Source organism: Malus sylvestris, chromosome 16 (assembly GCF_916048215.2).
Source record: "Malus sylvestris chromosome 16, drMalSylv7.2, whole genome shotgun sequence".
Taxonomy (NCBI): Eukaryota; Viridiplantae; Streptophyta; class Magnoliopsida; order Rosales; family Rosaceae; genus Malus; species Malus sylvestris.
This window is the reverse complement of record NC_062275.1, coordinates 37,500,244-37,572,332: the sequence shown is the minus strand read 5'-3', so window position 1 is coordinate 37,572,332 and position 72,089 is coordinate 37,500,244. Positions and strand designations below refer to the sequence as shown.

Sequence of the window (72,089 nt, the reverse complement as noted above, 5' to 3'; positions counted from 1 at the left end):
AGTCTGAAAATTTTCATTAGTATGTTGATGTTGTTTATGTGGGCTCCATATTTAGTTGATGGAGATGTAAGGCTTAAAAGAATTCTTTCTTAAGGGAGAGGGTGGGGTTTTTTTTAAAGTAATTCAAAAAAAAAGAAAAATGAAGTAAGTAACAACTCCATAGGTGGGGTTGTTTATGTAATTTTACCATTTTATCTCTGATAATTAAGTAGTTTATTTCAAAATGTGTAACTAAGCGAAGGGCATTGTTAGGCATTTAAAATGCTTCACCAATTGTGCCTTCTTTTATATATAGGGAAGAGAAGAGACAATTATAATAGCACATGAATAAATAAACAAAGAAATTTTATTTTTTTTGTTCCTCTCTCTAGGCTCCCCTGTGACAACCCGTCCCTAAAATTTCGTTTTTATTTATTTTAATCGAGGTTGACAAAAATGTCTAGAGGCAAGGATTTTGATTTCTATTGACCATTGTCTAGAAGAACGTATGACTTATTCTTTTGGTGTATTTGCATAGTACTCGATGGTACAAACACATAGGCGAAAGCCGTTTGTGAGTCCGGATTATAACGGTATAGTTAGACATTTGAAATTTGTTACTTGTTAGTTTAATTTTGAACTCCCACCAGGTGGGAATAGTGGACCAATTAAATTAAAAGGACAATGAACCAATTAGAAGAGAGGGAAAGGGGAACAGCCCAATCAAAAAATCAGGAAAAAAAAGAAGAGGAAAGCTCCCAGCTTTCCGTACACCCGCACCCACACCTATTGCGACCACCCATCTTCTAAGGCTGATTTCGGTCAACTTCGGTGGATTTTTTAACGCCACCACCACCATCTTGAAGCTCTCATTCCCCTCTACAAAACCCACCCAAGAACCACCTTTAGAAACCATCACATGTGGTGGGGCGAAGCCACGAAATCTGACCCGTCAAAACCATGTCCGGCCACTCTTTTCAATTTTTCGGCAAATCAGCAAAGCGATGGCCGATGCCACCACTTGGGTTTTGTAGCCCATCATCCCAGGAGCAAATCCCAACCAACCTTGACCCCATTGGTCCACTGTAGACGACGAATCGACGTCGTGAAGTTTTAGGCACCGTCGGCCTTGTGGGAAAAATTGACCATCTTTTGTCCACTTTTGGACTTCGTGGCAGGTATAAAAGTTGTTCATCTCTTTGAGATCTTCATTTCTATAAAATTTGAGAATTTTTAGAAATAGTGGAATTTTCCGGCGAACCGTGGCGGCCAGCCACCACCCGCGGCGGTACGTGCGTTGGCGGCCTAGCCAGGGGGTCAACGATGTCCTTTTAAGTTCAATTAGATGTTTATAATTGATATCCATGTGATGTGGTTTGATTGTTTGAACTTAGTTCATTACGATACATCACTTGACCTTTATATGAATCGATGATTCATTTGTTCGATTGTCGCCAAACTTGATACATATTAGTACGTAATATTTGAGGACCATAAAAACTTACGGATCAGGAATCCGAAGTACGGATCTTCCCAAATTGGATTTATAAGTTCATAAATTAAAATGTTGACTGCCATTTGGTTTTGGCAATTGGCGGAGATCCAACTGTTGGATTGTAATGAAACCTTAGGATGTTGTTCTAGAAGTATAATGTGGATCTTTGGAAGCAACGGATCGAAAATCCGTTATGCATATCTTCCGAATTGAATTACGTAGTGATGTGTTTTATGTAAATTATGTATTCTATCGAACAGAACTCTGAGATGTGATTTGATTGGTCATAGGCGACGATAGTTCGTGATGTCTTGATATGCATGCTAGGGAGTCATAGCGTGGACCACAGGTGAGTGGGTCTTTTCCATTCTATCGTGTATTTTATATATATATATATATATATATATATATATATATATATATATATATATATATATGATTGACAATTCCATAAATGTTTATAAATCGATTATTGCTTATGATTAATGTGAATGCTTTGAAATACTATTGTGAACTACGAATGGCTTGATCCCTATTTAGGGCACATAGGCAGTCTAACAAGACGTTAGATGCAGCCATACAATATTTGAAACAAAAACCTTGTTTGGGAATTGAGCAATGTGAAGGAAGTTGGTGAAAATATGAAATTTAACCTTATATTTTTAGTGATTGGATGTTGGTTATAAATTAATGTGGAAGGAATCAAGAAACTGAAATATGATGCATTTAGAACTCATAAACCTGCACCCCGGTGTTAGTGCTCCTGCATGTGGCTAGGGCACAGTCCTTCACATGATGTTCACCTCCCGCACTTTACGCTCACCTTGGATCCAAGGTAGGTGCACAGGCCTATCGTACATATCACTATAGGTGGTTCCGACTCATAGGTGATCTGTGATTATTCGCATAGTCTTCGCGTGATCGTAGCACTTAAGCGTATTTATTTACACCCAGTCATGTCGTACAGACCACCTTAGGTGGTTCCGACTTGTGTGCAGGTATACTTATTGAGGTATGGATAAGTCGTATAGGTCACTAGAGGTGACTCCCGACTTATGAGCTAGCATATGTGATGAGATATGGATAAGTCGTACAAGTCACTATAGGTGACTCTTGACTTATAAGCTAGCATATCTATGAGATATGGATAAGTCGTACAGGTCACTAAAGGTGGCTCCCGACTTATGAGCTAGCATATGTGATAAGATATGGATAAGTCATACAGGTCACTAGAGGTGACTCCCGACTTATATGTGATGAGATATGGATAAGTTGTACAAGTCACTAAAGGTGACTCCCGACTTATGAGCTAGCATATGTGATGAGATATGGATAAATCGTACAGGTCACTATAAGTGACTCCGACATATGAGTTAGCATTGATTAATGAGATATGGGTGCAGTCGTACAAGTCACCATAGGTGACTCCGACTTGCGTGCTAGTATGGGTTATTAATCACATGATTATTGATATTGCTGATGAGATGCTGTGTTGTGGTTTATTTATGGTTTATTGTTGATATACTTTTGATTTCACATTGATACGTGGTATGATTTTTTGGAAACTATACAAGTATTGCAACGAGGGGTTATAATGCTTTAGATGGTTTCTATTAAAATTTCATTTCTAGGGCCACTCACCCTTGTTTTGTTTTCACTTTCCAGGTTTTATTAGATGAGTTTTCTTATCGTCGAAGATTCGTGGCGATTCTTAGTATTGGAGATTCTTCGAGGGTACGATTCTTAATCCACTCTATCGTACTTACTTATGCTCTAACGTCACGTGTGAAGTGAGTTCTTTCCCGCTCACCAGCACACTCTGGTATTTAGGCACTCTTGGGTCTAAACTTATTCACATTTTTCCACATCTTCACACTTTATGGCTTCGTCACATTCCAGGTGTCAGCCAGCGCAGCTCGATTCGGAGTCCTAGTGGACATTCCAGATCGGGGTATGTCATCCCCCCTTTTTCCCTTTCCACATAATTTATATTTTACTTTGTCTTTAAAAAATGAATTTTGTTGATGCACAAAATCAATAGGGACTTTGGTACAACAGAAAGTGTTAAGTTTGTGACATTCGCTAGATTGCTCCGGTCACTAGTGTGGATAAGTATGTAAATGGATAGGGACAGGGAAGCAAACACAAGATGTACGTGGTTCGCGTAGATTGGCTATGTCTACGGAGTAGAGGAGTTCTCATTCATTGTGAAGGGTTTACACAAGTACATAAGTTCAAGCTCTCCTTTAGTGAGTACTAGTGAATGATTAAGTACAAATGACATTAGGCAATATTGTGAGAGAATGATCTATATTTATAAAAGAGAGTTTCTAGTTTCATTCTGACATTGACACGTGTCGTATTGTGATTGGCTTCTGATGTTGACACGTGTCACGCTATGATTGGCTTCTGATGTCGACACGTGTCGCGCTGTGATTGGCCTCCTGGTTGGAAGGAAACTCTTCTGGGTCTTTGACGGTATAACATTGACCAGTGCTCAGTAGTTTCGGGATTGGTCAAGTATGGTACAAACAGTGTTCCCCTAAGTTCCCGAGTGAGGGCTCGGTTGGGGACTTGCAAGATCCAAGCCATTGAGTAATCACGAAACTTTTAAGTACCGAAGTGTGGTATCATTTTCACTTGCCTTATCTGTCTCATATGTAGATGTGGCATCTTCTCTGAAAGTACTTTTCCTCTATCCAGGGATGGTATCTTTAACCGATGAAGATGCACAAGGTAATGTATCAATTTCACTTAAAGCTTACTTGTAGTTTCGGGCTTGGTCAAGTGCGATACAAACCCTATAGTAGGAGTCCCCCAAGTTGTTGAGCTAGGAGATTTATCAAAAGAGGTAACAGACAAGGTAAGCAATCAGACTTCCAAGCAAGCAACCTGGATTGAAGATTCGACTTCGACTTCCGGTTGATTGTTCTCCTTCTCCTTGTGTCGTAAACAGCAACAAGGATAAGGAGAAGCAAATGGAGAAAAGATGATATGAGATACTTTTGCTTTTGAAGAAGTAACTTTCCACAGGCTTATTCTTGAACTGGGCTGGAAGGTTTTTTGGTTTATTCCAGAGTATAAGGCCGACTCAAGAATTTGAGGGTCAAAACAAGTCCATCAAATCTAGAGTACGTTCGACCCTGATGATATGGGATACTTTTGCTGTTGACAAAGTAGTGGATGTATTGGCACGTGTTCTGTTACGCTTGTCTCCACATGCTTCTTTGTATCCTTCTCACTTGCCCTATCTGTTTCTCAGGCAGATGTGGTATCTTTCTGGAAGCATAAGATGTTGAAGATGAGTACTCGAGAGCAATGCCAGGTAAGTAATCAGGCAAGGGTTCTAGGCAGTCAGTTCCTGACTAGAAGCTTGATTCCAAGTGTTGACTGATTGCTCTCTTCTCCTTATCTTCCAGGTAAGAAAAAGGCCAAAGGAAAAGACAAGGAAAAAGCATGATATGGGATACTCTTGCTTTTAACCCTGATGATATGAGATACTCTTGCTCTGGTATGGCTTGTTTGCAGAGGTATTATCGGGGGGAAAAGAAGCTGAGTATTTCGAGAGACTTTGCTGATAGTGCCCTCTCGGATGTGGCGAAAAGTTGAGCATTTTTTTTTATTTGTAGGTCTGCCTGGCTATGGAGGATGGAAGTCAACATATATAGGAGTCTCCTTAACAATAAGTAGTAGTGTTATTGCTTTACCCTTCTTGGTCATAACAATGTAGTAGGAGCTACAAGTTTCACGTGTTTTAACTTTGTCAGAGCACTTTGAAAAAGTGTTCTGTGGTATCTGGAAAGCTGATGTTGCGTAAAGATTGCAGACAAGCTTTATCCAAGGAAATCTGGCTCTTGAAGTTCGGAAAGCGGTGCTTCTTCGGTTTTCGAACAAGCAATCCTGTCGGGGATCTGGCTCTCAAGATTTAGAGAACGGTGCCTCTTCAATTTTTGAGAAACCAATGCTGTTGGGAGTCTGACTCTTGAGATTCTGAGAGCAGTGTCTCTTCGATTTTTGAAAAAGTAATCCTGTTAGGAGTCTAACTCTCGAGATTCGGAGAGCGGTGCCTCTTCAATTTTTGAGCAAGCAATCTTGTTGGGAGTGTTTTCTCGAATGTGAGTAAAGGTTGGGCATTTTTACCAGTCTGCCTTGCCACGGAGCACGGAGGTAAACACACATTGGGACTTTCTAGTTATCAAGCAGTGGTGCTGTTCCTTTACCTTTGTGGGTAATAGTAGGGTAGTTGGACTTTCAAAATTTATGTGTCTAAACTTTGTTAGAGATCTTTGGCAAAGTTATTTGTGGTACCCGAGGAGTTGATGTTGCGTGTGGAAAGTAATGCCTCTTCAGAATCTGGAGAGTGGTGCCTCTTCGATTTTTGAACCAACGACCCTGTTGCCTTTTCTTTTATAAGGGCACCAATTGTGTGCAAGAAGTACATTTAGAGAGTTATTGCTTGTAGGAATTTTCCCCATACTTCAGAGATTTATTGCACTTCATTTCTCATTCATCATTTCTGAGAATGTCTGGCCCATCTGACTGTCGTTTTGACTTGAACTTTGGTGAAGAGGCAGCCATGCCTTCTCAAGACAACATATGGCGCCCATACTTCTTATCCCCTACTGGTCCTCTTACCGTTGAGGACTCTGTGATGAAGAATGATATGACCGCTGCGGTGGTGGCCAGGAACCTTTTCACTCCCAAAGATAATAGACTACTTTCCAAACGGTCTGATGAGTTGGCTGTTAAGGATTCTCTGGCTCTCAGTGTTCAGTGTGTTAGTTCTGTGTCTAATATGGCCCAACGCTTATTTGCTCGAACCCGTCAAGTTGAATCATTGGCGACTGAAGTGATAAGTCTCAAACAGGAGATCAGAAGGCTCAAGCATGAGAATAAACAGTTGCACAGGCTCGCACATGACTATGCTACAAACATGAAGAGGAAGCTCGACCAGCTGCAGGAATCTGATGGTCAGATTTACTTGATCATCAGAGGTTTGTGGGTTTGTTCCAAAGGCATTTATTGCTTTCATCTTCTGGGGCTGTACCGCGTAATGAAGCTCCAAATGATCAACCTTTGGTGCCTCCTTCTTCTGGGGTTCTGCCTAGTACTGAGGCTCCGAATAATCACCCTCTGGTGCCTCCTCTTTCTGGGGCTCTGCCGACTGCTGAGACTTCTCCTGAACAACCTTTGTGAAGGCTCCCTCTTATTTGTTTATTTTGATTGATGTATATGTACATATTTGTAACTTATCGGAGATATCAATAAACAAGCTTTGCTTTATTTCAACGTATTGTGTTAAATACACCAAGGCCTTCTTCACTAAGTTCTTTGAATTTTTCCTTTTGTTGAAGCTTGTATGTTGAAGCTTTGTGAGTGAAGCATGTAGGTTGAGGTAATGCTCCCTTAATTTCCCGAGTGAGGAAAACTTCTCGGTTGGAGACTTGAAAAAATCCAAGTCACTGAGTGGTCGTGAGACTTCCGAGTATCAAGGTGCAGTAGCATATGGTAGGAGTCCCCCAAGTCTCCAGTCGAGGGAGTTGACGAATGAGGTGTCTTGCTAGTAGCCAAGTTTCCAAAGTAACAAAATTTCACCATTTTCCTTTCTAAGTGGTAGCCCAAAACTCGTCCTTCATATATATTTGTTATGAAAGTTGTTAGGCCTAAAGAAGAGGAGGCCTAGGCTTTTTTTTTTTTTTTTTTTGAAATTTCGAAATTTCGAATTTTCGAATTTCTGAATTTTTGAATTTTCAAATTTCTGAATATATATATATATATATATATATTTAAGCTTTATAGGTGAAGCTTTGTAGGTGAAGCTTTGATGGGTGAAGCTTTTGTGGTGGGAGAAGGTTTTGTTGGTGAAGCTTTTATGAGTGAAGCTTTTGTAGTGGGGGACGCTTTTGTGGGTGAAGCTTTTGTGGTGGGAGAAGCTTTTGTGGGTGAAGCTTTTGTTGGTAAAGCTTTTATGGGTGAAGCTTTTGTAGGTGAAGCTTTTGTGGTGGGTGAAGCTTTTGTGGTGGGTAAAGCTTTTATGGGTGAAGCTTTTGTTGGTGAAGCTTTTATGGGTAAAGCTTTTGTAGGTGAAGTTATTTTGGGTGAAGCTTTTGTAGGTGAAGCTATTGTGGGTGAAGGTTTTGTAGGTGAAGCTTTTGTGGTGGGTGAAGCTTTTGTGGGTGAAGCTTTTGTTGGTGAAGCTTTTATGGGTGAAGCTTTTGTAGGTGAAGCTATTGTGGGCGAAGCTTTTGTAGGTGAAGCTTTGGAGTTGAAGCTTTTGTTGGGTACCATGAATTGATTTTGCTTCACACTATCTTGATCAAAATAGTGTGAAGCTTTTGAGAATTTGTAGTTGTCCTCCATTGATGAAGCTTTTGTTGGTGAAGCTTTTATGGTGAAGCTTTTGTGGTGAAGCTTTTGTGGTGAAGCTTTGTTGGGTACCATGAATTGATTTTGCTTCACATTATCTTGATCAAGATAGTGTGAAGCTTTTGAGAATTTGTAGTTCTCCTCTATTGATGAAGCTTTTGTTGGCACCATAAATTGGGTTTGCTTCACACTGTCTTGATCAAGAGTGTGTGAAGCTTTTGAGAATTGTGGTTGAACTCCTTTGATGAGACTCTTGTTGGCACCATAAATTGATTTTGCTTCACACTGTCTTGATCAAGAGTGTGTGAAGCTTTCAACGAGTTATAGTGTTTGCATTGTTACAAAGGGGAAATTCTGAAGCAGATGCAAAAGGGCTGAATAGCTTGATCTTCGTATGCCATGCACTGAAGTTGTTGTTGGCTTGCAATAAGACTTTGTTGGTGACTATAACTCTTGTTGGGCATAAGTGCTCCCCTAGTTGAGTTGTCAAGCTTGAAGGTTTTTGATTATTTGTGAATGCTAGGAGTTCACATGTACAAGTTGTACCACTCATCTTCTGGTAGGTGGAATGAATGGTGAGTTGCTTTCATCACTTGGTTGGTGGTACGAAGGTGAGTTCCTTTATCACCTTTCATCACCTGGTTGGTGGCACGATGATGAGTTCCTTCTTCACCTGGTTGGTGGCATGAATGGCAAGTTGCCAAATGATATTAGGGTACGGGTTGTACATTTCATCACCTAGTTAGTGGCATGAAGGAGAGTACGGGTTGTACATTTAATCACCTGGTTGGTGGCATGAGTGGCAAGTTGCCAAATGATATTAGAGTACGGGTTGTACATTTCATCACCTGTTTGGTGGCATGAAGGAGAGTACGAGTTGTACATTTCATCACTTGGTTGGTGGCATGAATGGCAAGTTGCCAAATGATATTAAAGTACGGGTTGTACATTTCATCACCTGGTTGGTGGCATGAAGAAGAGTACGAGTTGTACATTTCATCACCTGGTTGGTGGCAAGAAGATAAGTTCCTTCTTCACCTGGTTGGTGGCATGAGTGGCAAGTTGCCAAATGATATTAGAGTACGGGTTGTACATTTCATCACCTGGTTGGTGGCATTAAGAAAAGTACGGGTTGTACATTTCATCACCTGGTTGGTGGCATAAAGATGAGTTCCTTCTTCACCTGGTTGGTGGCATCAGTGGTAAGTTGCCAAATGATATTAGAGTACGGGTTGTACATTTCATCATTTGGTTGGTAAGAATAAGGGCAATGTGTCTAGGCACATTGTTGCAAATGCCGAATGACACAAAGTATGTTGAACCTTTTCAAAGCACAGTTGGCTTATGTATGAATGTGTTGGAATGTATGATTAAACGAATATACTGTGAAGCCGTTCGTTTATTTGTATAGTCTTGTTGACATATACTTAGACTTTGTTTCATGAAAGCATTCATGTTGAAGCTTTGAACCCGAGTGTTTTATTGCTAGTAATGTAAGAGGATTAAGACTGAGTTGTCTAAATCACATCTTTATTGAATTCATGCCAAATAGTCTTCGTTACATAGGATGCTGAACGACTGAAGCTTAACACTTGTACAATGTGAGTTTACTTATAATAGTACTTCAAGTGATCAGCGTTCCATGGATAGCCAATGGTCTTGCCATCGGAGCTTCTAAGCTTGTAGGAGCCAGGGCCACTTATGCCAACAACTTCAAACGGTCCATCCCAGTTTGGACTAAGTGTTTATTCACTCGGGACTCTGTCGTAGAGTAATCTTTTCTTCAATACCCAATCCCTCACTTTGAAAGAACGAGGTTTGACCCTTGAGTCATAGTAGTTGGAGATGCGCTGCTTGTAGGCGACATTCCTCAAGTGAGCCTGGTTTCTATATTCCTCAACTAGATTTTAGTTGAGGGTAAGTTGTTTGTCATTTTCGCTTTGCAAGTAGTTCTGGACTCAGAACGTTGCTTGCTCAAGCTCAACTGGGACAACTGCCTCTGTATAAAAAGCAAGTGAGAATGGGGTTTCTCCTGTTGATGTCCGATACAAAGTGCGGTATGACCAAAGAACTTGGGGTACAAATTCTGGCCAACAACCTTTAGCCTTGTCCAAGTTGGTTTTCAAAGTTCGCTTGATTATTTTGTTGATGGCTTCAACTTGTCCATTAAACTGGGGATGAGCTGGGAGGCAAAACATAAGTTGATGTTGAACTTAGAGCTGAACATCTTGAACTTATTGTTGTCGAATTGTCGCCCATTGTTAGTGACTATCGCATTGAGAATGCCAAATCTGCAAATGATGTTCTTCCATATGAAGTCTTCTATTTTTGCCTCAGTAATGGTTGTCAAGGGTTCTACTTCGGCCCACTTTGTGAAGTAGTCAACTGCAATGATTGCATAGTGAACCTTACCTTTCCCTGCAGGCATTGGGCCGATCAAATCAAGTCCCCAATAGGCGAAGGGCCAAGGGCTGATCATAGGAGTGAGCAGCTCGGGATGGGAGTGAGGAATAGTTGCGTAGCATTGACACTTATCACATGAGCGGGATATTCTGATGGCATCTTAGTGGAGTGTTGGCCAATAATATCCTTGGCGAAAAGCCTTGTGTGCTAGGGATCGAGATCCAGCATGATCTCTGCAGACTCCTTCATGTATTTCCCGAAGGACAGTTTCCGCCTCTGCGGGCGTAAGGCATCTTAGGTATGGTAGGTTAAAACCCCGCTTATAGAGTTGGTCATTAATGATCAAGTAACGGGTAGCCTTGTATCGAATCTGCTTAGCTTGGACTTTGTCATTTGGAATGGTGCCATGAGCAAGGAATCTATAAATCGGGGTAATCCAACTATCCCCCTGTTGGAAGTTGCACACTTCCATAGCCATAGTGCTTGGTGCTGTCAACAATTCGACCTGAATTTTTCTCCCAATCTTATCTTCCACCGCTGAGGCGAAGCGAGCCAAAGCATATGCATGATTGTTTGCCGCTCGAGGAATTTGGGTGATCTGGTAGTGGAAGTGCTTGAGCAACAATTGTGTTTGTGCCAAATATACTGCCATGGAGCTATTCTTAGCGTCAAAGTTGTTGGTGACCTGGTTAACCACCAATTGGGAGTCATTGAAGATATCAATTCGTTTAACCCCAAGGTTTTTTGCCAAACATAAGCCTGCTAGGAGGGCTTCATATTCGGCCTCATTGTTCGACGCCTTGAATTTGAAATGAAGAGCATACTCCATCGCCACTTTGTCAGGGGTCGTAAGGACTAGTCTTGCTCCACAACCTTGTTGATTAGACGAGCCATCAACATATAGACTTCATGCTAGGGTTGTTGGTTCTATTTTCTGAGCTTCCGAAGGTAATGAAACCACTTCTTTAGGCGTAGAAACAATGTCAACAGGATATGTGAAGTCGGCGATGAAGTCTGCCACTGCTTGGCCCTTCTCAGTTGGCTTTGGTTGGTAAGAGATGTCAAACTTACCCAATGTTATCGCCCATTTGATCATTCGCTCAGAAGTGTCAGGACTTTGGAGTATCTGTCGAAGAGGATGATTGGTAAGCACGATGATGGAGTGTGCTTGGAAGTAAGGGCAAAGTTTTCGAGCAGACATGACCAATGCTAGAGCCAACTTCTCAATGTTGAAGTATCGTGTCTTCGTATCTTGTAAAGCCTTGCTAGCATAGTAGACAGGTTGTTCGACATTACCATCCTTTCGAATGAGAACAGAATTTACTGCTGAAGGCGATACCGACAGATAGATAATGAGAGTGTCACCAACCTTAGGTTTGGAGAGTAGATGAGCTTTACTCATGTAGTCTTTGAGGTTCTTGAATGCCTCAGCACATTCATCAGTCCATGTAATGTACTTCTTACTTCATTTAAGTGCTTTGAAGAAATGAGCACATCTGTATGTGGCCTTAGAGATAAACCTAGTTAAGGCTGCCACCTTGCCAGTAAGGCTCTGGATGTCTTTTGAAGTTACCGGTTCCTTCATGTCGAGGATTGTTTTGATCTTCTCGGGATTAGCCTCAATGCTTCGTTGGCTTATCATGAAGCCTAAGAATTTGCCAGAGCCTATGTCGAAGGCACATTTGTTGGGGTTCAACCTCATTCGATACCTCTTCAGAATGGTGAAAGTTTCAGATAGGTTGGTGATGTGTTGGTCAGCTTGTTTGCTCTTGACTAGCATATCATCAACGTAAACTTTCATGCTCTTCCCAATTTGTTCGGCGAACATTGAATTGACCAGTCTCTGATAAGTCGCTCTTGCATTCTTTAGGCCGAAGGGCATAACTTTATAGCAATATAGTCCCTTGTCAGTAGTGAAAGCTGTGTGTTCTTGGTCCAGATGGTTCATGAGGATTTGGTTGTATCCTGAGTAAGCATTCATGAAGCTCAAGAGTTCATACCCTACGGTAGAGTTTATAAGTCTGTCTATGAGAGGAAGAGGAAAGTTATCCTTCAGGCATCATTTGTTTAGGTCAGTGTAATCGACACACATTCTCCACAAGACCTTTTGAAGTAGGAGACTTCCCTGGTCGGATTCTTCTTAACAAGGACAACATTTGCTACCCACGTGGGATAATTGACTTCGCGGACGAAGCCTATGCCTTTGAGTTTTTCAACTTCTGCCTTCATTGCCTCATACCGTTCAGCGTCATAAGATCTTCGCTTCTATCTCACTAGCTTGGTCTTGGGGTCCATACTTAAGCGATGACAAATGATATCGGAAGAGATGCGTAGCATGTCCTCGTATGACCAGGCGAAGACCTCAGTGTTCTTTTGCAAAAAAGAGATCAATGCCAACCGAATAGGTGGTGACAAGGTGGTGCCAATCTTTACCATGCGATCCGGATAATCTTTTGAGATAGATACCTTCTCCAACTCTTTAGCGGGTTATGCTTGCTGGGTGAAAGAGTCATCTCGAGGATCGTCGGGTTAACTGTTGCCACCGTAAAAATCCAAGTTGGCTTCATCTGGGCTGGTCTTTATGACTTGGTCATGTATATAAAGGGTTTCCTTGGGCACAGACAGGTGATATTGCTTGACCGAAGTGTTGTAACATGATCGTGCACTAAGTTAATCTCCTCTGATGTAACCATTGACATAGGGGGTTAGAAATTTCATCAACAACATATGTGTGGATACATGGCCTTGAGATCATTGATGCATGTGCGTTCGAAGATGACATTGTATGTCATTGGGCAATCAACCACCAGGAAGTTAGTGGTAATGGTAGCTGTGTAAGGGCATGTACCAATGGTGCAAGGTAAGTGTATGCTCCCCAAAGGTTGCACGATATCATCGGAGAAACTTATCAGAGGGGAAATCGAGCGATCGAGCAAGTGTTCAGTTACATTAAGTGCCCTGAAAGCTTCAGCAAACATGATATTGACCGAAGCCCCCGTGTCTACCAAGATTCGTCATACTTCAAAGTTGGCTATGTGAGTTTCCACGATCAGTGGGTCGTTGTTGAAGGATTATTTTGTGAAAACATGTTCATTTAAGCAACATCTATAAGCATGCAATTAACAATTAAAGGCGGAACCATGCTTGCATGCACTTAAAAACAAAACATTAACCAAGAAATTCAAAGCCTAGTAGATTGGTGAACCATGACTCAACTCAAATCAAAGTAAGTTGAGAAATTTATACCTTTGTAGATTCCTCTTTGCATAAGCAAAGGCTAATCACCCAAAGAGAGGGCCTTCATTCCTTGCATCTAAAATCTATGGATTTGGATGGAAGAATAGGTTTCTCCAAGTTCCCAAAATTGAGAACCTCTAAGTATCTTCATCAAGGTTAGATTGGAGAAGAAATGAGTGACCTTGGAGTGGTAGGATTGCTAGATACACCCTCCAAGGGGGCCGGCCTTCTAGAGAGAAAAGGAGAGACATGTTCTCTCCAATTTTCTCCAAAAGGAACCCTAAATGAATTTTGGCTATAAAGTCATATTTATACCTTAATTCATTGGAGTGGCAAACTTGTAAATAAGTCCAAAACCCACTCCAAAAGCATCATGGCCGGCCTTGGGGTTTCTTTGGGCCTTTTAGGCCTTTGTGAATCATTATTCATTAAGTTGTCATACAACTTAAGTCAATGGGCTTGACGTTCGAAGCCCATTGGGCCTTAAGGTCCAAAACTATCCCGAGGTCTTTAACGAACTTATTAGTTTGATTAATTAACATATTAATTAATCCTTGCCATAAATAATTAAACCATTTAATTATTCTTACTCATCTCCATTGTTTCTTCAATCTCCACCTTACACGGTGTACGATCCATTAGGTTCCTTTTAGCGAGGCAGTGGGCGATTAAAACCATTTTACATCGATTATGAATTGAAACTTACTTTCAATTCTCCCTTTAGTGATTACACACGTTTAGGGCTTCCACAAACCATGAGTGACACCTAGCAGCATATCATGGTTACCCAAGCTAATCAAAAGAGGTGGAGAACCTATTCAGTTTAGGATTACAAATGCAATACGGTCTTTCTCTAATACAATACTCTTGACCACATTGTTTGGTTTGATAGTTTATTTATTCATGTCTACTATCCAATGTGATTCGTGTGCTTATATGATTACCTTGAATGTGATTTGGAACGCTTTCCTAAATCTCATTCATACTCTGGCCAGAGGTTCTAAATCATATCATAGAGTATTCTCCCTCAAACGGTTTGAAGGTTAGAGATCCCTTGTTGCGCATTCACTTGTCTCCATGACTAAGTGGCTTAACCCCAATGATGCCGTGGACACCCCGATGGGGTGACTTTGACATAATCAAAGATCAAGGACTTAACCACAAGACAACTGTGATGCCTCAGGTCAAAGGACTACTTTGCATTATCCCAACCATGAGTTCTCATGTGACATGAATATGAGAACTCTTCGTTGATCGTGTTCAGTAAACTCATTCTCTATTGAGCACCTACGTACTTGACTTGATGTCACACACACCAATGACTCGAGACTAGTCACTCTCCCTGAGAGAAGACACAGTACATACTGATCTTAACGGATTGTCAATGCCCAATTGGCAATCCTATGATCAGGAACATTTAGGATGTGTATACGAAAGAATGGTCTCATGAATCTAACTTCTTTAGATCATATTCTCCCAATCACATATTCCTTGGACTTTATCGTTTAAGCATATAACATTTATATGAGACGGCTCAAACAATAATCTTTGCCCTTGATATTAAACTTAGATTAGTTTAACATGTGAAATGTCCGTAAAGTATCTTCATATGATTGGCTTTAGGGCACATTTCCAACAGTTGTGAGGGTAGATGATACCTCTTTCTTCCTCAGGGTAGAAACATATTGGATCCCAGTTAGGCTTTTGATACTTACCTCCCTTGATGTCTTCCACGTGAAACACTTGGTGGCCAAACCTTAAAGCTCGTTCACTATTTTTCATGGCCTTGTTGAAAGATTTAGATATGGGTGTGCCACCACTTATGGAATATATCACATTCACCTGGCGTTGGTTACGGTTACCCCTTGGAGGGTGAATGAGGAATTGATCAATTTTTCCTTCACGTGCCAAAGCTTCAATATGATCACAAATGGTGATACATTTCTCACCGTCATGGCCGTTATGCTTGTGGTAGTAGCAAAACGTGCCCGTGTTCTTCGTGGGTTTGTAATCCGAGTGCCTCGGCTTTGGCTTCAGTATCAAGTGTGCTATGCTGGGGTAAATGGCCACGCATGTGGCGTTCAAAGGTGTGTATGCCTCATACATCGGGGTAGGGGCTGTCCTGACACGTGCTTGACCCACTATGTTGACTGCTTGGGGTCGGGGATTATCATGGCGATACCCTTGGTTATCACGGTAGTGTTTCTTACTCCTTTTACTAAAATGAAACTGGTGAGGATGGAAATATTTCCTTTTGCCCTGAGATTGATATGTCTGTTGACTTGGCAAAGTATTAAGTAAGGCAGGGGGTGGCACCGCTGCCGTTTAGAATATTGAGGTCTTCTCATTTGGTTGGATCTAGCTTCCACTCCCTACTTGCTGATAAGGGGTGGCTGTTGGGGTTTCCCTTGATATGTCCTTGCCTCGGCCGAGGCATGGTTGTAAGCATGTGCCATCATCTCAGAGTAAGTCTTCCAAGTGTTGGCATTGATCATGTACTTGAAGAAATAGTCACGTAGGCCTGCCGTGAAGGCTTTGAGGGCAGTCTTGTCGTCTGCCTCGGCACAACGGGAATACTAATGGCTGAAGCGGCCAGCATACATACGTAATGACTCGTTTAGCTTCTGGCGAATAGTGTACAAGTCATCCGCAGAGTGCAAGCGATCGGTCTGGAAAATATGTTGAGAAACAAACAGTTTCCTCAATTCCTCAAATGAGTCTACCGTCTCAGGTGGAAGATGGCAATACCAGTTTAAAGCTCCACCAAAGAGGGTAGAGGGGAAGAAAAGACATCGCTCTTCGTCGGTGTGCATCCGATATGCCATGGTGGACTTAAAAAGGTTAAGGTGTTCAATCGGGTCCTCCTTTCTAGTATAGAGTTGCAAACCAAGCTTCTGCTTTGTCTTTGCTTTGAGGGGGTGTCAAGGATTCTCCTTGTAAGAGAACCAGGCCTAGGTTGGTTCCAATCAAGTATCTCAGCTTGTCGTTCGGCCTTCAACTTGTTTACTTCCTTAAGAAGTTGTAGGACAAAAGGGTCCTGAGTGGAGTCATGTAACACTGGAGCTTTCTTTCGTAAATCTCCATCTCCTCTTTGAAGTATGAAGGTTTGATCAAGAGCATGTGATTTTTCCCTGGATTCGCCGTATTGACTTTCAATGTATGTCTGTCGGAACATCTTTGAGTCCCCTATACCTTTGTGTTTCTTTAGGACTTGTTGCCCCTTCCCTAAATTAGTAGCCGACCTGGGACATGGAAGGGGACCGAGTCTTTCAGAGACCCTTGGGTCATTGATCTTCAAGCTTACATGGATGGGATTGTCTCAATGTTGCTTTAGGAAATCTCGACAGTCGCGAAAGACGACTTTCGATCCTTCCACTCTTTCTGTAAGGAGGTGTTTTCCTCCACTTCTCCTACTTCGGGTCAAATCAGCTGGGTTGAGAGAAGTCTCATATTGATCAATATTTTAATGATTAGCTCGCTCCTCATCAGGGATACCCATGTCGAAGGAAGGTGACCCTCCGTGTTGGGGGGCACCCAGATGATGGTTGATGTCAACAAGGGTAACGAGCTCACGTGTTTGAGTACTCCTAGTTTTGTGGAGCGTCTCAAAGAGCTTCTCATACTGCTCCTGGAGGACCTCATTCTTCATTGCTATCTTGTTGTTCTGAGCTTCTAGCTCATCGACTTTAGCTTGAAGAGCAACCCTCTTTCCTTCCTTCTTTCGTTGCCTCGCACCAAGTGCAAGAGGGGTGTCATTCTGCGTGCTATGGCTTCCTTCGCTTCCCATGTTGGAGAGGGATGCATGGTCAAAAGAGAGTGTACGAATGGTGGAAACCAGCTTAACAAAGCTGAAGAAATTGGGAATAATTGTCGTTCCCACAGATGGCGCCAAATGTTGATGCACAAAATCAATGGGGACTTTGGTACAACAGAAAGTGTAAAGTTTGTGACCTTCGCTAGATTGCTCCGGTCACTAGTGTGGATAAGTATGTAAATGGATAGGGACAGGGAAGCAAACACAAGATGTACGTGGTTCACCCAGATTGGCTACGTCCACGGAGTAGAGGAGTTCTCATTAATTGTGAAGGGTTTACACAAACACATAGGTTCAAGCTCTCATTTAGTGAGTACTAGTGAATGATTTAGTACAAATAACATTAGGCAATATTGTGAGAGAATGATCATTATTTATAGAAGAGAGTTTCTAGTTTCATTCTGACATTGACACATGTCGTGTTGTGATTGGCTTCTGATGTTGACACGTGTCGCGCTATGATTGGCTTCTGATGTCGACACGTGTCGCGCTGTGATTGGCCTCCTGGTTCGAGGGAAACTCTTCTGGGTCCTTGACAGTATAACGTTGACCGGTGCTCAGTAGTTTCAGGATTGGTCAAGTATGGTACAAACAAATTTAATTACAAATTGTAAATCCCATTTCATGTCAAGTAAGAAAAATAAAGGAAAAACAAGAGGGGTTAGAATTAAGGATTAATGCTCCATATTTTGTCAAGTTTAAAAACCAAATCTAATTGTTGTAAATGGAGGTGTGAATGCCTATTGTAATAAGCAACTAAGTATGATCAAACATTTACAACATTGTTAAAGAGAGTCGGTTTGGTAGGTTTGTGAGACATTTTGCCTATAAAAGATTGAAGCATAAACGAAAGAAGAGAAGTGAGAAACATATGGAGGAAAGGAAAGAAAAGTGGGAAGGAAGAGAGAAAAGAAAGAAGAGAGAGAAAGAAAGGAAAGAAAGTAAGAGATGCAAACGAAAATACCAATGAGCTAGGCTAGAGAGAAGAGAGAAAATAGTGAGAGTTCGTTTGTAATCTTATTATCTTGTTCCAAAGACATAGGCATACTTGCCGAATCTCGTAAATATTATATTTTATTTATTTTATGTGCTACTGCACACATATCCTGAATTTCACGACATTAATGAATTTTTTGAGTTAGAAGGTCCAAAATTACAATTGATTCGTAGTGTTCTGTCATCCGTCGCCGCCTTTATTATTTTATTCGAGTCCTTCCCAACTCCCTCTTCGGACTTTTAACGAACACCTCATCTGCTCTGCGCATAATTTCTCTACCTCTATTTGTATCAATGCTGAGGGCTTTTCCTGCCCTTTTCCGCCTACCCATTCCCTCTTTCCCCATAAGTAATAAGACCACGTAACGACAATGCCAAACTTTTACCTTCTCCTCTTTTTTCTTCTTCTTCATCTTCTTTTTGTATTCTTTTTCCTGACTAATTTGTAATTTTATTGGGTGCTTTTCGCAGAAGTGCTTTTAGCAGAATGAGCTCAACCCCATCACCAAAATGCCCAAAATTTATTCCTGTGGAAGAGAGTAAGATCTGCTCAATAAGCAAAGCTGATGGTAATCCCTTTTACCCTTTGTTTTCATTTCATTATTTTGTATTTGTTTTGGGTATTGACTTTTTGGACATTGTTTTATAGGGTTCGTAAAAAATTGCTGTAAGCTTCTCTATATGATTGTGATTTTGCAGGTATCAGGTTTAGTCTTGTGTCATATAACATTTTGGCTCAGGTATGACTATCACACTTAATTTTCTGACAATTTCCGATTTCGTGCTTAATTGACCGTGTTTTAGTTTTTGCCTTTTGGGGTTTATTATTGGGAACTTTAATGAAAAGCACCCGGTACTATTCACTTTAACGAAAAACCACATTTTTACACTAAAAAGTCAATCATGGTACTATTCACTTTACCCTTTATTTTGTCCTTATCATTAAAACTCAAAGTTTTCAAGCCCTTTTCATTAGTTTTCCTTTTATTAGCATCGGTATTCGATTATCGCTTTGTATCCACAAAGAAGTCTATGAAATAATAATGAACTTTTATTTAACTCAATAAAAATTACATGTTACAACTGAATTCAGCTTCCTTTTTTCTTTCTATGCCAATGTGATTGTTTGTTTTCTATGTTTTGTGATCATTAGTGAAGTGCATGTATTGATTATATGCAATGTTGCCCATATTATCATTGTATTTTTTCGTTAAATGATACATTTATTGTTAATAGTAAATTTAATTTTCTTGTGTTTTGCTTGAATTGGTTCTAATATAATGTTATTCTGTAATATTTCCTAATTCATTTAATGTTGAGGAAGTACTTCATCTGGTCAAGCTTCCTCTTCATGTTTGTAGCATAGTCATGTGCGAGCCGGTGCAACTGTTTATTCTCATGCTTGAGCCCTCTAATCTCCTGTTTGAGACTCATCACTTCAGCCGCCAATGATTCAACTTGGCGGGTTCGAGCAAATAGGCGTTGGGCCATATTAGACACAGAACCTGCACACTGAACACTGAGAGCCAGCGAATCCTTAACAGCTAACTCATCAGACCGTTTGGAAAGTAGTCTGTTATCTTTGGGAGTGAGAAGGTTCCTGGCCACCACCGCAGCGGTCATATCATTCTTCATCACGGAATCCCCAACGGTAAGAGGACCAGTTGGGGAGACAAAGGATGGGCGCCATATGTTGTCTGGAGAAGGCGGGGCTGCCTCTTCAACAAGGTTCAAGTCAAAACGACGGTCGGAGGGGCCAGACATTTTCAAAGGTGTTGAAGAGAGAAGAGGTCGGACAAATCAAGATCTTAGAAGTGCAAGAATGAAGCTTCTACTGGTGGAGATTCAAGTGTGCTTTGGAACTTAATGCCAGCCTCTATAAAAATCTGCACTCGACGGAGCTTCAGAAATCAAAGAGGCGCCTGCTCAGAAATCGAAGAGGCGTTTGCTTTCTCAAAAGTTGGGCTGCTTAGAGATCACGAGGGTTGATCTCAGAAATCGAAGAGCCGTTTGCTTTCTCAAAAGTTGGGCTGCTCAAAGACCACGAAGGCCGATCTCAGAAATCGAAGAGGCGCTCGCTTTCTCAAAAGCTGGGCTCCCTAGAGACCACGAGGGCCGATCTCAGAAATCGAAGAGGCACCTACTTTTCCAGCCTTGTCAGCACCTGTCACACGCACACTCAGCTTTGCGGAAATTATGGGCATTCTGTCAAAGACTTCTGGGGAAGTAGAAAACACATGAATCTTACTGTTCAATCACCCACTTCCCACACGCAACAATAAGCTCATGGGTACCACAGATAACTTTGCCAAAGTTCTCTGCCAAAGTTGAGCACGTGAAGCTTGCAGCTCCCACTACATCGCTCTGACCAAGAAGGGTAAAAGAATAGCAAAGAAACAGCACTAACAAAGTTTAGACCCATAAATTTTGAAGGTCTAGCTACCATATTATTACCCACAAGGGTAAAGGAACAGTACCACTGCTAGATAATTGGAAAGTCCATGTATGTCAACCTCTGTGCTTCGTGGCAAGGTAGACTAGCAAACATGCCCAACCTTTACTCACATTCGAGAAAACACTCCCAATAAGATTGCTTGCTCCAAAATCGAAGAGACACCGTCCTCCGAATCTAAAGAGCCAGACTCCCAACATGACTACTTTCTTAAAAATCGAAGAGAGGGTAAAGGAACAGTACCATTGCTGGATAATTGGAAAGTCCCTGTGTGTCAACCTCTGTGCTTCGTGGCAAGGTAGACTAGCAAACATGCCCAACCTTTACTCACATTCGAGAAAACACTCCCAACAAGATTGCTTGCTCCAAAATCGAAGAGGCACCGCCCTCCGAATCTCGAGAGCCACTCTCCCAACATGATTACTTTCTCAAAAATCGAAGAGACACTGCTCCCCGAATCTCGAGAGCCAGACCCCCAGCATGATTGCTTTCTCAAAAATCGGTGAGGCACCGTTCTCCGAATCAATCGAAGAGGCGCTCGCTTTCTCAAAAGCTGGGCTGCTCAGAGACCACGAGGGCCGATCTCAGAAATCGAAGAGGCACCTACTTTTCTAGCCTTGTCAGCACCTGTCACACGCACACTCAGCTTTGCAGAAATTATGGGCATTCTGTCGAAGACTTCTGGTGAAGTAGAAAGCACATGAATCTTACTGTTCAATCACCCACTTCCCACACGCAACAATAACTCATGGGTACCACAGATCACTTTGCCAAAGTTCTCTGCCAAAGTTGAGCACGTGAAGCTTGCAGCTCCCACTACATCGCTCTGACCAAGAAAGGTAAAAGAATAGCAAAGAAACAGCACTAACAAAGTTTAGACACATAAATTTTGAAGGTCTAGCTACCATATTATTACCCACAAGGGTAAAGGAACAGTACCACTGCTGGATAATTGGAAAGTCCCTGTGTGTCAACCTCTGTGCTTCGTGGCAAGGTAGACTAGCAAACATGCCCAACCTTTACTCACATTCGAGAAAACAGTCCCAACAAGATTGCTTGCTCCAAAATCGAAGAGGCACCGTCCTCCGAATCTCGAGAGCCAGACTCCCAACATGACTACTTTCTCAAAATCGAAGAGAGGGTAAAGGAACAGTACCATTGCTGGATAATTGGAAAGTCCCTGTGTGTCAACCTTTGTGCTTCGTGGCAAGGTAGACTAGCAAACATGTCCAACCTTTACTCACATTCGAGACAACACTCCCAACAAGATTGCTTGCTCCAAAATCGAAGAGGCACCGTCTTCCGAATCTCGAGAGCCAGACTCCCAACATAATTACTTCCTCAAAAATCGAAGAGACACTGCTCTCCGAATCTCGAGAGTCAGACCCCCAGCATGATTGCTTTCTCAAAAATCGAAGAGGGCATCGTTCTCCGAATCTCGAGAGCCAGATACCACAGACCACTTTTTCAAAGTGCTCTGACAGAGTTAAAACATGTGAAACTGGCAGCTCCCACTACCGTGCTATGACCAAGCAGGGTAAAGGAATAGCATTACTACTTGTTGTTAGGGAGACGCCTATATATGTCGACCTCCATCCCCAACGGACAGGCAGACCTGCAAAAATGCTCAACCCTTCATCATATCTGAGAGGGCACTCCCAACAAAGCCTTTCGAAATATTCAGCTTTCTTTCCCCCCGATAATACCTCTGCAAACAAGCTATACTAGAGCAAGAATATCTCATATCATCAGGGTTAAAAGCAAGAGTATCCCATATCATGCTTTTTCCCTGTTTTTTCTTTTGGCCTTGTTTTTACCTGCAAGACAAGGAGAAAGAGAGCAATCAGTCAGCACTTGGAATCAAGCTTCCAGCCAGGAACTGACTGCCTGGAACCCCTTACCTGATTACTTACCTGGCATTGCTCTCGAGTACTCATCTTCATCATCTTATGTTTCCAGGGAAGATTCCGCATCTGCTTGAGGAACAGATAGGGCAAGTGCGAAGGATACAAGGAAGCATGTGGAGACAAGCGTAACAGCACACGTGCCGATACATCCATTACTCTGTCAAAAGCAAAAGTATCCCATATCAGCAGGGTGGAACGTACTCTAGATTTGATGGACTTGTTTTGACCCTCAAATTCTTCAGTCGGCCTTATACTCTGGAGGAAACCAGAAAACCCTCCAGCTCAGTTCAAGAATAAGCCTGTGGAAAGTTACTTCTTCAAAAGTAAAAGTATCTCATATCATCTCTTCTCATTTTTCTTCTCTTTATCCTTCATGCTGCTGCAAGATGGGGAGAAGGTGAACAATCAGTCGGAGCTCTGATTGCTTACCTTGTCTGTCACCTCTTTCAGCAGACCCCCTAGCTCGGCGACTTGGGGGACTCCTACTACATGGTTTGTATCGCGCTTGACCAAGCCTGAAACTACAAGTAAGCTTCAAGTGAAATTGATACATTACCTTGTGCATCTCCACCAGTTAAAGATACCACCCCTGGATGGAGGAAGAGTACTTCCAGAGAAGATGCCACATCTACCTATGAGACAGATAAGGCAAGTCAAGACGACACCACACTCCGATACTTAGAAGTTTCGTGATTACGAGATCATTCTCCCACAATATTTCCTAATGTCATTTGTACTAAATCATTCACTCGTACTCACTAAAGGAGAGCTTGAACCTATGTACTTGTGTAAACCCTTCACAATTAATGAGAACTCTTCTATTCCGTGGACGCAGCCAATCTGGGTGAACCACGTACATCTTGTGTTTGCTTTCTTATCTCTATCCATTTATATACTTATCCACACTAATGACCGGAGCAATCTAGCGAAGATCACAAAAAGCGACCGTTTTCGTTACCTAGGATCTATCTTGCAAGAGAACGGAGAATTAGATGGAGATCTCAACCATAGAATACGAGCTGGATGGAAAGAGTGCATCCGGCGTGTTGTGTGACCGTCGTAGGCCACTGAAGCTCAAGGGAAAATTTTATAGGACGGCAATAAGGCCAGCGATGTTGTATGGCAGAGAATGTTGGGTGGTGAAGCATCAACACGTACACAAAATGGGTGTAGCGGAGATGAGGATGCTTCGTGGGATGTGTGGGCACACGAGAAAGGATAAGATTGGGAATGAGGATATCCGAGGTAAAGTAGGAGTAGCCGAAATTGTAGGAAAGATGAGAGAAAATCGGCTCTGGTGATTTGGACATGTGCAAAGAAGGCCGACTGACGCTCCGGTTCGAAGATGTGACTACGGGACAGAGGTTCAGGGCCGAAGGGGTAGAGGAAGACCTAGGAAAACTTTGGAAGAGACTCTAAGAAAAGACTTAGAGTACTTGGATCTAACGGAGGGCATGACACAAAACCGAGCGCAATGGCGTTCTAGGATTCATATAGCCGACCCCACTTAGTGGGAAAAGGCTTTGTTGTTGTTGTTGTTGTTGTTGTTGTTGTACCCTTTGTCTAAAATATCTCTCTATTTTTTGTATTTGCAGGTGTATGTAAAGAGCTCTTTGTTTCCACACTCTCCATCCTCCTGTCTCAGGTCTAATATAAATCATAACTTAAGCATTTTGTGAATAAGTTGCTCAACTGTTAGCTTATATTGATATAAGTAGTCTCTATTACTAGTTGTTCCATTTAATTGGCGCAACATTAGGATAATGTTGGCTTATAGTGATGCATAGCACGTAAGCTAACCTGCTATGAACATGGAATTATAAGCAGGAACTTGGACCTATGTATCAGATAGGATGTTGATTTGGTTTGTTGTCTACAACATGTAAAGTAAGTTTTGGCATGCCCAGACGGTACATCAGTACACTGCATGTGCCTACAACATACTTTTCACCCTTTTACCCATCTAATTTTGTGATGTCAATTACCTTCTTCTGATATTTAGCTGGATTGCTTAGTAATATTCTACACATTGAGCAAAGTTCCAGGAGAAATAGATGAGTTTTTCCCTTTTTGGTAATGTTTTCTTCTGCATGCTATATAAAGTCGTTCACATGTGAGTTTTTCCCTTTATGTTTGGAAATATGCTTACCATAGGTGGAAAGCTCGCTCGCAGGCCATTTTGAGTGTTGTAAGGAACCTTGGAGCTGACTTTTTCTGTCTACAGGTTTCCTTTTATGTTTTTTGTTATATTTTTCTGCTTTTCTTGAAAGGGGAGGTAAATAGTTTCTTTACCATTTATATAACCTGTAGTTTTGAACAATATAAAATTCTTTCCAGGAAGTTGATGAGTATGACAGCTTTTACAAAGGAAATATGGAGAGCAATGGGTATTCTAGTACGTATATCCAGAGAAGTGGGCAAAAGCGTGACGGATGTGGAATTTTTTATAAACACGAAATGTAGGTTAAAAATCGACTCCTTTTCCTGGTTTAATGTGCATAATTTATATACTTATACACTAGAATGAGCCATCAAGAAAAATATGAAAATAATAAAGAACAAGTATTTAACATCTAACAACACCAAGTAAGGAGCAAGTCTTAGCCTCTTCAAAGTGTTGTTAGACATTGTGTTGGTAATCGGTGCTGGAAAATAACAAGGAGAAGGGTTCAATTTCAGGATAGATACTTGAGAACACAAAGTGGCTTGTTTAGCCCGTTGTTTGAGTAGTGGAGTGGGGAGTTGTCCTTTGAAATACTTGTGGCTTCCACTAGGAGGTAATCACGGGTAGGTTGGGATCTGGTGGCAGAGAAAGTGAAAAAGATTATTGGAAGATTGTAAGAAAGAATTCCTCTCAAGAGGAGGTAGGTTGACTTGGATTGATTTAGTTTTAAGCTGCCCACTAACCTATTGGCACTGTGTTTTTTAAATTCCAGCACAAGTACCCAATAGAATAGAGCAATTGATGAGGAATTTGTGTGACAAGGATTTGAGTAAGGGAAGGACGAGAACTTAGCTAATTTGTGTGATAAGGTTTTGAGTAAGGTTTTGGTAAAGAGAAATAAGGCGGCGCTTGGAAAATGGTTTAAGGACATTTCAGCTGGAGAGGTTTTTCTGTATGACATGATGTCATTAGACACAGTTATATGAGGTAGACAGGAATTTGAAGGATTCTAATCCAGTGGTACAAGTTTCATTTTATCACCCTTTGGAAAGACATTTAGCAAGGTCTGAACTTTTTTGTGTCTTGCTGTCTTTTTGGTGGTGGATAATGGAGTTTTTGGGACGAGAGTTGGCTGTGGAAACTTTGTTCATGACTTTTCAACGTCTCTACAGATTGGTAATATCGCAGTAATATAGCATAGTGTTCCTATAGTTAGAATATGGTCAGTTTGTTCCTTCCTTTATAATGGGATTTAGGTCTCCACAGAAACTTGAGAGTGAATTTCAACTTGCAAAGGCCACTTCTTTGCCCCCAGTGACGTATCATGTGCAGAGGAGTTCAAATTTTTGGGTAGTGTGATTGGAAAGGAACAAAAGGATTTTAAAGATTTTAGAGGGGAGCAGAACTAGGCTCCCGACTGCATTTTGGTCTTCGATTGCTTCTGAGTCTTGGGAAATTTCATTTCTTTTCGTTGCTACCTTTGCAGATTGGAAAGCTGTTCTTGTCTAGATATTATGGTTTTTGTTGTATGTTAGCTAGAGCTTGATCCGTTAGTTAGTTGCTTGTATTTAGTGGATACCCGATCCACACAATTTTAGTTGTTTTCTTTGTTTAATAGAGTTTTGTTTCTTATCGAAATTAAAAACTTTAATCCGAAGCGACTAAACCGTCCTGTTCATGTCATGGACTCGTATGAAATGGCAAAACCCATAGCATTGTCTCTGCATTGGCATATGGATATTGGGACAACAACAACAACAACAACAACAAAGCCTTTTCCCACTAAGTGGGGTCGGCTATATGAATCCTAGAACGCCATTGCGCTCGGTTTTGTGTCATGTCCTCCGTTAGATCCAAGTACTCTAAGTCTTTTCTTAGAGTCTCTTCCAAAGTTTTCCTAGGTCTTCCTCTACCCCTTCGGCCCTGAACCTCTGTCCCGTAGTCACATCTTCGAACCGGAGCGTCATTCGGCCTTCTTTACACATGTCCAAATCACCGGAGCCGATTTTCTCTCATCTTTCCTACAATTTCGGCTACTCCTACTTTACCTCGGATATCCTCATTCCCAATCTTATCCTTTCTCGTGTGCCCACACATCCCACAAAGCATCCTCATCTCCGCTACACCCATTTTGTGTACGTGCTGATGCTTCACCGCCCAACATTCTGTGCCATACAACATCGCTGGCCTTATTGCCGTCCTATAAAATTTTCCCTTGAGCTTCAGTGGCCTACGACGGTCACACAACACGCCGGATGCATTCTTACACTTCATCCATCCCGCTCGTATTCTATGGTTGAGATCTCCATCTAATTCTCCGTTCTCTTGCAAGATAGATCCTAGGTAGCGAAAACGGTCGCTTTTTGTGATCTTCGCTAGATTGCTCCGGTCATTAGTGTGGATAAGTATATAAATGGATAGAGATAGGAAAGCAAACACAAGATGTACGTGGTTCACCCAGATTGGCTACGTCCACGGAATAGAAGAGGTCTCATTAATTGTGAAGGGTTTACACAAGTACATAGGTTCAAGCTCTCCTTTAGTGAGTACAAGTGAATGATTTAGTACAAATGACATTAGGAAATATTGTGGGAGAATGATCTCGTAATCACGAAACTTCTAAGTATCAGAGTGTGGTGTCGTCTTGACTTGCCTTATCTGTCTCATAGGTAGATGTGGCATCTTCTCTGGAAGTACTCTTCCTCCATCCAGGGGTGGTATCTTTAACTGGTGGAGATGCACAAGGTAATGTATCAATTTCACTTGAAGCTTACTTGTAGTTTCAGGCTTGGTCAAGCGCGATACAAACCATGTAGTAGGAGTCCCCCAAGTCGCCGAGCTAGGGGGTCTGCTGAAAGAGGTGACAGACAAGGTAAGCAATCAGAGTTTCGACTGATTGTTCACCTTCTCCCCATCTTGTAGCAGCATGAAGGATAAAGAGAAGAAAAATGAGAAGAGATGATATGAAATACTTTTGCTTTTGAAGAAGTAACTTTCCACAGGCTTATTCTTGAACTGAGCTGGAGGGTTTTCTGGTTTCCTCCAGAGTATAAGGCCGACTGAAGAATTTGAGGGTCAAAACAAGTCCATCAAATCTAGAGTACGTTCCACCCTGCTGATATGGGATACGTTTGCTTTTGACAGAGTAATGGATGTATCGGCACGTGTGCTGTTACGCTTGTCTCCACATGCTTCCTTGTATCCTTCGCACTTGCCCTATCTGTTCCTCAAGCAGATGCGGAATCTTCCCTGGAAACATAAGGTGTTGAAGATGAGTACTCGAGAGCAATGCCAGGTAAGTAATCAGGTAAGGGGTTCCAGGCAGTCAGTTCCTGGCTGGAAGCTTGATTCCAAGTGCTGACTGATTGCTCTCTTTCTCCTTGTCTTGCAGGTAAAAACAAGGCCAAAGGAAAAGACAGGGAAAAAGCATGATATGGGATACTCTTGCTTTTAACCCTGATGATATGAGATATTCTTGCTCTAGTATAGCTTGTTTGCAGAGGTATTATCGGGGGGAAAGAAAGCTGAATATTTCGAAAGGCTTCGTTGGGAGTGCCCTCTCAGATATGATGAAGGGTTGAGCATTTTTGCAGGTCTGCCTGTCTGTTGGGGATGGAGGTCGACATATATAGGAGTCTCCCTAACAAGTAGTAATGCTATTCCTTTACCCTGCTTGGTCATAGCACGGTAGTGGGAGCTGCCAGTTTCACATGTTTTAACTCTGTCAGAGCACTTTGAAAAAGTGGTCTGTGGTATCTGGCTCTCGAGATTCGGAGAACGATGCCTCTTCGATTTTTGAGAAAGCAATCATGCTGGGGGTCTGGCTCTCGAGATTCGGAGAGCAGTGTCTCTTCGATTTTTGAGAAAGTAATCATGTTGGGAGTCTGGCTCTCGAGATTCGGAGGGCGGTGCCTCTTCGATTTTGGAGCAAGCAATCTTGTTGGGAGTGTTGTCTAGAATGTGAGTAAAGGTTGGGCATGTTTGCTAGTCTACCTTGCCACGAAGCACAAAGGTTGACACACAGGGACTTTCCAATTATCCAGCAATGGTACTGTTCCTTTACCCTCTCTTCGATTTTGAGAAAGTAGTCATGTTGGGAGTCTGGCTCTCGAGATTCGGAGGACGGTATCTCTTCGATTTTGAAGCAAGCAATCTTGTTGGGAGTGTTTTCTCGAATGTGAGTAAAGGTTGGGCATGTTTGCTAGTCTACCTTGCCACGAAGCACAGAGGTTGACAAACAGGGACTTTCCAATTATCCAACAGTGGTACTGTTCCTTTACCCTTATGGGTAATAATATGGTAGCTAGACCTTCAAAATTTATGTGTCTAAACTTTGTTAGTGCTGTTTCTTTGCTATTCTTTTACCTTTCTTGGTCAGAGCGATGTAGTGGGAGCTGCAAGCTTCACGTGCTCAACTTTGGCAGAGAACTTTGGCAAAGTTATCTGTGGTACCCATGAGCTATTGTTGCGTGTGGGAAGTGGGTGATTGAACAGTAAGATTCATGTGCTTTCTACTTCACCAGAAGTCTTCGACAGAATGCCCATAATTTCTGCAAAGCTGAGTGTGCGTGTGACAGGTGCTGACAAGGCTAGAAAAGTAGGTGCCTCTTCGATTTCTGAGATCGGCCCTCGTGGTCTCTAAGCAGCCCAGCTTTTGAGAAAGCGAGCGCCTCTTCGATTGATTCGGAGAACGATGCCTCATCGATTTTTGAGAAAGCAATCATGCTGGGGGTCTGGCTCTCGAAGATTCGGGGAGCAGTGTCTTTTCGATTTTTGAGAAAGTAATCATGTTGGGAGTCTGGCTCTCGAGATTCGGAGGGCGGTGCCTCTTCGATTTTGGAGCAAGCAATCTTGTTGGGAGTGTTTTCTCTAATGTGAGTAAAGGTTGGGCATGTTTGCTAGTCTACCTTACCACGAAGCACAGAGGTTGACACACAGGGACTTTCCAATTATCCAGCAATGGTACTGTTCCTTTACCCTCTCTTCGATTTTTAAGAAAGTAGTCATGTTGGGAGTCTGGCTCTCGAGATTCGGAGGACGGTGCCTCTTCAATTTTGGAGCAAGCAATCTTATTGGGAGTGTTTTCTCGAATGTGAGTAAAGGTTGGGCATGTTTGCTAGTCTACCTTGCCACGAAGCACAGAGGTTGACACACAGGGACTTTCCAATTATCCAGCAGTGGTACTGTTCCTTTACCCTTGTGGGTAATATGGTAGCTAGACCTTCAAAATTTATGGGTCTAAACTTTGTTAGTGCTGTTTCTTTGCTATTCTTTTACCCTTCTTGGTCAGAGCGATGTAGTGGGAGCTGCAAGCTTCACGTGCTCAACTTTGGCAGAGAACTTTGGCAAAGTTATCTGTGGTACCCATGAGCTATTGTTGCGTGTGGGAAGTGGGTGATTGAACAGTAAGATTCATGTGTTTTCTACTTCCCCAGAAGTCTTCGACAGAATGCCCATAATTTCCGCAAAGCTGAGTGTGCGTGTGACAGGTGCTGACAAGGCTGGAAAAGTAGGTGCCTCTTCGATTTCTGAGATCGGCCCTCGTGGTCTCTGGGGAGCCCAGCTTTTGAGAAAGCGAGCGCCTCTTCGATTTCTGAGATCAGCCTTCGAGGTCTTTGAGCAGCCCAACTTTTGAGAAAGCAAACGCCTCTTCGATTTCTGAGCAGGCGCCTCTTCGATTTCTGAAGCTCCGTCGAGTGCAGATTTTTATAGGGGCTGGCATTAAGTTCCAAAGCACACTTGAATCTCCACCAGTAGAAGCTTCATTTGCACTTCTAAGATCTTGATTTGTCCGACCTCTTCTCTCTTCAACACCTTTGAAAATGTCTGGCCCCTCCGACCGTCGTTTTGACTTGAACCTTGTTGAAGAGGCAGCCCCGCCTTCTCCAGACAACATATGGCGCCCATCCTTCGTCTCCCCTACTGGTCCTCTTACCGTTGGGGATTCCGTGATGAAGAATGATATGACCGCTGCGGTGGTGGCCAGGAACCTTCTCACTCCCAAAGATAACAGACTACTTTCCAAACGGTTTGATGAGTTAGCTGTTAAGGATTCGCTGGCTCTCAGTGTTCAGTGTGCAGGTTCTGTGTCTAATATGGCCCAACGCCTATTTGCTCGAACCCGCCAAGTTGAATCATTGGCGGCTGAAGTGATGAGTCTCAAACAGGAGATTAGAGGGCTCAAGCATGAGAATAAACAGTTGCACCGGCTCGCACATGACTATGCTACAAACATGAAGAGGAAGCTTGACCAGATGAAGGAAACTGATGGTCAGGTTTTACTTGATCATCAGAGATTTGTGGGTTTGTTCCAAAGGCATTTATTGCCTTCGTCTTCTGGGGCTGTACCGCGTAATGAAGCTCCAAATGATCAACCTCTGATGCCTCCTCCTTCTAGGGTTCTGTCCAATACTGAGGCTCCAAATGATCCCCCTCCGGTGCCTTCTCTTTCTGGGGCTCTACCGACTGCTGAGACTTCTCCTAAGCAACCTTTGTGAAGGCTCCCTCTTGTGTGTTTATTTTGACTCATGTATATGTACATATTTGTAGCTTATCGGGGATATCAATAAATAAGCTTTCCTTCATTTCAACGTATTGTGTTAGATACACCAAAGCCTTATTCGCTAAGTTCTTTGAATTTTCTTTTGTTGAAGCTTGTATGTTGAAGCTTCTTGAGTGGAGCATGTAGGTTGGGGTAGTGTTCCCTTAATTTTCCGAGTGAGGAAAACTTCTCGGTTGGAGACTTGGAAAATCCAAGTCACTGAGTGGGATCGGCTATATGGATATTGGGACAAATTTGGATAATTTCTTTCCAACTTTTTTTAAACTTTGCAGCAGAGCGTTACCTATTTAAATCTATTTCAAATTTAAATGTACGGCTATCTTAATTGTGCCGGATTGTCCTTCATCCTTCAGGGCAGATTTGGTGTTAGAGGAGAAAATAGAATACAATGATCTTGTAAACTCAATTAAAGATGGAAATATACCCGGTGATGATAAACCAAATGATAAGGAAGCCACAGGAAATGAAGATGCCAGATCCAAAAATGGTAACTTCCATACTGTTTTATTATCTAATCCGTTGCTGACTTCATGTTGTTAATGGTGTACCGTCTCAAATGTTTAAAATGTTAGAATCTTGATTTATGTTAATGCATAGCTGTCTTTAATTTCGAGTATTTAGAGGAATTCCTTCATTTGCAACTTTATCTATGTTCTTATTGTTGGTGACATTTTAAATACTTTTTCCCATCTGCTGTGTGTGTTTTTTCTATTGGTGTTATTAATCTTGATCATAGCTTCCTTATGTCTTAATACAGTTTTCTCCACAGAAGTAAAGATGTGGTTGACTGACATTTTCTTCACTCTCTTCAGGTTCAACAGTAGAGACCACTCAGGATCGTGGAGATCCTAATGATCCTCGTGTCAGACTAAAACGTGATTGTGTTGGAATTATGGCAGCATTCAAGTTAAAACATCCTTGTAATCATTTTGTTATTGTGGCAAACACACATCTTTACTGGTAAAGTTGTATGTTATTATATTGTTAGTTTCCTACTATTTTATGCGGTGTTGTGTTTATGCTTCTTGCCTATAGACATGGGGTTTATATTTTATTTGTTCAAATTGTTAAGGACATTGATGTTTATGCTTCAGGGATCCCAGCTGGGCTGATGTTAAGCTTGCACAAGCTAAATATCTTGTATCGCGTTTGGCTCAATTTAAAACATTAGTATCCGACAGATTTGAGTGCACTCCTTCATTGATTGTGGCTGGTGACTTCAATTCAGTTCCCGGGGATAAGGTCTGATGCCCTCAAATTTCTTAATATTCACCTACTTTACTCTTGTACTGGTTTGGTTTGCATTGTTTCTGATTCTTCAGGTTTTGTCTTAGTCCACGAGGGGACCTGGTCCTGGTGTATGCAAAATACTTCCCCCAGTTCTAACTTCTCTTGTATTCCAGGTTTACCAGTACCTTATTTCAGGCAACACTTCATCTGCACCAACAATGGATATTCTAGAAGATTTGCCTATTCCCTTGTGCAGCACCTACGCTTATACACGAGGTGAACCGCAATTTACAAATTGCACCCCTGGATTCACTGGTACGCTTGATTATATTTTCTTTTCCCCTTCTGACCACATAAAACCAGTCAGTTTTCTTGAGCTTCCGGGACCGGATTCCTCTGATGTGGATGGTGGATTACCAAACCTCTTTCACCCAAGTGATCATTTACCAATTGGTGTGGAATTTGAGATATCCAGAGAATAGATTTCTTTTCTGACAAAAAAAAAAAAAAAAAAAAAAAAAACAATAAATTACTTGATACGGAAAGCAACATTTGGGTCCCTTAGCTTAAAATTTTTGTTTTGCATTTATAGGTGTATGCTTCTTATTTTCTAAACCTCGTGATGTATAACTAACACTGAACTGAACATTTCATCGCTTAAGAGGGAAAGAGAAACGATTGGAGACTGATTGGTAAAAGGAAGAAAGTTATAATGTCTTAGTTACGTACAAGGTGGCTGAATGGGTGGTGGGGAAGATTGAAGATTGAAGACTGAGGACTAAGAATTGAATGTCAAGCTTATAGCGCGAGCTTGTAATTAAGCAAGGCATTAAAGTGATTCAGGTTAGACGTTTACTTCCAATGGGCGGTGGGTTGAGAAAGGAGTAGCAAATGAACGTAGATCCATTCTATTGCTTTCATGCTGTGTTGATGAATGAAATCTGACTTAACATATGATTTTTGTGAGATCAAATTGGACCATCAAGTCTCTACATTTAATAATATGTCACCGCCAACCAGAAATATGTTACAACTTTTCTTAGAGTGAAGGAGTAGCTGAAATGGAGAGTATAATTTTTGATAACTTGTATAGAATTAGTATTTACGGTGATGGTGTTGAATTTAGGGTCTGTAGACCTATCCTCATGGTCGTCATCGGCTTCGACGGACGGCGGTGGTGGTGTTGAATTTAGGGTCTGTAGACCTATCTATTAGGATTCTATTTTAAGTTTACAAAATCACATTCCTAATTGATAATTCTATTCACAATACTCATACACTTTTCGATATATATTAGCAAAAATTGTCCACGTGATGCTGCGAGTTTCAAATGCAACTAGTTCTTGCGATCAGTAAATATGGTCGATAAGTTGTCTATAGTCAAGAAACACGCTGGCCAGGATGGTCAAATTTTATCAGATTACTCCAAATGACTTCAACTTCTTCAAAAGGTTTGCTTCTAGACTCTTACCAATCACTCAATAGATTTGTTAATTGGCCCTAAACTCAATATAAAAAAAATATTAGCCAACTCTAATTAACAATAGCTAATCAAACTGCAAAAACAACATGGTGAGTTTCAACTGTGTTCAAACATCCGAATCAACAAATTCAAAGGTCTTGATATGCATTATTACCCAAAAGGCATCCATTACATTTTAATAAAAATTTCCCTAATGGACTTCAGTTCACATACAATTTGAAAGATCAAATTCAAACATTGAAGCACTCAAGCAATTTAGATAATGCTTGAAAGATGAAATTCAAACACTAAAAGCATTCTGCAACTGATTCACATGAGTCGCATTAGGTCCTTACCAACCAAAACTTTATCGCAGCCAAACACTAGGTCCTTTCCATTAGTTAAGTAGATTTTACATAGCTGCATTATCATTGAAATTAGGGAAATAAATCAGTAATCTTAAATTTTTTCAGGAACACAATTATATTTCCCTATTTGCTTGTTTTCCTTGCATAAAAAATTATAAGCATAGAGGGGAAAGGATATTTCCCAACAGATAATGCAAAAACCAATAATAAAGTTTTGTATATAAATTTTGTGGTTAATCAAACCTTGAATATCATACAGCAAACATGGCTCGGCGAGGAGCCCACGTCAAGCACGATGGAACTCTGATGGGAATGTCCCATCATGCCACCTATAGAAAATACCAATTGATAAGAGTCAATATTCGATAAGTTTATCTCACAGTTATTTGATTTAAACCTATTCTTTTCATATGGTTCATCACATAAGTGGTTTCTGAGAAATCCATGCAACCAAGATATTGGCAGGATTCGAAGATAAATCGTGAAACGCTATGCAATTCAATGACAACTGAAAGGGAAGTAGGAGTACTGGTGATATTAGGATACAATCAGAAAAACATTGAAATGCTTAGCTTTTAGTCTAACACTCCTTTTCTTCTTTAGAGAAGAGAGGCAGGGGAAGGCAATAGGGACAGTGACAGGATTTTCTATAAACCAGATTTGCAAATGAATGTTGTGTTGGGCCACTTCGCAACAGTCGCTTACTCTACTCCAGATTTGCGAATGAATGTTGGGTTGAACAACCAGTCACGGATATCCCATATCAAATCCAAATAAAAGGAATAAACAACTTAAAAAAGTAACAATATTGCTACTTGGTAGTCTTCCTACATGATCTAAAAATATAATCAATTAAATAGATATAGGATCACATTGACCATAAAGTATTACCTGCAACTCAAAAACTAAAAATAAGATAGAGACTTGGCGGAAAACTCGAAATCCCTCACCAAAAAATACTCAATATTACGAAATTAGATCACCAGGTTTCATGGCATATTGTTTTTCGTTTAAGAAAACCTTCTTGCAGTTTGTTGTACAAAAAATCCTACTTGAAGTAAAAATTAACAGTAGTAAGTCATAGCAACATAAAGCATAATCAGTAAATTATATTCAACAGAACATAAAACACAATTTGACTAATAAACATTTAACTCAATAAATTCATTACCACCTCAAACTTAAGAGTGCAACAAGTCTAAATGTGTCAAAACCTTCTCCATATTCAACTTCAATTGCCCGAAAATACCGAAAAGCGGAGCAAAAACATAATTTCATCAAAATTGCTTACCCAAGGATAAGTTAAAAATAGAAATTAATCAAAACCTTCTCCATATTCTCTGTGTTTGTCCCAGTAACTTGGGAGAAAAAAAATGGGGTGTTTGATTGAAAACCAGAAGTCTTTGAAGAGAGATAGAGAGATTACATGCCTCATCAAGCATGGATAAGAAGCAAGCTGAAGAGGTGGCAGTGATACTCGATTATGCCCAAACTCACACAAAACGCATACGGTACTCATAAGAATACATAATTTGTATTGGTAGTTAGTAATACAACCACCACTGAGTTTCTTTGCCAAAAAAAAAACAAAAAAACAAAAAAAAAACAAAAAACTTAAATTTTAATAAATAAAAAATCAAGCTACAGAAACAGTGGGCTGTTTTATAGCTAATTAGTTCCACCACCTGAGTTCCTTTACAACAAAAATTAACAAAACCTTAAAAAGATATAAAAGAAAATTAACAGAAAATTCACACTTCAAAGGATATCAAAAAACCAGCCCCTCTGAAGAAGAAAGATGCAAACGAAATATAACAATATAAACATAAATTAAATATAACAAATAAAACCAACAATAATCAGCAAACAAAAACCTAAACATTCAGATTTTTCGGATGAAACCCAATTTCCACAAAATAAATTCAATTTCCCAATTTACCGAAAACCAACGAAGCCCATGCAAAAACCGGGGGCAGCCCAAACCCCAACCCAGCCACAGATTTGGTGGTAGTAGGGTAAATCAGGCAAAATCAACAGACAAAAATTTGATTGTAGCTAAGCTACAGTCAGTTTTAGAATAGATAATTTACTCCCTTTACGTTATCATATTACCCTCGTGTACTTAAGAATCATTTAAATTTTTAAAGAAAAAAATTATAATAAAAAAATAAAATAAAATAAAATAATAGAGAATTAATCTTATAAGTTATAACCCAATCAGTAGTCGAACATGGATTGCTCGTTGCCCTTGACGTCCATATTACTTCGTTGCCTGGATATTCCCTCCCTTGATTTAATCGAGGTTGATGGTGAAGTCTGGAGGCCTCTGGCTCGACCCCAGAAACCTCACACACCGCTTGGAATGTTGAGAGAGAGGTTATTTCAGGGTTTCAGGTGGGAGCTACCGAATGGTATACACCCTGCTTAGGGAGTAGTCTAGCAAAGGACCATTCATAACTTTGGCTGCGATCCACGGAAAAGGGTTGTACGGAATGACATGCTTAGCTTGGGCGATTATTTTGAAGTATGACCTCAATATACTCTTTTCCTTATGATTATGAGAAGGTTTTTTATAACCTCACGAGGTTTTGATGAGAAACTTACTTTGGAATGATCATACCCTTTATTGGTGAACCATTATATATCCTTGTGTTGACCTTATATTACGCCCCATAAGATCTCTCATGCACCCTTTAAGGTAGCCTTACTATGATGAGGGTCAACCCACATCTATTAGGATTGACCTCCATTTTTTACCATGGACAATAATATCATTATAGACTAACCATGTGTTTCTTATATTAAAAATTAAGGACAGATTGTAACTTAGTTAATTAAGGGTATTCATCATTGCACCTTAGATTCGTAGTTTGATTTTCACTCCCCAAATATCCCTCGTATTAAAAAAATAAATAATAAAAGGGTGCCTTCAAGGAATTAAGGGTGGCCGACATTGGTTTGCAAGTTAATTAGAGCATTTTGCTTCATATTCTGCATTTAAGTTTGAATATTCCTCTCTATGCTTTAGAAGACTTTAATGTTATATTCTATCGTTTGTTTAAAATTAAAAATAAATCGAGAGCTACTCAGTACTATAGTCTAGTGATATTTCTTTTAACTTGCAAGTGAGATGATTTAGGTTCGAATTTGTTAGATAGCGAATTTGATACTAAATAGGTTGCCCATTGTGTAGTTTGCTGAACTCTCCTATATCTTTAGTATAAAATATGTCGTTATACTAAAAAAAAAATAAAAATAAATCAAGGGTTGCAATAGAAAAATGAACGTGTAGTGGGTTAGGGAGATTGAAATATGCGCAGTTAGCCCAATAGAAAGCCCAAATTTCGGCCTACACCTCTCTCTTCGTTTCTCTCTATGACGGTCTGTCTCCCTCTCTCACCCTGGTTTGACATGGTTGTTGCTTGTGCCTTCTGCCTGCGGCGCAGCTTTAAACCCACAAGGGTCCACAACAGAATAGCAAACCTCAAGGGCCTCTCTCTCTCTCTCTCTCACTATCGTGGCTCTTTCGCATCCTCTGAATCTCAAAGCAAAAATCCATGGCAGCTTCACTCTCATAAACCCTGCAGTAAAACCCACAAAATCGACACACCCAGAAGAGCTAATCACATGCATTTTCCGATGGATTTGAGGAGGCTTTCGGTCCCCAAACCCCATCTTTTTCTCTTCTCTCCCATCAACCGCCCGTGCGTGACCTGCACCACCCAACGCCGCCACAAAGAGCCTCCTCAGCCACCGCCATTGCATCTTCCGGATCAACCGGAGCCGCCCGATCTGAGTTTGCACAACTGGGTATCTTCTGTTCTCTCAAAACCATCTCTAGATTCTTCTAAGTGTAAAGCTCTCGTACCCCTTTTGTCGCCTCTTCAATTTGATCAGTTGTTCTGTTCCATTAGCTCCAATGTGAACCCCAAAACAGCTCTCCATTTCTTCTATTTTGCTTCTGAATCTTTTAAGTTTCTGTTTACTGTTCGATCGTTTTGTGTTTTGGTTCATCTGCTTATTAATTCAAATCTTGTATCGCCTGCGAGATTGCTTTTGATCCGTTCGATTGATGGGAATGTGCCAGTTTCATATGCTAACCCCAGTCACAGGCATATGGAGATAGCCATTGCCATGTTGGAATTGAATACTGTGGCCGAAAGAGGTGTTGGTGTTCAGGCACTGGACTTGTTGATTCATGTTTACTGCACCCAATTCAAGAGTATGGGTTTTGGTTACGCCGTTGATATGTTTATGTGTTTTTCTGATAAGGGCTTCTTTCCATCGTTGAAGATTTGTAATTTTTTGTTGAGTTCGTTAGTGAAGGCTAGCGAACTTCATAAGAGTTATCAAGTATTTGAAGTTATGTCTCGAGGTGTTTCTCCTGATGTTTACTTGTTTACTACTGCAATTAATGCATTTTGTAAGGGAGGGAAGGTTGATGAAGCGATAGGTTTGCTCTCAAAAATGGAAGGGTGGGGTATTGCTCCAAATGTTGTTACATACAATAATGTTATTCACGGGCTTTGTAAGAGCAGGAGATTAGACGAAGCTTTCCAGTTCAAGAAGAAGATGGTAGAAAACAATGTGAACCCGAGTCTTATAACGTACAGTGTGCTCATTAATGGTTTGATCAAGCTGGAAAAGTTTTATGAGGCAAATTGTGTTTTGAAGGAAATGTCCAATAGGGGATTTGTCCCGAATGAGGTTGTCTATAACACATTGATTGATGGGTATTGTAAAACGGGAAATATTAGTGAGGCACTAAAGATAATGGATGATATGTTGTCCAATGGATTAACTCCCAATTCTGTTACTCTTAATTCTCTGCTGCAGGGATATTGTAAAACTAATCAGTTGGAGCATGCTGAGCAGATTTTAGACAAGATGCTGTCCCATTGTTTATCCATAAATCAAGCTGTTTGTTTCTCAGCTATTCACTGGTTATGCATGAAATCTAGGTTCAATTCTGCGCTAAAGTTTACTATAGAAATGCTTTTAAGAAACTGTAGGCCTAGTGATGGCTTGCTAACCACGTTGGTTTGTGGGCTTTGTAAAGATGGAAAGCATTCTGAGGCAGTTGAACTTTGGTTTAGGCTATGTGATCTAGGATTTGCAGCCAACACTGCGACTTCAAATGCCTTAATTCATGGACTTTGTGAATCTGGTAGCACACAAGATGTTGTTCTGCGACTGAAAACAATGCTAGAGAGAGGTTTGGTAATGGATAAAATCTCATACAACACACTTATCTCGGGTTGTTGCAAGGAGGGAAAAGTGGAGGAAGCTTTTAAGCTTAAAGAAGAGATGACTAACCAAGGAATTGAACCAGATACTTATACTTATAATTTGTTAATTCATGGTCTATGTAATAGGGGAAAAGTGGACGATGCACTTAAACTATGGGATGAGTGTGAAAATCGGGGTCTGGCTCCCAATGTCTATACATATGGGGTGATGATAGATGGGTACTGTAAAGCTGGCAGAGTGGATGAGGGTGAAAACCTTTTCAGTAAGTTGGTGACTAAAAAAGTGGAGCTAAATTCTGTTGTTTATAATACACTAATCAGAGCATACAGCAAAAATGGGAATATGACTGCAGCCCTTGGTCTCCGCTTGGACATGAAAAAGAAAGGCATTCAACCAACTTGTGCCACGTATTCTTCTCTTATAGATGGACTCTGCAATATTGGCAGTGTTGAGGATGCAAAATGCCTTCTAGATGAAATGAGGAATGAGGGCTTGTTGCCAGATGTTGTATGTTATACAGCACTAATTCATGGTTATTTTAAGCTAGGACAAATATATAAAGTAGGGAATGTCTTGCTGGAGATGTCTTCATTTAACATAAAACCGAATAAGATTACCTACACTGTCATGATTGATGGGTACTGTAAACTAGGCAATATGGAAGAAGCAACTAGACTGCTATCTGAGATGACAAAAATGGGAGTTGTCCCAGATGCTGTCACCTATAATGCGTTAACAAATGGATTTTGTAAGGAAAGGAAGGTGGAAGAAGCTTTTGAAGTATGTGATCATATGGCCAGTAAAGGAGTAGCTTTAGATGAAATTACGTATACAACATTGGTTCATGGGTTGCATCAGCCCACTACATGTACAAATCAGGAATGATTGGAAACATTCAAAAGGTTAGGTTTTTTCTTTTTTGCATGAAGAATTCTTCTGTTTCTGAACAGTTTTATGATATTTAACTTGTGCACCATGTTTGCGCACCATGTTCTGAAGGTAATATGGTTCATTCACAGGTGCATATTCCTATTCTTAAAACTGATGGCCGTAGACCATGGGATACATCTCCTTAACGTCTCTAAAATGATTCTTGAACATTTGGAGGTTGGTAGATCTGTACATTACTCATTTTCTTTGCTTCATATTTTTATGAAGATTCTTTAATTACTTCTAATTCAATAACTATGTGGAGTTGATATATGTTATTGCATCGTCACTAGTAGGGTGAAGGTATAGCCATGATATGACATTGGTTCACTAGTAAATTTATTCCTGGGTTGGGAGTAAAATAAATAGCTGGCACAATTGTTGCTTTCCCATGTTCTTTTTTCGTCTTATTATTTTAGAAACATCTTCCTTGTTTGGCTAACTTATTAAAGATTCTCACTGTTACATGTGCTTGCAGAGTTTCATCCGCTAGTAGTTATTAAGTTACGTATAAACTTAAACATCATGACATAATCACATTATATGTTGTAACTCCTTTTAGCTCCCAAATATTACAGACTTCAAGACTTTGTGATGATTCATATTTTAAGTGCCTCTCCTTCCATTAAGTTTACACATGCTCAGACTTTTAGCATCACTGCATAAAGTGGCCTCTTTGAGAAAAAATTACACTTGTGTGCTCACTTCCATTGTTAACTGCTTAAGTACTATTGAGCAGTGTGGCTGTAGTATATATCCTTTATTTCCCATCTCAATGGTTGAGCGCCATTAGTATTCCTAGTAGGGATGTCCTAATTCATTAATTCAAGGTGTCTGTATCAATTGACTGTTACTTACTCTAATGGTGGTCACCAGTTGCAACCCTACTTCATTTGAGTTCGGGACTGGCTATGTTTACAAAAGAAAGTAAGAAATCAGCTGTCTCAAATTTGAATCCTGTTTACTCTGTTGATGAGGCACATAGCTCGACCAGATGGCCATACCGAATGATTGAAACATCAAGAGATGTCAGACTAGGTATTGCACTTTAGACCATCTTATCTTTCGAAGGTTTATTGCATGAGTTTATTTTCCCCTCGATATATAATGTGGTTGATGGAGGCTAGAGAACTTGTTCTGAGGTGAATCACAGAATAAACAAAAAATTGCTACGAGGATTGTGTTGCATAAAGCCTGGGGAAGAGATATTTTATAGATAACTGTGGGCAAGCAAACCTGCTTCTAGCAATTTTATCAATAATATTGTTTGCTTTCTATTTTATTGTTTTCATTCTGCAAACCGCAGTTGCTGAATTTGGTGAACAACAGTTGTGATCATTATTTCGAGTTGTTAGTGGTTTTTTTTCTTTCTCCTTCCTGCTTCTGTTGAATTCTGTTGTATTACGCAGAACCATTTAAATTTTCTTTTCTTTCGTTTTCAATCAGAATTTCCTGGATTCCTGACCTAGCAATTCCTCAGCCGATCTTTGGAGCTAGTATTGAGGTTTACAAGGTCACGCTTCAAATATGAGGTTAGAAGTTGATTATCAAAAAGTCATGCTTGGATATAACAGAACTGATATTTTGCTCAACTCCTTTTTATATTTAAGTTCTCTTTTCCTTTCCCAGAATTTAGGATTTGATGATATCAACAGAGACTAGATATCCTGAGTGACGCTAAGTTTATGACATAACAAGTTTGATTGATTAACTTGTCATTTTTGTTTGGCTTTCAGCCATATAAACTACGGACCGTACCATACTTACCAAATTACTGAAGGTTACTTGGGGGTGATTGTTGATTTGGCCATGGCTATTACCGAAATGAAAGATGTACTTTGAATTCGTCTGTATAGTAATAACATTGATCATGGATTGCTAATTTAGGCCTAATTTCATAGCTCGTCTATTATTTTATTTTCGTAGTTGGCATTCCACCTTTCTGTTTCTTGTTGGCTTAATGGAGCTATATCATTACTAGCTGTGAATCATGCCATGGATGGCTAATATTGTGAAGAGAAATTAGATTTAAAGTCTCACAATCCAAATGTAACTTTGCAGAACTTAAATGACATTTGCAACAGACCTCCCAAATGCTCCTGCCTGCTCCAGATGCTTGCTGTCGTCTGGAAGTCATGAGATTTACAACTCCCTGCAGGATGCGATGCCTGTGTTCTATTGTTGTGCGATCTTTCGAGGAGAGGATGGCTTTTCCAGCGCGGATTATGTGAATTTTCACGCAACTGATTGACCGGGGTTTGTTTGGGTAAAAACCAGTTCCTTGCGTTTTTCCAAGGCAATTCATGGAAAGGCTGTTGGAATGCAAGAAAGAAATTCATCTATGCGTTTCCTTTCTGGTGGAGACGCGATGTATCCGTGTTATGAAAATTGTTATTTCCCATTCATATTTGTAGTGCTTGGTTCATAGCGAACATGAAGAAAAGAGTGCTGACAAAATAATAATAATAATAATAATAATAATAATAATAATAATAATAATAATAATAATGAACATAAGAAAAGGAGCAAAGAGAGGAGAGTGCCTTCTCGTAATTTTGCATGTTCACAGGTGGTGTTAACAAGATTTAACCGGTGGCAGGCAGGAGACTAGCACTTAGGCAGGAGTCTAGGTTTTTTTTATTTTATTTATTTTATTTTTATTTTTTTATAAATATTTCTTTATATTAAATTCATTATATAAAAGGATAATGAAATGTCTATTTATATTTTTAAAAATACATAATTTTATTGTGATACATAAATTATAAAATAGTATGACATAAATTATAAATTACTAGAACATATGAAAATATGGGAATATGCATATTAATAAGTATTCATCAAAGTATTCAATAACTCTCGTATAATTACTAAAAAAAGGAAAATGCAATAAAGGAGTTATCTATTTTCTAATTGAGTGAAGGTCGCAACCTAGGCAGGTGTAGGCATCGTTTCTTATTTTTTAAACACCTAGAAATTAATCGTGGCGGTGACTAGCTGCCTAGCGCGCCTAAGTGGCACTAGGCATGGGACTTTTAGGACACTGGGTGTTACATAAAAATTTCTCCAAAAGTTCAACAAGGAATGCAGATGGTATGACTTCTGATTAATGAAGGGACCTGTCCATAAATAAATACATAAAAAAAACAATAGTCAATGAAAGTAATAAGGGTAAATTAAAAAAAACTATCTCAACTATTGGGTCCAAGGTATTAAATATCGATGATATCGGAAATATCGGTAGTCCGAAAACACGGAAATATCGATGGAAATATCGGGATAATATCGATATCGATAAAAATTATATGGAAACCACGGAAATTGTAAGAAAAACTTGGAAATTTTTATTGAAACTTTGCAAGATGTTTATTTAGTCAATTATCTATTAATTTATCACAAAAAATTGGAAGGAAATGCATTGCATGATGGATTTAACTTATTTAAGTTGATTATATAGCGAGCTGGCAAACATTGTGAGTGTAGAAAATATGTAGTAATTAATGAAAGAAGTTTAAACACACCATAATTATTTATATATAATGAATTAGTATAATATTTTACACTTTATTCGTCCTATAAATTATTTGCATGTTTTTTTTTCACATTACACGCCACGCCACCACACACACACACAGAGATAAAATTTTTCACATTACACTCTTACACACGCCACCACACATGCACACAGAGTTCGAGAGAACCCACACCACACACGCACACCAAGAGCTCTCAGTCAATCCCTCTCTCTTCTCCTTTCAGTCTTCTTGAATCCCCCATCTCCCCCCTTCCCCCCCTAACAATCTCTTCTCCGCTGCGCCCCCCCACACTTCGAATCTTCAGATCCCCCCCCACCCTTCGAATCTTCAGATCTCTCCCCCCCCAACCCTTCGAATCTTCAATCGCCGCGGATCTCCCCCCCCCCCCCCAACCCTTCAACCCTTCAATCGCCGCAACCCCTGGAAATGGAAAAACGAAGGGCGAATTGTGTTATGGTTTTTGTTTTCATTTGTATATTTTCCCTTTTTTATTGGTAAGATTTGTTCAAACCTCATCCTGCCATTGATTTTCATAACTGCTTCCCAGAGCCTCCCCAATTTCTTCCCCGCAGAAGCCCTCTCCTTCCCTTCCAACGACGGAGCCTCGGAGTTCGGCGATATTATCGGTAATATCGATAATATCGCGATATTTTGACGATAAATGACTGGATATGTGTAAAAATATCGCTCTCTGTAAAAAAAAGATATTATCGGCGATATTTCGCTGATAATATCGATATTTTGTTCATTGATTGGGTCAACCACAGTTTCATACCTCATCTTTAAAACATTTCAATGTCATACCTTATCTTCGAATTTGTTGCAATGTGATACCTTTGTCTATTAATTCCGCTGTTAAATGTTGACGTGGCTTGAGGCATGATCCACTTTCTATTAAAAAATTAATTAAATATTAAAAATAATGTGGGACCCACTCACCTTCTTCCTATCCTAGTCGTCTCCCCCACCCTTCCTCCCTTCCCTCAAAACTAGAATCCCATCGTGACTCTCCCTCGTTCTCATCCTCACTACTCAATCATCTTTTCCACCTAGCCACCCAGCCATCTACACTCTGATCAAGCCATTCCCCTCCATGACCGTCCTCCCCTATGCCCCCCTCCACTGCCGCACTTGCCACTCCGTCCTCAACCCATTCTCCACCGTCGATTACACAGTCAAGATCTGGATTTACCCTTTCTGCTTCACTCGCAACCACTTCCCTCCCCACTACACCTCCATCTCCAACGAGAAGCTCCCTTCCACCGTCTGATGGCCATACTCTTTTTCGATGGTGTGGACTAACACAGCAGACACCACGATGTCTAAGTACCCGTCCCCGAACAACAATCTCCTGGGGTCGCCCTCGCGTCAAGTCACGTACTCCCCCACACCTTCAATCTTCACCGTTTGCAGCGTTGACTAGAGACTCGTTATCTTGGACCGATCTAGGCCCATAATCCGACCCGAACTCCCCTCTTTCTTCATTTGGGTCGCCACAACGTTTAAGAGTATGCCGCGACCGCTGCCGACTTTGAGGGCGTGCTTGACGGTAAACCATTCGTTGACTGAGCCGACCATGTGCTGGGCGACATTGTAGTGGAGGGGGAGTGAGGAGTATAGGAAGTGTCCGGATGTGAAGAAGAGGCAAAGGGAGGAAAAGGCGGTGACGGAGCCAGTGAACTCTGCGACAAAACAAGCAGTGTCAATGAGGAGGAGGAGGAGGAAGAAGAGGGTGACGAGGTTGAAATAAGTGAGGTAGAAGAGTGACAGAACGGTAAATAGGACATCGTTGAAGAGAAGGAAGAGAATGGTGTGCAACTGGTTGAGACCGTAGATTGCGTAGATCTGATGGTTTCCCCATCTTCCTCTCTTTGAACATGTTTCTAGAAGGCATCAAATCTCCAAGACTTTAAACAAATTCGAAGAAGGTGGATAGGGAATGAAGGTTGGGGGTTAAGGACACGGGTGGATGGGGAATAAGCTGGTTCTGGTTTTGGACTGAAGGGAGGAAGAGTGGGGGGAGACAGGTGGGATAGGAAGAAGATGGGTGGGTCCCACATTATTTTTATAAAAATATTTAAATAAAAATATTTTAATTTTTTTAATAGAAAGTGGGTCCCGTCTCAAGCCATGTCAACATTTAATAGAGGAATTGACAGACAAACTGACGGAAGGTACGACATTGCAACAAATTCAAAGATAAGGTATGACATTGAAATGTTTTAAAGATGGGGTATGAAACTGTGGTTGACCCAATAGTTGAGGTAGTTTTTTTGTAATTCGAAAACTAAGTAGTTTGAATTGAAATGAATTCAGAGCTCAGTTGCTGACAACATGCTAGTTTGATGTGCCAAGAGTCGAGTTGGTAGAAGGAGAATTGGACAAAGTCCCCAACCAAGGTGGTGGCAACATGCCAGTTTGCTCATTAATTGTCGTGAACAACGATGGCAATGTCTTGTAAACACTCGCAATCTCTTTGAAAGCCCCATTGGCACCGTCATCACTGCCCTTTGCGCCACTAGTAGTCCAACTGCTAATCTTGGGCTGAAGACTGCACACGGCGTCAGCATTGATCTGGGCAACTTGTTGAAACATGCCATTGTTGATCACCAAGAAGTCCCTCACAGCTGCATAGTTGCCTCTAACTGCGTCCAAAAGAGAGCGTGGATATGCGCCTTGGGCTTGTCCAAGGGCCATGAGTCCTTCAACCTCTCTTTTCTTTGCATAACATTATGCATCAGCAGCTTGTTGACGAGCATAGAGTCCTGCCTCGATCATTTTTTACTTTGCATAAAAGTCTCCATCAACGACTTGTTATTTGAAAATACGACCCTGATGGATCAACTATTTCATATAGGTAGAGCACTAGTTTACATAATTTTTCATCTGTATTCATGCGTGCAAAACCAATGCATGCATATATGTATTCTATATAATATTTAAGAAGGAAAAAGAAAGAAGCACAAGACGTACCTTGGTTTCATACTCAACACTGGCCTCAGTCAATAACTCACCCTTAAGCTTCTCCATTCTAGTCAAGGCATTTATCTTCTCCACCTCTTTTTGCAACTCTGCCTCTCTCGATGCTATCGCCTTTTCAGCCTCTACCTCAGCCACATGCGCCTCTTCATATTCTTCTTTATCGGCTCAGCATCGGCTTCTGCTATCTCAGCCTCCCTTATATTCTCAAACACCATCACCTACGTCCTAGTCTTAATCTCCTCCATCTTCCCCTCTCCCTCCCTATGCATCATAAAAATCTTCGTTTATGCATCAATCTATGTTGCGTTCTACAACATCAACCCCTACCTCTCTTTCGACCCTATATATCTCCCATTTCTTCTTCGTTTTTGCCACGTCTACCCTAGCCTGATTCGCCGCCTTCATCTGTATCTTCTACCCCACAACAACAACAACAACAACAAAGCCTTTTCCCACTAAGTGGGGTCGGCTATATGAATCCTAGAATGCCATTATGCTCGGTCCTGTGTCATGTCCTCCGTTGGATCCAAGTACTCTAAGTCTTTTCTTAGAGTCTCTTCCAAAGTTTTCCTAGGTCTTCCTCTACCCCTTTGGCCCTGAACCTCTATCCCGTAGTCGCATCTTCTAACCGGAGCGTCAGTAACCCTTCTTTGCACATGTCCAAACCACCGTAACCGATTTTCTCTCAGCTTTCCTTCAATTTTGGCTACTCTTACTTTACATCGGATATCCTCATTCCTAATCTTATCCTTTCTCGTGTGCCCACACATCCAACGAAGCATCCTCATCTCCGCTACACCTATTTTATGTATGTGTTGATGCTTCACCGCCCAACATTCTATGCCATACAGCATCGCCGGCCTTATTGCCGTCCTATAAATTTTCCCTTGAGCTTCAGTAGCATACGGCGGTCACACAACACGCCGGATGCACTCTTCCACTTCATCCATCCAACTTGTATTCTATGGTTGAGATCTCCACTATATCGTCTACGAAAAGCATACACCAAGGAATATCATCTTGAATATGTCCTGTTAACTCATCCATTACCAACGCAAAAAGGTAAGGACTTAAGGATGAGCCTTGATGTAATCCTACAGTTATGGGGAAGCTTTCGGTTTGTCCTTCATGAGTTCTTACGGCAGTCTTTGCTCCTTCATACATATCCTTTATAGCTTGGATATATGCTACTCGTACTCCTTTCTTCTCTAAAATCCTCCAAAGAATGTCTCTTGGGACCCTATCATACCCTTTTTCCAAATCTATAAAGACCATGTGTAAATCCTTTTTCCCATCTCTATATCTTTCCATCAATCTTCGTAAGTGCCCTCTGTCCTTTGGGTATAATGTCCATGGATGGAGGTTGCAAGATTGAAAGAGAACTTCTATGGGATTTTTTTCATTTGATTAAGCTTTTCTCTCTAATGTTTTTAGGGGGTGTCAGATTGCAAGAATGAATGACAACATGAATTGGATTTTGGGTTGCTTCAGATTACTACTTTCAGCTATAGCTATAGTTCATTTTAGGTTGATGTATAGAATTGGATTTGTTGTATCAAATGCTACAATTTTGTAGTGACATACAATGTGTTAATAGCCTTTTGCTATTGTAAGTACAAGTGAGCCTGTGGTTGTAAATTGTAATGAGACAAAGTGATATCTTATACAACTCATCGTATGGCTGACATGATTTCTTATGCCTTGGCCCTTTGCTCCTTATATGCTTTATTCACTATGATATATAGCATGACAGTACATTACTCAAATGACAGGTGCACTCAATCTTAAAACGTGAAAGTTATGGAACAATAATTAAGAGCAAAGTTATTGTTTCAAGTGACTGTAATCTCAATGCTTCCTACTATCTAGTGCTACAATCACATGAAGACTGGCGCTATTCGCGATCACATATGAGTCGGGGTTGCCTATTGCAACATGTACGACAGGACTGGCACCTACTTGGATCCAAGGCGAGCATGCGGTGCAGATGTGAACATACACGTGAAAGACTGGCCTTGGCCCTGGGTGAGCACTAACACCGGGTGCAGCTATGATGAGTAGACTACATAAATATAAGCATGCCATAATGATTCAATAATTCTAGTCAACATAATAAACTTACCACCGTATCCCATAGGATCATTTTAGCATTTCACAACAGTACAACATTTCTTATAACGTTATTTAATCATGGCATGATATGCATAAATCAATTCAAAAGCATTTGTGGAAACTATAAAGTTTATATATATATATACACACACACACACGAAAACAAATGCCCACTCACTGATACGTGGATAGATCGTAGCCTTCTAGCCTTACTTAACCTCGTACGTCCTCGGGATAAGTCTCACCTATATGCGAAGTAACTAAACTAATTAATTAATAAGGACATAAACGAAAAGGCCAGGAAAAACCCCCTATAGTTTGCTTAAACGGAGGATTTAAATATACGAAAACATTCTACTCAACGACGTGGACCCGTACATGTTAACCATTCGCCGGCCGGTGGCCAGACGCGCCATTATGTGCGGCCACACACGCCTGACAGGCTGACAATAACCCTAGGGGGAATATTTCGTCAAACTTGACGAAATATTCCATTAATGGTAACGGCGTCAATTACTTTAACGACATTAGAATATTTCGTTAACTTTAACAGAATATTCTGTGTTCTTCTCCAGTGGACCTCCACCGCCGTCCGCCGCCATCTGTGGAATTTTCACCGGTTTTTGGAAAAATTTCAAATCTTCATATCTTGCTCATTTCTCAACCATTTTTAACGAACTTTATATGGATTTGAAGCCTGGGAAGAGGAGAATAAGATTTTACCTCTTAAAAGTTCAAAAGGTGGACGTAAGTGGATCAAAATCCACTCGACACTCTTGGCCTTACTTTCGTTGTCTCAAACCCAAAGGTCTCCTCGTCGGCTCCACTTCAAAACTAGGCTAATGGCCTTGGGGAGTCACCTCTAAGCTTCCAAGACTCCCAAAACCATGCAACACGGCTGGAAACACATTGGAGTACAACCCTCCAAGTCGGAGCTTTCGAGTTGACGAGTCAAAACTTGATCATTTTCGAATCGGCTTGTAGGGCTGGGTTCATGGGTTCGAGATGAGTGTGATGGTGGTGTTGTTGGGTTCGATCTACAAGTTTTGATGATGGTGTGTGTGTGTTGCAGAGGGGAAAGAGTCACGGGCGAGGGAGAAAGAGAAGGATAAGGTAAGAGAGAGAGTGACAACTTTCTGATTGGGCAGAGAGGAGAGAGAGTGATCTAATTGGTGGAAAAGAAAGAAAATCTAATTAGGTGAGGGAATTGAGGAAATGAACTGCTTGGTAAGGGGAATAGGTACAAGGGTCAATTTTAAAGAAGAAAAATGATAAGGTTTTTAGATTTTGTACAATAAGTCGTACACAAAAATCTGTCTCCTTATCAAAAACAGTGTTTCCAACACTGATAAATTAACACACTCATGTACAATTCTACCCATTGTTAATGTACTTTAATTGTGCGTAACTTTTTCGTTATAGATCCGATTTGGGTCTAATTTGCACTCACGGGATCGTAACAACGAGTACTAATTAATTACGATAACAAGAAAAATAAATTAAAGCCGAATAATCACGTCCATGTCACTTTGCCCACAAGGGCATAAATGTCAATTTACACACTCGAGGAGAAAATTACATGGCAAAATTAGGGACAGGTCGTCACAGATGTGGAGAGTTTTAGACATTAAATGACTTGGATGATGATGTGGATTATAACTAATAAAGAAAACATTTATCCAAAAATTAATATCTAATAGGATAAAATTGAAAAAACCAATAATCAAGCTTTGAACCTAGCGTAAAAAATTCAAAAATAAGAAGAAAAAAAAACATGAAAATACTGTAACCAATAATCAAGCAATGCCTTGGATGAAATCTGCTCTTTCATTTTATAAAAAATGAACCCTAATAAATAACAAAAAAGGAATGATTAAAAAAAAAAGGTGATACTAGGGACAGGATTAATAGTCAGTGGAAACGAAATTGCTATAATAAAAAAAAAAATTGAAAGCGCAGACGAATGAAATTAAGTTGTTTGTTTGATTCCAAAAGCTAAAAAAAGTAGAAAAATCATCAATTTCCTAAATCGACAAAACTAAAAGGATTTTGCAAAACCTAATTTAATCACCCTACACATATGAACAATAATATACGGTTTAGGGTTTTGTAGGTTTTGCTTACGTAATGAAGATTCTAGAGACTAATAGCTTGATTCGTTGTAGAAGGCATCAAAATTTCATATCAATCCTATGAAAGTTGCAGACCTCATCGGCAAAGAGGGAAATGGAGGTTACAATACTTTGAATCAATGGAGTTTTACCTTTCTTGTTTGCATGCTTAAAACTAGGGTTTCTTCCTTTTTAATTTTATTTTTAATTACCTTCCATATTTATGCTTTTTGAATTTTATTTTTATGTTTAATCTAAGTTAAAATCCACTTAAGCATCCATGTCATTTAATGAATGAATATGAACCTTTGGATGTTTTATAATCTAAAGGTTTAAAAAAAGTGTAAAAATATTTGTCAAAATGTTTGTCCCTTGATCCCATATATATATATATATATATATATATATATATATCTTAATCACACAATTTCATTAAAGCCAATCCAACGGTCAAGAGGGCGCTCCCATTTTTCTAGAAAAATGGAGATCCCTCATGTTACAGGCTTTAATGAAATTGTGTGGTTAAGATTAAATAGCTCATAAAATCTTTTTTTTATGCTTTTTTCTTCTTTTCCCTATTTACTTTTTCTTTTCTGTTCTCTCCTCTTCCTTGCGACACAGACGCACATGCATCTCCCACGAACAAAGCTTTGTGCTCAACTAAACCACAAGCCATCGCGTCTAACCTTTGAGATTTCAGGTATGGATTTCCTCCTCATTCACTATTTTAAGTGATTAATTTGGATATTGGGTTGAACAATTGGGGTTTATATTTTTCGAATTCTAAACGCAAAAACCTATTTCCATTCTGATTCGGGATGAATCTAGTTTCGAATGGGTCCATAAATTTGGTGGTTTCCTTTCAGGTTTAGGGTAAAAACCTTTTGAGTTCTAATTCAAATTGGTTACAGATTTGAACGTGTCCATAAATTTGGTGGTTTTCTTTATGGTTTTAAGGTAAAAACCTTTTGATTTCTAATTCAAATTGGCTTATAGATTTGAATGAAATGAATTAATAGAGTATGAACTTGGGACCTTATAACCTTTTGGGTTTTGATTTTGCAGGAAAGCCACCGATTGGCAAGGACTTGCTATTAAGGCTGCCATTTTCATTATAATTAAATTGTTTGCCATTTGCTTTTACTTATTAAATTGACTGTGTATATGCCATATCTTGCCAATCATGCCATTTGCATTACTCGTTTGAACATTTGCTTTCTATTAAGGCTGCCATTTGCTTTTGGGGTATATTTCTTAGATGTAGTTGATCCTTTGGTGTTCTTCCCACCAAAAAATTCTCTATCAAACAACACAAATGATTATGCTTGTTACATTTTTTTTTTTGCAGGAGCCCTTCAAGTATTTACTATGAATATGGATTATCCATGAATAATCACTTGCTGCTTGATCAAGCATGAGCCCTTTAAGTCTTTATTTATCAATTTTTGTAAATTAGTATTGTTTTTCACTGTGTATGAGAAGCATTGTAAAAGAATTGGATTGATATTTAATGAAATCAAAATAGGCATTTGATGTCTTCCATGTTGCCTCCAAAGTTGGTATGCTATCGTTCTTGTGTCATTGAATATAAATTTCTAAATAAAGTCATACAAAATACTCGAATTCCTTCAAGTTCATGGCCAATTCCTCTAAATTCATAGAATAAACTTATACAAAACAGAGGAACCCCATTAACATTATGTAAATCAGGAACAAAAAAACTGAGATTAGCATCCCATAGATAATGAGTGCTCCTCATCCTAACCAAAAATAGAAATCATAAAAATGTTGATTAACAATAATAATGCTATTATACCTACAAATAATGCTGGAAGGATTGCCTGTCATCAATAACATTTTCATGTAACATTTTGGTCCACATGGCCCATTCTACATCAAAGACAACAAACGCATTTCAACTATTGATATATTAATTGCATGATATACATAGAAAAACATGCGGAGTATGTATTCTTACCGATTATGGAGCTTTGGATAATTTCTTTTGTCATGATTAACTCCATATTGCCCACACCCATGACAAAGGTTACCATTAACCCTTTTCTTGCATTTTCTTTTTGCAAGACGTTCCACATCTTCTTTGGTTGTAGGAGGCTCCACATTTTCATTGCTACTACCAACCAATGGCTTAATCTTTTCATTCACAACATCCATCGTCTCACAAAAGAGTTTACTTGCCTCATCATTTAGAATGACTTTATCAATCAAATGTGAATATTATTGGAATAATGTACCACACCTTTCAAGTTCGAATTTGTCAACAAATATCTCCACACTAGAGTTGTCTACCGTAACCAAAGGTTTTGTAGATTTAGTCAAGGAATTAAATATCGATATTATCGGCGAAATATCGCCGATAATATCGTTTTTTTGACCCGGCGATATTTTTTTTAGTAAAAATAAAATATCTTTAAAATATCGCGATAATATCGCTAATATCGCGATATTACCGATATTACCGATATTATCGCGATATTCGTCGTCGTCGCCGCCGCCGGGAGGTGAGAAAGGGATCCAGAAACCAGATCGAAGAAGATGGATCCAGAAACCAGATCGAAGAAGAAGGATCCAGAACCCAGATCGAAGAAGAAGGATCCAGATCGAGGGAGAGACGGAGACGGAGAGACCGAGGGAGAGACGGAGACGGAGAGACCGAGACGGAGACGGAGAGACCGAGGCAGAGATGGAGACGGAGAGACCGAAGGAGAGATGGAGACGGAGAGACCGAGGCAGAGACGGAGACGGAGAGACCGAGGCAGAGACAGAGACGTAGAGACGGAGATGGCGATGAGGTGGTGTCGCCGTTGATGTGGTGTGGAAGTGAGGGTGTGGGTTGTTCACGGGGAGAAGGAGAGAGTGCAGAGATGCAGAGAGTGCAGAGAGTGCAGAGAGGGCGAAGAGGGAGAATGAGGGTTGTTCACGGGGAGAAGGAGAGAGTGCAGAGAGTGTAGAGAGCGATGAGGAGGTGTCGCCGTTGAAGTGGTGTGGAAGTGAGGGTGTGGCGTGTGGGTTGGTTCACGGGGAGAAGGAGAGAGTGCAGAGAGTGCAGAGAGAGAGCACGGTAGAGATGAGAGAGTGAGGGAAAAGAGAGATCTGAGAGAAAAGAGAGACGGGGACACAAAAGCAAGGTGGGCCCCCTGGGCACACCTATTAAGATCTAAAAATAATTTTAAAAGCAAGATAAACTCAAACTTAGTGAAAATACAATTTAAATTGGGGTGGGTGTAACAATCTACCCCTCTTAAAAGAATTTCGTCTCCGAAATTTAAAATCACTTACTAAACTGAAATACTAGAAAATAGGAAGAAGAATATATGTATAAAGAGAAATCAAGTCCAAATAATTACATCATATTAAAATTTGATTAATTTTTTTTCAGTTACATATATTCTATATGATAAATTTCTATTTTAAATCAAGTCCAAATAATTACATCATATTGAAATTTGATTATTTTTTTTTCAGTTACATATATTCTATATGATAAATTTCTATTTTAAATCAAGTCCAAATAATTACATCATATTAAAATTTGATTATTTTTTTTTCAGTTACATATATTATATATGATAAATTTCTATTTTAAATCAAGTCCAAATAATTACATCATACTAAAATTTGATTAATTTCTTTTCAAGTATCTACTTTTGAACTACTCACCACGTTCACTCTATGTGATACTAAGTCACTCATGTATCTTACCATACAATGTATAAAGTGTAAAATATTGTACTAATTCATTATATATAAATGATTATGGTGTGTTTAAACTTATTTCATTAATTACTACATATTTTCTATACTTACAATGTTTGCCAGCTCGCTATATAATCAACTTAAATCAGTTAAATCCATCATGCAATGCATTTCCTTTCAATTTTTTGTGATAAACTAATAGATAATTGACTAAATAAACATCCTGCAAAGTTTCAATAAAAATTTCCAAGTTTTTCTTACAATTTCCGTGGTTTCCATGTAATTTTTATCGATATTAATATTATCCTGATATTTCCGTGTTTTCGGACTACCGATATTTCCGATATTACCGATATTTTCTTCCTTGGATTTAGTCCATCTCTTCAAGATGTATTCATCCTGCAATATCTGAAGTTGACGTACTTTATGCAAATATGCCAAAGGATGACTGCATGGGATTCTTGAACTGTCAAATTGCTTGTAGCTAAATGATGCAAAATCCCTAGATTTTTCATACAAAATTTCACGAACTCTACCCTTTTTGTCATCAATGGGCAAAACTTTAAACATGTTACAAGTATTATGTTCACTTGTAAGCTCAATATTATAGCAGTAACTTTCCCACAACTGCTTTTGAAAATCAAGGTAGTAGCTACGTGTATAAATATTGGCCATTTGCGCATCCATCTTAATAGGGCATTTGAGTTTTGGCCTTTCATTCAAATCAATGTGATCTGCCTTCAACTCCGAATGACGTTGGCGTACCAATGCCTTATTATATTTAACCATAAACTCAAGGAAGGAGTTGTTCTTGGAAACATATTTCTTTAGAAATGAATGTCCACTCTCAGCTCTCTGACTAGTTGAGCAATTTGTAGAAAAAACATGATTCACATAGGTTGGAACCCAAGTAGATTGAATCCTATACATTGATTGCAACTAGTTGTTACCAGATAATCCACTTTTTGAAACAATGGCCATCCATTTCACATCAAACTCCTCTCTAGTCTCTGGCTCCCAATACATGATTTGAAATCTAAATAATGATCTCTGTATTTGATCACATGAAACTTTTTCGAGAACTTATCCAAAATCTACCACATACAAAATCTGTGAAACGTGTTTGGAAAACAATAGGGAATAGCTTTTGTCATTGCTGAATCTTGATCAGTAATAATCATTTTTAGAGCATCACCTGGCATGACATTAAAAAATTCTCTAAATAACCAAATGAATGAATCTGTCGTCTCGTCACTTAGAAAAGCACCAGAAAAAATGATTGTTTACACCCATGAACGGGGCAAATATCATACTATACGAATTGGTGTTGTATGTAGTGTCAAGAATGACCACATCACCATAAAACTTGTATGCTTGCCTAGAACTTGAATCGGCCCAAAAACTTTGAGTAATCTTGTGTTCTTCATTTGCTTGAATCTTGAATGCGAATTCAAATTTTTTTTCTTGCTCTAGCAAAAAATCATCGTGCAACATTTTCCATCATGCCCTTTCATCTGGTTTCACACTTTTGTTCGATAATTATATAAATTCCACCTATTTGCAATCCAAGAATGTCAAATTGTTTGTGTGGAGGTATGTTTGCCATGTCTAACTGATCAACTAATATTTTATGACATTTAATAACTTTGTGATGAGACTTTAGCAAGTGGCATCTTCGTGGGGATGCTATTGGATGATTATGACCCTCATCAAATATAGTGACTCTATACCCACCAAGTTTAATCTCACAACTATCAATCTTGCTTTAAAACCCTCTTTGGTTAATCCACGACACTTTTGTTTGTCACCAATTCATTCTTTTGTATTACTTCCCTCTTTGTTGCACACAAACTCCTTTCTCGTGATCTCAACATCCTTATTTTTCTTACTTGAATGCATTCAGACACTAAACCGAGCCTCCCTTGCATAGTTGTTGTAAAATCCAAGCACTTCGTCTAATGTTTCAAAATGTTGACCTATGGTAGGCTTGAACTCATTACTTGAGGATAGAAAAAAACAAATACTAGCTACAATTTCTGACTGATTTTCCATGGGAACTTGCATTTCATTAGCTTCCATAACTTGAATAGGCATTTTGTCAGTTTCCGTAACTTCAATAGCCATCTCATTAGCTTCCATAACTTAAACATTAGCACAACCAAACATCCACACCAAAAAGAATAATAAAAAGCATCAACAAAACTTGAAAAGAAGAACAAAAGTCAAATTATTCAACTACTCCACTAACACATTCAAATCTATAAGCCAATTTGAATTAGCACTCAAAAGGTTTTTACCTTAAAAGAAAACCACCAAATTTATGGACCCATCCAAACTTGTAACCAATTTGAATTAGAACTCAAAAGGTTTTTACCCTAAAACCTGAAAGAAAACCACCAAATTTATGGACCCATTCGAAACTGGAACCATCCTGAATCAGAATGGAAATAGGTTTTTGTGTTTAGAATTCGAAAAATATAAACCCCAATTGTTCAACCCTATATCCAAATTAATCACCTAAAATAGTGAATGAGGAAGAGACCCTTAACTGAAATCTGAAAGGTTAGACACGATGGCCTGTGATTTGGCTAAGCACAAAGCTTTGTTCGTGGGAGATGCCTGTACGTCTTTGTCGCAAAGAAGAGAAGAGAACCAGAAAAGAAAAAGGAAATAGGGAAACGAAAAAATGAAAAGGAAAAAAAGAAGATTTTATGAGCTATTTAATCTCAACCACACAATTTCCTTATGGCTATTCAAAGGTCAAGATGCTGCTCCCTTTTTTTTTAGAACAATGGAGATCTCTCTTGTTAAAGGATATGTATATATATATATATATATTGTATAAAGAGAGAATGAACATGGGAAGAGAAGAGAGAGAAAGGGAGCCGGGCCAAGTGGAAGATGATAGATAAAATAAGTGGACTGATGGAGGAGTGGAGAAAGGAGAGAGAGAAAGAAAGAAGAGGGGGTGGGGCCAGTGGAAAAAAGGAAGGAGTTATAAACCCCTGAGAGTGCAAAGTTACGATTTTGCCCCTATTTGGGTAATATACATAAATTGTTCAATTTATGCATTGTTCATAAGGGCACGTACCATCTAAAAGGAAGAAAATGAATGCTGAGTAATAATGACTCAATTTATGCATCCTCAAAAACCTGCTGCAAATTCATCATAACACACGTCCTTGAGTTATGTCGTCCGAATTGTTGTTTTCACTTCAGCTGTGGTCATCACATGCACACTGATCTTTATTTCTCCTATCCTATCTGCTGCCGAAGCCACGTCTATCCTAAGTTACTTTGCGAGGTTACCATCGTCGAAAAGGTTGTTGAGCCTCGGGGAAAAATATATTGATTGAACTAGTTAATCGATCGATTATGGGCCATAACCATAGTCCGGTTGCTAAGTCATACCAAAGGACATTCCAGTATTCTACTAGAATTTGGAAATTACTCCGATAATGTCCTGGGTAACCACAATTAATTAAATGTGCTTCGGTCCAGCGGTTGTTGTCACAATTAAATGAAACATGTAGTTAAACATGTAGTGCATCCTTTTGGAAAGAACCACTTCATGATTCACTCCCAAAGAAATGCACACTACTCGCCGATATCCTACTCACTGGAGCAGTAGTCACCTTAGATCTACCATACGCATATCCCAAAAGTTGTCCATTCTTCTTAAACACCGTCTTCACTACCTATTCATCTTTCTTCTTACAAATTACTTTTTGCTCCACATTCAGAGTTATACAGAAAGAAACTTCCTAAATAACTCCACCATTAACCACAAAACAAGCATAAAATTTATGGGTTAATTTTAATATAACCTAATTCTCAGTTTCTTCTTTGTTATTTCCAAATCCCGGACACAAATTAATAAATCTCTGAAATTCCCACTCTTAACCGGCTACCGACATAGTTCCTTGCTTAAGCGATGGAAACTTTTGTCTCTACACCACTTGAAATCTAGAACTTAAGAAATTAGTCTTAAATTTTCCTTGAATAAAACCCAAGTCATTGGCTATTCACCGACATCGTCCTCTTTTCTACTTTCCACCCATACTTAGCACTCCCGACATGAAGAATTTTGTGGTGCACACCTTTCGATCTTCCGTACATCTCGTAACTTCTACTACATCATTTATGTTTTCTAGCCAAAACTTGGCTTCATCATTTGATCTTCGGTCATCAATTGAACATGCTCCATGACTTAAGACAATCTCTGTCCGAGTACAACCTTACTTTTCCAATGGGGATTTGTTGGGATAATACCTCAATTAACTGCTATAAACCAGGTACAACAGTTCACACACACGAAAATAGAATATTTTTGTCAAATCGACATCAATATCCCATCAAAATATACTGGCATCATTCAATGCAAATGTATTTTCTACTGACTATGCTCTACTACCAAATTAACACACCCGACCCGATTAGCCTTCTAGCTAAGGGTGGAAATGTGATGGCTATCACTAAATTGACAATTAAACCCCATTATAGAGGTGACGAAATACCATCAGCTTAATGACGAAGCCATAAGTAAGGAAATTGTGATATGAAATATTTCGAACCGAAAGGCTCATTTATTTATTTTTATACTAACGTCTAGGTTCCCTACACAACCTCCCCACTTGGTACACATTCTAGGACTAAATTTCATTTTTATCGGATGTCACATCAGTAAGAGCATAACAGTAGTGCATACAACAGTAAATCATAATATTGATATGGAGATTTACATGTAAGTTCTTGAAAAATTACATGGACTAATTAAAATAGTTCAAAACCACGAAACACCCTCTCAACTCGTTTGAGGCGTTCACTTTACGGATTGAAGCAATTCGGCGGATGTGATATACCCGTCTAAGTGATTAATTGATATGCCAAGGATATGAAATTATGCCCTTGCATGTAAATTAAGAAGTTATATTCCGAATTAGTAAAGTTTCAGTTTATGTCCATGACATAAATCTCACTAAGACTTTGGAAGAGCTTGAGAAAACTGCCTCGCACATAAAGATGGAATTTTAGATGAAGGATCTTAGGAAAACTCGTTAGTGCCTTGACCTGCAGTTCGAGCATTGTTTTGACTATATTTTAGTATATCAGTCGAACTATACCTTGAAGGTGTTACCTTTGGGTATACCTATGATCTTCCATAAGCTATATGAAAATGAGGCCCTTGAAGAGGTTATGGAATCCGAAGTTTCATATATGAGTTCAACTTTGCGCTTTGTTGTACTTAGCTCATTGCAATTAGATAGGACATCACATTTGATGTTGATCTATTGGTAAAGATGCAGCATTGCACTTACACGCAGCCACTAAATTGGTATCAAAGACGTTTTTGTGCTACCCTGAAGGTATTACAAATTTGGGCTTATCCCTACGCATCCCGAGCGGATATGACCCCCTGATTCTCGGAATGATGCTTGCCTTATTGTTATGCTAATGCTGATTACTTATCAAACCCACACAAGGCACATCCCTGGATGGTTATGTTTCTATCATTACAGACACCACAATATCTTGAAGGTTCACAATATGACCTTAGTTGCAAAATCTTTTAATCATTCCAAGACTCACATCACTTCAGTACGCCACATGTAAGACATGGTTGAGAGTTCTTGTTGAGCATATTCGAAATACCTATGGTTTTCATCCATCGATGAGTCTCGACAACGATCCATGAAAGCTATGTCGCATGTATCAATCAAACCAATACATGATACATTAATGAAGTTAATGCCAGATATATTGCGTCTACATCATATATCAAGAGATTGAAGTCAAGCAATATGATCCCACATAACCTTGCTGACCTCTTCACGACGTCACTACCGAAGTCTACCTTCCAAAAACTTGTCCAGGGAATTGGTATGCCTAACTATTCATATGCAATGCATTTAGTTCTCTTTTGGAAGTTTTGTCAAACTCAAAGGGAGTATCCAGAAGTATAATCACTTGATCTTAATGTACTTTTTTTCCCTATGATTAGAAGCATTTTTTTCACTAGGTTTTTGCTACCTAACTAGGTTGTGACGATGCATCCATCTGGGCTGATCATACCCTTGTGAGCTTGCTACTTATGTCCAGAAGACATACACTTTTAACTGAATACAACTTCTCACCTTTGTCCTTAGTCTATGGGTTTTTTTTTATCCCACCTTGGGTTTTACCATACCGAGATTTTGTGAGTTTTACCTTTTATGCATTATTTCGTTGATTTGAGATTCGCATTCACTCATTGCGTCTACAACTTGTCCAACTGAACTTACTTCATCGTTGCAGACCTAATGCACCATTTACTTGAGTAATTACACACTAAAGGGGGAGCTTTGGAGTCATAATAGTTTAGGAATGTGATTGTGTAAATCCTAGGAAATCCTTATGGGATTATACTATATCTTATACTTTAGATATTATCTTATTAGAGTTGTAATCATATTGGAGTAAGGAATTAACCATCCCTACTACTATAAATAAAGGCATAATGGGGTGAGAAATCACACCTCAATATTCACCCAATTCTCTCTCTCTCTATGCTTGCCGCACTTCACTATAATTCTTCAGTGAAATAGGCCTTATAACAAGTTCATCTTAAACTTTTATTTGTGATTGTGTTTTTTTTTTTGTACTTATTGACAATCCTTACCATATGGAGGTGAGTTCCTTAATACGTGACCTATAAAAATAATAACTTAATATAATGTGCAGTTTATTCTTATACATAACAAGCCCAAGTTAAGAGCTTAAATTTTTATGACTATAAGGAGGTTTTTACTACATAGTGGTTTTACTGTATTTAAGTCTAAAAGCAACTTAATACTTCTCTCATGCACAAGAGTTAAAAGTGAAATTTGACACTGTATGGATTGAAGATGATTATTACACTTGAACATTTGGAGCCAACAATGACTTTATAACGTTTAACCTTTTCTTTTAAAATTAGAAAAGTTTGGAAAAGCTACCATTTTATTAATAAACTTTTAAGGACCATTGTTAATCCGTGTTTTCATGTATAAATCGAGAAACATATTCTCATGTGCAGAAGTAAACACTCTCAATCATTTGATTAACAAACATTTAGGGAAAATGTTACAAAACTAGAAAAATGATGATAATTTGATGTATAAAAATGTGAAATATTATTGACACATCATATAACTTGGACAAGGCTAGATATTTAACTTGGTGAGGTTGTTTGGGTATTATGTTGTCTTTCTTATCGTCATGTAATTTGGTGTCACGCTATTGATGTGGGTGCTTTGGCCTTAGCTTCCAATCGTGCTCACACGTCTGCTATTTTATTAGGGATTTGGTCGTTAAAGCCGAAGGTGCTATTTTGATTCGTTTACAAACTCCTTCTCTGTTTTAGGTTTTTTTTTTTTTTTTGGAAACTAGGAACTTCATTCCGGGGCTAAGAAGCCAAAAGGTACACGAAAGGCTACCGAGAGGCAAACACCTAGAAAGACAGACTAAGGTGAAAGTAGTGAAAGGGGATACATCCAGAAGACCCCAATTGTCCCCGATGCCCTCATCGCATCCAAGAATGATCCCATCACATTTGATAAAGCCAACACCACCTTGGTGGGGTTGAATGGTACCTAATTGAACACAAAATCACAACAGGCTTTCCAAATAAAGCAGCAGGTGAAAGCAACATATGACTGAACCCACTTCCTGTTGGCTGTGGAGCCAAGGTTTGAAGACAAAAATGCCTGTAACCAAAGCACCCACGTTTGAATACCTGCTGTATCAACTTTATAGTTTAGAGCTCCTCCAAACAAAATTGCTTCCGCCCATGGACAAAGGAGGAAGAGATGCTTAATAGTTTCCTCTTGACAAAGACAAATGGAACAAGTTTGGGTAGTGGATGATCGTCTTCTAAAGAGATCCGCTCTAGTTGCGAGGCCATTGCGTAGTGATAACCAAAGGAAATGACAAATCTTTGGGGGCACTTCCAACTGCCAGACAACTCTTCATAATTCCTTCGGGACCAATCGAACGCCTGACTGACGATGATCCCTCAATCCAATTGTCCTCAATTAAATCCAACGGTACCCTGACTTAACCAAGTACCTTCCATTCTTGCTAGTTGCCCAAACTAACCGATCCTTCCTTCTCGAGTCGTCGAATGGCGTGTCTCTAATAGCCGCTTGAGCCACCGCATAGAGAAACGGCTACAGAAAGCTTATATTCCACTCACGGGATAAGGAGCATATAAGAGAGTTGACACGCAAGTTTGTAGTAACCGCAACTTCTCCAAGCGGCATAGGATGCCTCGCAGGTAAAGATGGCAACCATCGATCCACCCAAACTGCACATCCTTTCCTCCCATGATTTGCCAATGAGATCCAATTCTAAGTAACTCCCGTCCCGTGAGGAGACTTGTCCAGGCCCAAGAGGCCGGACCCCCTTTTTCGGCATCCCAAAATGAACAGTTCGGGAAGTACTGGGCCTTGATAACTCGAGCCTAAAGAGAATTTGGTTCAGAAATCAAACGCCAACATTGTTTGGCAAGCAAAGCACCATTGAACTCTTGAAAATTCTTGAAGCTCAATCCTCCCATATCCTTTGGAAGACCAAGGACCTCCTTCGAAACCTAATGAATCTTCCGCAGGTCCCCCACCAAAAACCAGCAACCAAAGCGTCCTTCTCTGTTTCTGGTTTTGAGCATTTGAAAAACATGTCCCATGCCCTTCCGCTTGAGGGGTGATATCGACACATCATGGGCTCTATTGGACAAGTGCTCTCCTGATGATAAGTTAAACCAACGGTTGAGGATTAGTTAGTTATATATAATGCTAGGGAGTTACTGTACAACTATCATGAGTTGTCAAGAGGAGAGCATAGCTAGTGTGGTTAGCCTTCTCTATGTATATCTTAAGTTTGGCCAAAACAATAGCACGTTGCGGTTGACATAACGTGTTTGTCCATACCATAAAACCCAACGAACAACAAGAAGTGATGCAAAGCTCCAAATATCATATAAAATCCATCTGATGGAAACATATTGGCGTCCAAGCACTCTATATTTTTGTCCACCTACTGTAATGCTAGGACACTAAAATTGTAACTAGATTTTGCAAACTATATGATTTGGTTGTTAATAAGTGGATTATTATGAAGCATTGATTAACATGCTTATTTTCTATTGGCGACACATCATTTAGTTTGCAGATTTAATTTAAAATTTTAGTCTCCGTAGAACCGTCTACAAGCTTCTAAGGGTGAACAAAAGGAATATTTATGCCAAAAAATAGAGCCAAAAAGGAATACCAAATACAACAATTCAATTTTTTGAACAAACAATAATATTTACACCAAGAAAATGGAGGAGTGGGATAAACCTTACAGATACAACAATTGAATTGGATGTTCTAATTGATTACGAAACTTTTTTAGTGCTATTTTCCTTCTACAAAGTAAAAGTATATTTTCTTCAAGTATTGTTTAAGTATTTAATTTGGGGATTGAGTACAACATATAAAATATAGATTTAAAACAGTCACTAGTCAGACATTATTCATGTAAATGTATGTATGTTATACAATTGTCATCGGACTGTTGGGATGGTTACAATGTAAGTATTGAAGCCAAATTCTTTAAATTTGAAACATTTTTCTCGAAGTGTAATCTTATCAAAGGCTTCAATGTGGAGCCTTAAAATTACTAGCAATTGACCTGCATGATTGATGTGTGATAATTTCTTACTGTATATACTATGGCTTGATAATACTTAGGGCTTCTTGTCCTAATGGTTTAGGAATGTGATTATGTAAATTCTATTATATCGTGGGATATCATTGGTGGATTCTATCATATCTTGTAAATTAAATATTATCCTATTAGAGTTGTAATCCTTTACGGTTAAGGAATTCACCTTCCTACCACAATAAATAAAGGCACAATGGGGTAAGATCAGATACACCTCAGAATCACACATCTCTCTCTTCTCTTTGCCATGCCGCATCCCCTTACTTTGACTTTTTAGTTGTTCAGTTAAATAGGCCTACAACACATTATCAATACGCTTTAAACTGATGCTAAGGACACTGAGACTAAGGAACTGAACGTTCATGTAGAAGATTGTTCTACAAATCCAAAGCCTTAATTGTTTTCTTCCAATCAGGTTCTCTTAAAATCCAGGTTTGATATTTTCAACGACCATAATGCATGAAAACATTCTCCATGATGCATGAACCCCCTACATTTATATTTACCTTCCTATATATATTGTATATTTTATATCTTTGTCAATATATATATGTTCATGCATAACACAACTATAAATTCGCTATGTGAAATTTGTGAGTCAAAGAATCGAAACAAAATGGAAGCAAGTTAAGGTTTTTCCAAACCCTAAAAATTCGAAAGAATGATAAAATCTCAATTTTTTTTGCGCCAACTCGCCGAGCCATGCTAGTTGGCCTACAATCAAGCTGCGTTGGTAAGCGCCACTGGACACGTTGTTTGACGTGACCCAAGGAAGCAACCTTTGGGCTTGTTGCGGGCGAAGACAACCATGCTTAAGGCCTGGGTTTTTCTTTCCATTGGGCATGCAACCCCAGTCCGCCTCCAACAAGCTTTTTAGTTTTGCTAGGCTTCGTCTTTAGCCCTGGCCCACTTCCAGCAAGCCTGATGCTTTCTGGACTTCTCCACGGCTCGGTCCGTCTCCAGCAGCTTTGCGCTACCGGGCATCGCCACTCCTCAGCCTGCTGATAGTTCCAGCCCGTGCCCTTAGGCTAGAAAAAGGCTTGCAACTTTTGCTGCAAAGCTGTGTATCATGCAGCTAGCCATTACGTGGTGGGCTGCGTCCTTTTTCGACCCAATGCCATATTTTGGAAACTCCGCTTTTTAGCCACACCGATATACTTTGGCGTGTTCTTGGCTAAAGTCACACTAGGCTACATTTTTCTAATTGTTTGGCTCTAAACCAACCAAAACTAATATGATCCAAGCATCATTATTTTGCTTCCATCATGAGTTAGTCATACCCTTGTGAAGTTTCTTATTTCCGTCTCGTATGACGTTTAGTTTTGATATTATGCATATTTCTCACATTTCTTCTTAGTTTATAGGTTTTTCACCTATTTTGGATTTTACTATAGGAAGGTTTTGTGAATTTTATGACCAATGCATGCTTTAGCTAATTTGAGACTCACATTCGTTTTCATCAACTACTTTCTCTGCCGAAGACCTGATGTGATGTCTTGTTTGAGTATTTACACACTCAAGGCAGAGTGTTGCAGTCCTAATGGTTTAGAAATGTGATCGTGTAAATCCTATTATATCTTGAGATATCCTTGTGGGATTCTACCATATCTTGTAGATTAGATATTATTCTATTAGAGTTGTAATTCTATTAGGGTAAGTAATTCACTTTCCCTACTACTATACATAAAGACACAATGGTTGAGATCAGATATATCTCAGAATCAAACATCTCTCTTCTCTTTCTTGTCCTGTTGCAGCCCCCTCTCTCTGTCTTTTTAGTTGTTTAGTTAAATAGGTGTACAACAATTTTTTGTTTGTTTTGTTTTTCACTTTTTGTCCAAAAGATGTATGAAAACTATATGGGCCGTAGAAGAGATGAAAAATGATGATAAGTGATGGAGGAAAAAATAAAGGTTAATGAATGAAAATAAAAGGCTTGTTATCTTAACACCCTAACACCCCACATATTGTTGAATTCACTCCACATACTTACTACACTCCACATTTGCTTTTTCAATTAAAATTTAGGATCATTTTAGTTCCGGTCCTTAGTTAACCTAATTGTTAGAATAAAACCTTGTTTGTTAAAATAGTTTAATTGAGGTCGCTAAAATGATTTAAGAAATTTAACTCTTGCATTATGCATTTAATATCCCACTTATGAAGTTTAAACAAATTCAAATAATATTTTTACAATATAAAAATTACTTAAAAATCAATAATGTTGTTCTAGGCATAATTTATTGAACAATTATGGAGGCCAGAGAGAGAGAAGGGGTGCGGCAAATAGATTGGGAAGAAAGAGATGTGTAATTGTGAGGTGTGTTCTATTCCACCCCATTGTGCCTTTATTTATAGTAGTAGGGAAGGTTAATTGCTTACCCTAATATGATTACAACTCTAATAGAATAATATCTAACCCTAGGGAATATTCCAAGATATCCCTAGATACACTAGGATTTACACAATCACATTCCTAATCTAATAGCATTGCAACACTCCCCCTTGAGTGTGTAAATACTTAACTACATAGCGCATCAGGTCGTCAACGATGAAGTAAGTACAATTTATGAAGTCGTCGGCACAATGAGCGAATGCGAGTCTCAAATCAATGGAAAAATGCATAAAAGGTAAAACTCCTAAAACCTAGCTATGGTAAAACCCAAGGTGGGATAAAAACCATAGACTAAGGAGAAATGTGAGAAGTTGCATTAAGTCAAAACTATACATCTTCTAGACGCAAGTAGAAGAACTCACAAGGGTATGACTAGCCCAAGATAGGTGCCTCGTCAAAACCTAGTTAGGTAGCAAAAACCCAGTGGGAAAAATGATCCTAATCGTAGGGAAAAAGAGTACATTAAGATCAAGTGAGTATACTTCTAGATACTCCCCCTGAGTTTGACAGAACTTCCAAATGAGAACTACAAGCATTGCATATGAATAGTTAGACATACCAATTCCTCGGACAAGCTTCTGGAAGGTTGACTTTAGTAGTGACGTCATGTAGAGGTCGGCAATGTTGTCTGGGATTGGCTTGCATGACTTTAATCTTCTGATGCTTTGTTGATATGATGTAGACGCAATATGTCTTGGCGTTGACTTCGTTGATGTATCATGTCTTGGTCGAGTGGATACATGAGGCATTGTCTTCATGGATCATCGAAACTCAACAATGGATGAAAACTGCAAGTACTTTGAATATGCTCAACAAGAACTCTTAACCATGTCATACATGTGGCGTAGTGAATTGAGGTGAGTCTTGGAATGATTTGAAGATTTCGCAACTAAGGTCATATCGTGGACCTCCAAGATATTGCGATATCCCTAAAGGGAAAGACATAACCATTTGGGGGTTTACCTTGTGCATGTTTGATAAATAACCAACATCAGCATAACAAACAAGGCAAGCATCATTCTAAGGATCAAGGGGGTCAAATCTGCTCGGGATGTGTTGGGATTAGCCCAAATCCTAGTACCTTTTAGGGTAGCGGAAAAACGTCTTTAATACCAATTCAGTGGTTGAGTGTAGGCACAATGCTGCATCATTATCAATAGATCAACTGTGAAGGAGATGTCCTTTCTAATTGCAATGAGCTAAGTATAACAAGTGCAAAGTTGAACTCAGATATGGAACTTTGGATTCCATAACCTCTTCCAGGGTCTCATTTGCATATAGTGTATGGAAGATTATAGGTATACTCAAAGGTAACACCTTCGAGGTGTTGTTTGATTGGTAGACCAAAGTACCGTCAAAACAATGCTTGAACTTCAAGTCAAGATGAGTTTTCCCAAGATCCATCATCTCAAATTCCGTCTTTAGGTGCGAGATAGTTTTCTCAAGCTCTTTTAGAGTCTTGGTGAGATGCATGTCATTAACATAAACTGTAACTCTAACAATTCGGAATAAGACTTCATAGTTTAACACGCAAGGGCATAATTCATCTCTAACTGATCAAATAATCACTTAGATAGGTATACCACATTCGTTGGATTGTTTTAATTCCTAAGTGAACGCCTTAAATAAGTTAAGAGGGTGTTCTGTGGTTTGGAATTATTTGAACTAGTCCATGTAATTCTTTGGGAACTTACATGTAAATCTCCGTATCTATATCCCCATGGAGAAACACTAACAACATTCGTAATGCTGCAGTCAATCACAGGGCATTTGAGAGAAACTTGGGTCGTAAGGTGTGGATCATATCACACTATTTCATTCATCTCAGTACGTTTTCTTTCCCACATGTAACACAACAGCGTTACCTTGGATATTGTGTGAACTATAGGTCCAAACACACTTTGGTAAGAAATTTAAACCTGGATTATGATTTTGGTTGTCCAATCAGTTATGCATTGTTACTAATCAATGGAACATGGTTCGATATCGTCGTTTTTCTTTTAAGTTGGTAGCTACCATATAAGTGAAAACATCATCAATGATAATCTTATTCCAATTCCATTTATCTTATCCAAACTAGTATACTGGACCAAGAACTTCAAGTCTCGGGAGTAATTCAGATTAATCTCATGAGATGTAAATGATTTGAGACAACAATCAAGTATGGATTCATTATGTGTTGTGACCTTCCTCTTCTAGGGAAGTGAGTTCTATGAACTGAGTGATATGTCGTGCTTCAGGCCAAGACAAATTGATTGGTTATCCGTTAATGTACTGGATCGTCTAATAGGAGTGGCCAAACCGTCCAACAAGGGCGGCACACTTTTCCAGGATGTTGACTTGACGTTCGTTAAGTACGTCTATCTTTGTAGGCAAGTTTACAGTTAGTATATGATCTTGTCACTTCGGCTAGATCAAAGGAATGTGTCTGGAGCAACATTCTGAAAGATAGAATTCATCACACTTGTGCGGTATGGGGATCGAGATGAGACATAATGGGCAACGTCCATGCAAGTTCGCGTCGTTCTACAGGAACTTTGATGTTCTTATCTATCCCTAATGACAGGAAGACTATCTCATTGAAGTGATAATCCGCAAATGATCGGTAAAGAGATCACTTGCAAGGGCTCTAAAGGAGCTAGTTTGAAGGAGAATCATGATCAACAGATATTCACAACCTTCTATGAGGGCCCATATTGGTAAGTTGCGACGGCGCAACTTGGCACATGGAATGCACACCCAAAACGTGTAAGTACGAATGTCAGGGTCGTACCCAGTAACCAACTGTAACATCGAATAGGTTGGGTGGCAATAGGCCTCAAGGTGGACAAACATAGATGCGTACAAGATTGCATAACCCTAGGCAGAAACCTAGGCAGAAACCGAAAACTTAGTGCGTTCACTAAGGTTTGGGCGATCAATTAAATTGCGCTTTATGATCGCTTTATGAGGCTATTTTGGGGTGAACATGGGAATTCGATGTTCAATTATAAACCGAAAAGGCATGCAATACTTATTGAAAACTGTCGATATAAACTCTCCAGCATTATCCAATTTTTCAGATTTTATGGGATAAGTAGGGTGGTGAACCCTTAAAATTGGCCATGAGGTTTAGCAGCAATGTGTGTGGACAAACATGTGACCAGTTTGTCGATTCATCAACTAAAACTATAAGTATTTATATGTTCCGCATTTTGGTTGGATTAGTCCACATATATTCCCTTAAATCCACTGTGAAAAGAGGGTCATTCCCTATCTTTGCTAGGGATGATTTAGAAATCAAATTCCTTAAATGAGCAGGCTTGGCAAAGTGTGCTTATAAGCATAACATCATTACTTCGCGTAAGGAGATGCGTCGTGGCATCATTGTTCGACCTAAATGTCCCAAATGGTCGTTCCAAGGCAAGTTAACTGCTTAATCACCAGGCTCCAGGCCGGCCATATGTGGCGTGTTCCTAGTTGGGAGACAGCCAATTGGCCCCAAATCAAAGCTTCAGGCTTTTTTTTTTGGAAGTGGTGCAAGGATATTTCACTTTATTTTCTTCAATGGTTTCATTCATAATCATTGTTCTCTCAAATATCCTTAAAACTCAACGACGTTCTTCCAGAACGGGGAGAATATAAAGTCTCTTAAATGGTACTTTAGTGCCATTCATACACTCCTAATCAGGTTGGATAGACCTGAAGTCATTCCTAAAGATGTGATTTAGGTATAAAGTTAGTGTGCGTAGTATCGTATTCATCCAGAGAACTAATTTCCCACATTCCTATCTAATCACATGTTTAATTGAATTTGGTCACATATATTAAGAAACATGATTCAATTAATTCATATTCGAGGACAATATCAATAAGATTATCCATAACTAAAACAAACACCAAATGTGAATCCAAGAACATAGAAAAATGTTCACAAAGTAAGCCAAGGTTACTAAGGTGGATTCGGCCAACATGGCCATTCATGTCAAAATTCTGCTTTTCCAATGATGTTTGGTGGAGCAAAATCAATCTCACATATTGACTACTAGAATGGTACTCCTCAACGACATTGGTAAGGGTACAAACAGGTGCATAACCAATGATTTATTTCATCGAGACAGAAGTAGATTCTGCAGGGTTAAGGTTTAGGAACAATATCCCTAATTCTTGAAGTTTTAGGTCTTAGGTACAAAGGATCACGCTTCAGCATGATGCAACACCTTGGCTGTCCTTGATTCAACCATAGGTTGTAAAAACAAACTTGAAATTGAATCGTGAGAGAGACATACCTAGACTTAGGTTTGATAGGCTCCTAGCCGAAGCTAGAGGGGCCTGTATGGTAGGTCTCTACCGAAGCAGAGCAATACCGTTCAGTGCATTTATGCTGAAGTAGAGCATGCCATTTGGTGCATCCCTGCCGAAGTAAGGCACCACCATTCTGTAGGCCTTGACCGAATTGGGTCGAGCCATTCAGTTGACTCTAGCCGAGGCTGGGTCTATACATTTTTCTCACATTTATGGTAGTAAATTTGGTAAACTTCCACTCTCTACACTGCTGCTTCAAGAGCAAGTTAGAAACATAGAAGGATGAGAAAAGTATTCTCCAATCAAAATTTGATTAGATTTATAAACTTCAAAATTGTACTTATTCATGGACGTAATCATGGTGTGCTTCAGGCAATATCTTTCATGATTAGACAGTTCGTATGAGTGAACCAAAGAGCCATGGAATCCTCGTTCGGGAGGTACTTCCGCTTGTAATGCTTTGGGCATAGGTCTTCGAATGAAGATCATGGTAGAGGCTTATTCAGCTCTTCCATGCCATTGTTAGCTTTAATGGTTTCTTAACTACTTGATAGTCAAGTGGAGATTCACGCTTGTACCCCACATAAAGTGGTTAATATTAGAAACGTACAAAT

General features: G+C 39.6%; 2 protein-coding genes, 1 long non-coding RNA gene and 2 pseudogenes across 8 annotated transcripts; 3 read left to right on the top strand and 2 right to left on the bottom strand.

Moving 5' to 3' along the window:
* The first annotated feature begins 18,441 nt into the window (after positions 1–18,441).
* On the top strand, positions 18,442–33,628 carry LOC126607370 (carbon catabolite repressor protein 4 homolog 4). 5 transcript variants are annotated; one of them, XM_050274926.1, is made up of 11 exons: positions 18,444–18,652; positions 18,762–18,859; positions 18,990–19,030; positions 24,245–24,294; positions 24,804–24,873; positions 24,987–25,108; positions 31,729–31,862; positions 32,188–32,335; positions 32,470–32,617; positions 32,779–32,920; positions 33,198–33,628. In XM_050274926.1, exons 1-11 carry the CDS (start codon positions 18,585–18,587, stop codon positions 33,233–33,235), a joined length of 1,059 nt encoding a protein of 352 aa, XP_050130883.1. In that variant the 5' UTR covers positions 18,444–18,584; the 3' UTR covers positions 33,236–33,628. The 5 variants fall into 5 exon arrangements, with proteins under 5 accessions (XP_050130884.1, XP_050130881.1, XP_050130883.1 ...); XM_050274924.1 differs by lacking the exon at positions 33,198–33,628 and having other exon boundaries at positions 18,443–18,652; positions 18,765–18,859; positions 32,779–33,190; XM_050274923.1 differs by lacking the exon at positions 33,198–33,628 and having other exon boundaries at positions 32,779–33,190.
* LOC126607371 (uncharacterized) lies at positions 19,037–23,505 on the top strand. The gene is made up of 2 exons (XR_007617568.1): positions 19,037–20,723; positions 21,638–23,505. It is a non-coding gene; the product is annotated as an uncharacterized LOC126607371 (long non-coding RNA).
* Positions 33,629–37,801: 4,173 nt separating the features above from the next.
* On the top strand, positions 37,802–43,020 carry LOC126607368 (pentatricopeptide repeat-containing protein At4g19440, chloroplastic-like). 2 transcript variants are annotated; one of them, XM_050274921.1, is made up of 5 exons: positions 37,802–40,587; positions 40,705–40,792; positions 41,492–41,653; positions 42,062–42,147; positions 42,677–43,020. In XM_050274921.1, exon 1 carries the CDS (start codon positions 37,811–37,813, stop codon positions 40,568–40,570), a length of 2,760 nt encoding a protein of 919 aa, XP_050130878.1. In that variant the 5' UTR covers positions 37,802–37,810; the 3' UTR covers positions 40,571–40,587; positions 40,705–40,792; positions 41,492–41,653; positions 42,062–42,147; positions 42,677–43,020. The 2 variants fall into 2 exon arrangements, with proteins under 2 accessions (XP_050130878.1, XP_050130879.1); XM_050274922.1 differs by lacking the exon at positions 41,492–41,653.
* A 2,358-nt stretch (positions 43,021–45,378) lies between these two features.
* On the bottom strand, positions 45,379–46,045 carry LOC126609351 (uncharacterized; annotated as a pseudogene).
* A 443-nt stretch (positions 46,046–46,488) lies between these two features.
* Positions 46,489–47,538, bottom strand: LOC126609349 (flotillin-like protein 3; annotated as a pseudogene).
* Between the last annotated feature and the right edge of the window lie 24,551 nt (positions 47,539–72,089).

Bases quoted from the DNA above. Each gene is read 5' to 3' on its own strand.
- LOC126607370 (XM_050274923.1), top strand. From the start codon at position 18,585: ATGCTGAGGGCTTTTCCTGCCCTTTTCCGCCTACCCATTCCCTCTTTC. The intron at 24,295-24,803 runs GTCTAATATAAA...TGCTTACCATAG, and splicing joins TCTCCATCCTCCTGTCTCAG to GTGGAAAGCTCGCTCGCAGG. The intron at 32,336-32,469 runs GTAAAGTTGTAT...TTTATGCTTCAG, and splicing joins GCAAACACACATCTTTACTG to GGATCCCAGCTGGGCTGATG.
- LOC126607368 (XM_050274922.1), top strand. From the start codon at position 37,811: ATGACGGTCTGTCTCCCTCTCTCACCCTGGTTTGACATGGTTGTTGCT.